General features: G+C 50.2%; 1 protein-coding gene across 1 annotated transcript; it reads left to right on the forward strand.

The window, feature by feature from the left end:
* Positions 1–32,374: 32,374 nt before the first annotated feature.
* Positions 32,375–60,686, forward strand: ALX4 (ALX homeobox 4; the record flags this gene model as incomplete). Its single annotated transcript, XM_084521316.1, has 4 exons — positions 32,375–32,789; positions 53,904–54,214; positions 57,808–57,936; positions 58,074–60,686. The coding sequence occupies 4 exons, from the start codon at positions 32,375–32,377 to the stop codon at positions 58,395–58,397; spliced, it is 1,179 nt and encodes a 392-aa protein (XP_084377442.1). The 3' UTR covers positions 58,398–60,686.
* Between the last annotated feature and the right edge of the window lie 3,731 nt (positions 60,687–64,417).

The following is a 64,417-nucleotide window of genomic DNA, read 5'->3' on the forward strand; positions in this document are numbered from 1 at the left end:
CATTGGGATGAGATGGCCTTAGGTCTAAGAGTAGAAATGGTGTATCAAAGCTAGGTTCCAAGGTGCAAATGGGAAGAACAAAGCATTGCCTTCTGATTGTTGGCATGGCTGAGTACATGGAGATTAGGTTCCAATTTCACAGAGGAAGTCAACATAACCATCAATCTCAAGACATGAACTCTGAAGAGATCCAAGAGAATGGGCCCAGAGGTGACGGCACATCTCTAGTATAAAGGCCAGGGCACACTATGAAGGTAGCATAATGTCATCATGCGGGTTTTGTCTGTGGATTGGAATTTGTCTCAAAAGGTCTAAAAAAATGGCAATGCCCAAAACCAAGACTTTTTTTTTTTTTTTTTCCCAGAAGAAACAGCTATGTGACAGCTTATACAACAGTTGAAGAGATGTGTGTGCACATGCATACATGTGTCCATATATATGCTCACATAAACACCCCCACCAGACCAGTCACACTATGTACCCAGTTCCCAGCCAAACTGGGGAAAGAAATTCTAGGTATCTTTGATGACTTGGTGAAAGGCTTTGCTCAGGGTAATTTAGTTCCATCAAGATCCATGCTGTCAGGTTATGTCCCTGCTGCATACCCTTGGCTGCAGTACTACATTGCTTTTCCTGCATGATATATCCTCATTACCCAGAGAGTCTTCATTCGGAATACTCTTCCTCAAAGATCAGCAAAGTGGTGCTATACTCTTCACAGCACTAAGTTCTAATTGTGCTTGGTCAGACAGAAGACTGGAGAAAACTTGTTTACATCTCCCTTTCATTCCCTTTCCTTTCTCTCCTTTCTTTTCTTCCCCCAATATTTGACACTCCCTCTTACCAACCCAAAAGCAATCAAGCTGAAGCAAGACAGCAGTGTGCAAAGGCTGATCTGAGTCAACTCTTTTATATCAACTTCATTTTCTGCTGGGCGTTCTTCTGACATTTCAAAAGACTGTGATACTAATGAAAAACACACAAGCTCTGAAAATTAAGTTAACTCCTTTTATAAAAATGCAGGGGGGAGGAGAGGAGAGGGAAAGGAAAAGGGGAAGAAGAGAAAGGAAAAGGGAAAAAGGGAAGGATTGCCCTTTCATATTGTACTGGTGCATATAGGAATCATTTTGTCTATCAAGCCACATTCTGCCTTATAAGCAAAAATGCTGCAGTTATTGCAAAGCAGAAAAGCTACAGATATTTCTCCCTTGACATTTTTTTGTCTCAAGAAAACGAAGTAAAATAATTCAGACAGCTTTTTGGCGAATGAAGCAACTCCTGCTTTTTTCATCTCTCTCTTTGTATACCTTTTGTCATGTGCTCTAACTCCCTCAGACAAGCTAATAGCTTGATATGCTCTCAGCCTAGTTTGTAAGGGGCAGAAGAAAGGGTGTTGGAGCAGGAGGGTGACATCAAGACTTGCCCTATCAAATCATTGATCGTGATAAGTTTTTGCCATTTGGATTATTTTTTCTGGTGACATGTCTACCTTCTAAGCTCACCATCAGACTGTGGACTCCTCAGATAACTTTATTGTAAAAATAATGGTCAATTTAAATACAGATTATCTGTTCAGAGAACATATATGCTATTTATTTTGCCTTATTATGGTGCCTCTACTGTATAAGTGAGGATTTTCAGTTTCTCAGCCTACCCTATTGCTCTTGTGCTGGGTTTCCCCTGGAATCAATTATCTACTCCATGGGTCAGTATACCGAAAAATCTTTTCTCTTTCTGATGATAGTGTTTCATAATCAGCACAAATCCAGCTGTTTCTCTGAATGTTGCCCACTTAGACCACGACTACTTCATGTCTTCTTCCCACGTGTCTGTACAGCACTTAGCACAAAAGGACTCAAAATCTTGCCATGCTACTTATCACATTTGAAAAAATATTGAATAGTCACCAATGCAAATTGAAGTAAAATAAGTATTAAGTAAACACAGTTCTAAAAGGATGTAGTTCAGCAGTCCAAAAATGATAGTTGGAAAATACATTTACAGAGAAAGAGAAGCAGAAAATATATCTTGATTCCCTAGCCATGTGGGAAGAGGACATGATACCGGGAGAAATGTTGTTCATGTAGCATTATTGGTATATCCAAAAGTATAAGGAATGAACCTGTCAATAAATTAATTAATTAAAAATAATAATAAAAATAGATACATTACTATGCTATTGTAGCATTTCTTGGCTCATTTTTTAATTAAAGGTTCATCGGTAATCTTCTATGGTCATAGAGCATAAAAATGGACATCCAAAGCAGCAGGTTCCATCTGTCACCAGATTCCTTCTGTCAGAGCTGTCGTGAGATCCCTGTGAGCCCATCAAAAGGGTGAAGGTTTGGTGCCTCCCATTTCAGCTGACCCCAGGTGGCCAGATGTCAGGCCATCAAAAGGAGTTGGGCTGGTGTTCCACTTGGGCAAGTACCTTCCTTAATGCAAGCAAACATAGTCATCCACCCTATGTCTCCTGAAAGTTTTAAAATTTCACTACTGAAACTTGCTACTTGTTCTACCAATAAAGTAGTGGGGTTATATTCTGGGCACTGGAAGTTTGATGCTTCTCAGGCTGATGCTGATGAGGAATAACTAGAACCAAGCTTGTGTCTTTTTGATCCTGACGTGGGCAAGAAAATGAGAATCAAAAATCATAAGCAAACCCTGGACCTTCACTGCCTCTTTGTTATGCAGGTTTTTAGACCACTCCCAAAGAAAGCATTTGCTTTTTTCACCATTTTTCAAGGACCACGTTTTGGATGCTAATTAGATTTTCCATTCTCTATCAACACTCTTCCAGTGCTCACCCTTCTGGTCCCCACTGGAGATATCTCTGACTTTGGTGGAGTGAGGTCAGCCTGAAAGCCCTCAGCCCAAAGGAGGTTTGGATACAGATTGTGAGTTCAGACACAGAACAGACTCAGTAAGTCCACTTGTGTCTGTAGATTTGCTCTGAGTACCAAGCCATGTTGCAGCCCATTTTGAGCCACCTTGCGATTCACTTCACCGTTGGCATAAAAATTGGAAAAGCCTCATTGTGCTCTTGTTCTCTAACCAACTCAAAGACAACAAAAAACTGCTAACTACATGATGACTGGAGACCTGTAGCTTGAGTTTCTCATAATTTCAGTGAGTACATCAGGAAACAACTTCTCACTCTGTTGCGATGGGATGTATGTCATAGATTGTGAAATCCTCCAGAGTTTCAACATGTGAATGTGGCAACTGCTAGCAACGCAGAGCTCAGACTCCTGAGCCTGAACCGTAGTGTCAAGAAAGCTGAAACCTGATTGTGTGAGGATCATTATATCCACTTTCTTATAGTCGGTGTTATCCACTTCAATGCCAAGAGAAACAGGGAAACCAAGGTTTAAAAAAAGGTTCAAAGGTAAACAAAGTTCCCCCAGAAGCAACTTCAGACTCTGGATCTGACCCAGAACCCGCGCTGTAGAGGCCTTGGGTAGATGTGTTCTCAAGAGGTTTTCAAAAGCAAAGAAGTGAAAGAAAACATGTCACCTTGAGGATGGAAACTTCAAAACAGGCATTTTCTCTCTTTCCATCTCCCCCTCTTTCTGTCTTCACCAATATCCTCAGGCAGCTGGAAGAACCACCAGGGTGATCTCAGTGGTAAACAACGTCCAACATGTTTTTCCCCGCTTTTGATAATGAGTTGGTTTCATCAAAGCTTGGCCCATTTGGAGAGGCTCATGGGGAGTTCAGACCCACAAGGCTTCCTCCTTCGCAATGTGCTTTTAAAAGTTTCCAGGACAATGACATCATGAGAAAAATGCCTGTCTCATGTTGCCTAGACAAGTTTGGGGAGAGGTGCGCCTCTTCCCACTGCTCTGCTTCACTTCAGGTAGGTGAGCTGGACACAGTAGGCTCAATTTTTCAGAAAACAACAACAGCAGCAGCTCAGCTGTCCAGAGGTGCTATAACACAGCCCTTCAGGAACTGACCTGATTTCCAGACACCTGAAACAGCTCACAGCATCCCCAGCATTCCCCTACAGAGATTTACAAACCTGGTGATGGGAATGGGAGGTCTTGGATGCTGTGCATTTTATTTAATGTCACCTGTGGGTACAGGAGCTACAACTACTCTAGAGACCTGGTGTGGAGGTGATATTGCCACTGCCTAGAGTGGCCCTCGAGCTCCTGGCCATACAGCATCTCCTGGGGGCCCTCCATACGGATCAGTCATTACCTCCCTGCTCCTCATCTATGTCACACTGCTGCTGAGGCTGCCACTCGTGTATAAGTGTAGCTGCAACCATCTGGAGCTTGTCTGGGGTGCAAAGGAAGGCTGTGTGTGTGTTAGTGGGTAGCCCACACTGACCCCACAGTGCTGCAGCACATCCAAGCTGCAGCGATGGTCCTCTCAGCTGTAACAGAGCAGCTCAAGGCTTCTTGGCAGCGTAGAGCAAAGTGGATGTTCCTGCCCTGAAGCTAAACCTGGCTTCTCTGTTGGTAGAGAGTGGAGCTGGAGTAGATATGCCTTGGAGGGCAGGGCTGGCTGGCTGCTTTGCTGCCACAGGAAGGACAGAAGTGAGGGGCTTGGCACAAATTGCTGGTGCTGGGATCATCGCCACTCCTACAATAAACACGCAGTGCAGCTCCTTTGATAAGTGAAAGCAACTGCATCTTTGGCTCTCCAAAGCCGTGGTACAGGCAAAGAAAATGCAGTCAGTGTGCTGCCGAGGGCAGCTTCCAGCTTTGCCTAAGCCTGGCACCCACCCTATGCACAACTCTCCCATACCTTGCTAGCACCAGGTGTGGCCAGGACTATAGCTCAGAGAGAAAGTCCCAGAAGGTGACATTTCTAATCTGACAAAAGCAGGTGTCACAGCAATGGACATCACTGGGTTTTATTTTCATGTATTAAATGGACCAAGTTCTTCTCCCTCGTGTCTGCAGCCATGGAGCCTGGGCACAGCTCCCAGGACTTGTGCACACAGAGCAGAAAATGCATCTGTAGCTCCAGGTCCCTCAGGCTGGCACAGCTGTTTGAAGGACTGGAAACCATGGGTGATACCAAGGCTCCTGCACAGCTGACATCTTGCAGCTGAGTTAATTCTCCTGCCAACCAATTGCCACATTTTCTGGCCTTGAAGAAGAAAAGTTGAAGAGCCACAAGGCTAAAGAAATACAGTGCTCTGGCTCCGTAACTGGGAGGTGTAGAGTGCAGCATTTCCACTGCACTACATCCCTGCCTCCCTCCAAGGTCTTGGTCAAGTCACTTCATTTTCCGTAGTTCTCCTGATGTATGTAGGACGAGGACAGTAATACTCACTCCATAAGGGGAGACATGATCAGTAGTAACTATTTCTATATCCCTGCTGTGCATGCTCAGCTGTATCAGATCCAGCATGGCTGAGAGCCCCAGATCTGACTGTTGCACACAGCATCTCCTCCCACTCCATGCCCTCTCTCTAGCCCAGCTGTCCAACAGCTTTCCCTCAAAGCAGTAGGCTGGAGATGCCCTACAGGGTGATCCACACAATGGTCACTTTGTTTCCTGATTGCTGCTCTTGTTTTCAGGTAGCCCTGGTGTCTGACTTCCCTCTGCAGACATAATCCAGTTAAAGCCTGTCAGGTCTGTCTTGTCAAGACTTTTTTTTTTTTTTTTTCTGTATACATTACTTTTGCAACATTTGATTTCCTATTTTGCAGTTAGTCATTTGGAGTTATTTTGCAACCCTTTCCATTTAGTTTTTGGTTTGACTACCCAGATCAGTGCTGTATCATCTGCATTTTATCACCTCACTGTTCATGCCTTCTTCTGGAAGATCATTTCTGAACACAAACAGTCCCAGAAGGATTCTCAGAGGACCCTGCGGGTAGCCTCCCTCTATTGTGAAAGCAGACTATTCGAGCCTATTCTTTTTCTCTGTTTCTTTCCCTATTGCCGCAAGAGAGTTTATTTTCATTAGTTAGCCTTTGCAAATGCTCTTTTGGAAATTCAAGTGGTTTACAGCTGTTAGATTACCTTCCTGCATGTGTTTAATGACTCTTTAAAGAACTCTTAGATTTGGGAGACTTGATTTCCTTTGGCACGAGCCATGTGGCTCATTTTACTATACTTAGACATATTAATTGCAATTATTGACTACAAAAATCTACCCAGAACTTTCCCTAAAGGGCAGCATCACATTTGCGACTTTCAGGGGCCGATGCAAGCATTGGGATACCCTTCACATCAGTGCTCCTATTTGAGCTCTTCTCAGCCTCTGCTGTGGATGCCAGCTCCTCACTTCTAACTCCTCTTTTCCTGGTGCTCCCATTTGAGGTAGTGTCTCCACTTTATGCAGTATAAGAACTGGGTCTGCTGTGAGAAGTGCCCACAGCTAAACATAAGGGTTCTGCTGTGCCAGGATACAGGCATTCGTGGGGTCTGACAAAGTAATGTCCCCATGACACTCTCATGAAACGTTTGTGCACAGAATTCCCTCTTATCATTGTGCTTTCCTCCCTTGCAGCTTCTTTAGCTGCCCTTAGCATTTCATGAACACCACTGACAATTGTCAGGCTGATCAATACTACGTAATAGGCTCACTAGTATTAGTTGTTCCCTAATGAGCTCCTCACCTCTCTGGACTTCTGGTAAACGGAGACGCTGTGTTAGGTGTTGATGAGATTAGCTTCTTTCCCTTATTTGACATTATGCCTCCTGTAACATAGAGGCCCACCCTCCCGCAGCACTATCGGATCTGTCTTCACAACCCCTGGGTGGTAAATTAATGTTGTCATTCATAGTTATCCATGAGTAAGTACTCTGAAATGCAGGCAGCTGAGGGGCCCTGACTGTCAGCCTAGACCATAAGATCCCCAGGGCAGAGATGGCATCTTTATTGTGTATGTAACCAAGCTGCGCAACTTCCAGCCTTCGCCATTTCACTCGGTGAAGGGATTTGGCTGAGCCACAGTATTCAAAGATTAAGTTGTTTAAAATTTTCCAGTTCTCCAGGTTTCATGCAGCCAGCTCCGACAAAAAGGCTTGTGAACCTCTGGGCGCCTTTTGGTGAACTTCTGTCAAATTCGTGGATGCTCGCTGAAACGTAACCCCAGATATGTTTAACAGAGCTTCTGAGTTCGCAGCTGAAGTTTAAATGTGATTTCTTTCATCAGAGGCACTCTTAAATCAAACTGATGTCTCTTAAAACACCATGTCTCAGTGATGATTCTGATCCACATATGAATATTGCCACTCAGGTCAACACTCAGTTAGGAGCAGATATCAACATATGTGGCTCTGCATCTGCTTCCCGCAAAGCAGTGTTGCACTTCGCTAACTTTCTCCAGACCCGGAAAGATTCTCCTTTGCTTGGTTATGGCAATGACACACCATGGCTGGATCACTTTCAAGTGACTCCTTTATCTTTCACAATTGTTTTTTTCCTAACATCTCTTTTCCTCTGCTTACACAAAGTCAAAGCTTTGAACATGTTGTACGAGTTAGCAGAAAAAATCAACATAGTTAAACTATGCCGTAAGCTCCTTTTCTGCCCCTCTTCTTGGCTGCAGAGGGAGAACAAAGGTTGTGCACCGTGAAGGCAGGAGGTGAAGGAGGAGGGAAGGAGGGACCTGTCGGAAGGAAGGAAGGAAGGGAGGAAGGGAGGAAGGGAGGGAGGGAGGGAGGGAGGGAGGGAGGGAGGAAGGAAGGAAGGAAGGAAGGAAGGAAGGAAGGAAGGAAGGAAGGAAGGAAGGAAGGAAGGAAGGAAGGAAGGAAGGAAGGAAGGAAGGAAGGAAGGAAGGAAGGAAGGAAGGAAGGAAGGAAAAAAGCAATATCATGGTAACTGCAAGGGCAGGTTACTGAGAAGGTATCTGCCTGTGAAATTTTTTTGTGAAACTTCAAATTCAATATAATAAAAATATAAAAAGCACAAACTACTTAGACACAAAGTGGGCAGTGTTGTTAAGTAAACTCTTCCCTCTGGAATTAACCACTATGTTTCAGTCATTTATCTCACTTTCAGAAGGTCCAAGGAACGTGGAGGAAAGGGGAGAAGACCAGACACACTGAGACTGTGTGTCTTCCTATGGCGTTTGGGAGAAATTATGTTACAGCTTTTAGATTCTGTAGATGGAGGCTAGCAGAGTGCAGAAAAAAAAAGGAGATAGGTATCTTGTAAAAAGAGAAAATAATCCCCTGTGTCAGGAATCATTTCTGTTGAACATAGGAGCATTGACCGTTGTCTGGTTTTCTGAGCTATTGGGCTAGGAGGGGCTGAAAGCTCTTGGGGGAGCCGGTGGTTAAGTGGCAGAACAAACATGTCGATTCATAGTTCATGCTACGGTGTGTTAAACAGCTCTAAGTAGCTTGAAGACTGCCTGAAATAGAGCCCACGGCTGTCTGTCTTGTAACAGTTCATCTTTTATGGCCAATTGCCTACTATGAAACAGAACATTTAAAGCACAGCCCAAGTAAAGAGGCAAGTGATTCATCCGCATCCAAGATTTAAAGAACGGGGTTGAGAGGTTGGTTAGGTTTTAAATTATAATTTTAGAATATAAATATTATATAGATATTAAAATAAAAGAATAAAACATGAAAATATTAGGTGGCAGGTTTAGATTGGTGCTGAAAGCTGAATTTTGTGGCAAAAGACTTACAGACGATACCCCAGTACTGTCTTGTTTTCCACTTCTTTCATTCCTACTGTGCCTTCTCCCACATCACCTCAAGAGTCACAGCTCTGCTGGAAGGTGGGTCACAAAAGTGTCCTGTTCATCTGGGAGATAGGCTGTCTGAGATGTGAATATCTCGAGCAACATGGCCAATGTCACACGAAACAGGTAAAAAGTCAGCAAGAGACCAGTGCTGTACCACAGCCTCATCTCATCCCTCAGGAAAGCACAGGTGCAATTTCAAATGCGCAAACCCTTCCACCATCCAGGATAGAAATTGATTAGTGAAGGCAGTCAAGACCCAAGTTCATGCTACTTCCCCCAGAATGAGACGTAGAGCAATGCTCTTTCTTTTAAAAGCAGAATGGTAACAAAGCACCTCAAAACACATTAAAGCTCTTACAAGACCAACAAAGTTATTTCTGTGCGCAGTCTCCAAGCCAAAGTTGCACAGCTTCCAGATGTTCTCCTTCATCTGGCTGCTGCCTCCCCATTGTGCACCTGCCTTTCCCCTTACCCTGTAAACAAATTATGTTCCACAAGCCAGGACGTATTATCCTCCTGTTTTAACCCATGACCTAAAAGCTTGTGATGGAGCTGTAAAAGCTTTTTAATGAAATGATCAGAGGTGAAATGACACAGTAATAATATACCCATCCTACACTATGTGTCTTATCTGAAAAACAATCACCCACATCATAAGGAAGCTCAAACAGCTGAAAATCCAGCAGATGATAGAAGGTTTGCCCAAAGATGCTGGGCTAAGGTCTGTAGAGACATCAGCGTGGGAGTGAGGCCCAAGTGCGGAAAAAAAGCATGACTGTCTCAAATACCAGCAGCTTCTGCCTTTTTCCCTGGCATCTTCTCCAAAGACCTACAGAGGGGAAGGTCATCCCGTGTCAGGGGTGTGTTGCTTGGGTGCTGATGCAAAGAGCCATCCTTTGCCAGGTTTGGGAGTTTCAGCACTACCTTACTTACACTCAGCTGGCTTGTGTTCTGCTCTTCCAGGCTACTTGTCTGCGTACATCCCTATGCATTCACTGCATACCTCAAGCATAACCATTTATTTCCTAGGTACGTGCAGGGAAGCAGTTGCATTAGACTACCAGCAGCAGAGCTGGCCTGGTGACCACTGTGGATACAGAGCCCGTGACTGAAGCAAGAAGTTTTGCTGTCAGAGAGATCCATGGTCAGAGTGGCAAGGAAAACCAAGGTTACTGATTTTCAAGTGCTGGCCTCCCCACGTGGGAGAATGCGTTGCAGCCAACACTGCAGGGCAGCAAATATGACCGTGGAAACCTACACGGTGTTTTGAGAACAAAATGTTCCAGTGTGCTTGGCTTGTGATCCCTCGTGCCACGATCTGGCTTTCTCTAGTCAACTGAGGCTTTAAAAAATACAGCTGTGTTCTTCCATCAAAGGGTGAAGAGGTGGCTTCTTCAGCTCAAAGTGAGGGAATTTGTGAAATACCAACATTAAGCAATGCCTTCCACTTGGAGCTGCACAAGGCTTGAAATTCAAGTACACTGTAGATAGATCAATCAGCTTTTGTTTGAAATTATAATGGCTCCTGTTTTTACCTCTGATAAAGTGTTCTCTTCAGATAAGTACATTTTGGACACTTTGGTGGGATCCTGCTGCCCGTTCCAATGCCTAGTATTATCTACACCCTTCGAAAGAGGAGATTTAAATTCATAATAAGAATATCCAGATGGCTCTAAGGTAATTAACAATAAGGGACAGCATGCTTCAAGACAGGCCAAATTGCAATTGCCTGAGGTCTGGAGGAAAAAAAAAAAAAAAAAGTCTCTTCAGAAAGTTAGCCCAAAAATTGTCCATAAATTACTTTTTCCCAGTTTCTTATGAAGCAGTGGGCATTGGCCACCACCCAGTCTGTTCATCCAGCTAGTTCATTAGATCTAGCACGAGGATTCCTACAGTCACAAAGCAGGCAAACAAGTAGAAGCACCTCAGAGCCCACGGAAAAAAAACAGACTGGTACCCTGCTTCACTCTGATGCTTATCATTGCCTCCAGAAAGCACTCAGTGTCAGCTTGAGGGCTTTCACCACAGGAGGAATTCAAAATCAGATCTTTGGAAGGATGCAAGAAGGATAATTAATTATCCCTGAATTTATTAAGAAATGTTTATAAGGAAAAAAGGAACAGATATCAAAACTGTACCTGAATTCCAGTTAAACCTTTCCTCCTTTGTCCTCTCTCTCATCTCTCCTAAAGGGGAAGAGAAAAAACATTAAAACTATTATTTGGTCCTTTAACCTCTATTTTCTCTTTCTGAATTACCATCTTCTTTTTTTTTTTTTTTATTTATTTTAATTCTTTCTCCAGTGAACGGAACTGAGTAGAAGGTGATTGATTGTAGACCCATCGAGTTTTGCAGCAGTTCAGTGCATCTTTCTTCACTAACTTTCTTCAACAGCTATCTGCCTGATCCTATTGTTTCAAAAATAAGTCATTTGTAATTCTCTTGCCAAATGTACTAGAAGCACACAGCTCAGGATGATCAGAATATGTCTATTTTCCTTGGTGCCAGGCTGCAAACCACACAGAGAGGCACTGTGCACACTGGCTCTGAAGGGGAAGACCAACACACTGCAGCAAACTTGAGAATTTCATGGCCTCTTTGGTCCATGGCTATCAGTTCCAGGGGCTTTCTCGGGGGGAAAATGCACCAATTTCATGCAGATTCTGGTGAAAGGATAAATTTCACAACTCGTCTTCCCAAGAGGCACGAAACTTGTCACTGTCGTGAAGAAAGCAGCGCTCTACCACTGCTGCATTAGAGATGCTTTCTGAAGAGACAGTCGTTCAGGTTGAAAGTGATAGCCAAATTCACAGGACACCACAGACTGCAGCCTTTACAGACCGTAGGCATGGCCCTGGGCAGCCTGCTCCGGGTGGCCCTGCTTGAGCAGGGGCTGGACCAGATGGACCAGAGATCCCTGCCAGCCTCAGCCATTCGGTGATTTTGTGATTCTGGGTGCCCCCTGCACACTCCCTGTCTGGTTGATGGAGAGAAGCAGACACTTCTGGAGGTGTCCTGTGGAACACAAGCCTCAGCCATGGCTGATGTGCAGAAGAAGAGGTATTTTCTGCTTTGACGGATGCCAGTAGCTGGACCAGGCTGTTATTCGTGAGCATGAGAAATAAGTCTGACACACCAAATGTCAGGAAGAGTTTTGTTTGGAGGAGTGAATCCCAGGTCTGACTAGGTCTGGCCAAACCATTTAGCTCAGCACTAGCACTGCTCAAGTAACGGGATTTTTAGTTCAGATGCCAAACTGAAATTTGGGCTAAGCTAGAATTGATCACTTGGTGTCAAGTTAATTTTATTTATTTTTTTTTTAGATTTTGAGGGAACAATGGAAAAGCTGACTATCTTTTGTTACGTTCCAGCTCCAAAGGCTTCCTCAAAGTCAAAGTGACTGGGAGCTATTTAATTTATTTTTCACCCACTTTCATTTTTTAACTTGTGTCTTTTTGTTTAACTACGTTCTAGTTTTACACTTCTAAACTGAAATATATAACTGCAAAAACAGGTTAAAAAAATCCTGTTTTTATTTTTTTTTCCATACAGTTCTTTCATCTGAAACAACCCACTAGTCAATCTGGTCCTTTCAGAACTCTCTTTTCTGTGCAATTTACCATTCGAAGAAGCAGTTCAGGTTCACTCCACTAAAAACAGCATGTGCTCTGAGACAACAGCAGACAATTTCTGTCTGTCAAAGCAGTTGGCATCCCAGCGTTGCACTGCTTCAGCAGCCAAAGCCACCACCAGAAGAAGGCAGGCAGTGAGAAGAAGCCAACCTGTTGCATCAGCTTAATGCATTGCTGCCTGCAAGGGTTGACACTGGCAGCAAGGAGGAGAGGGGGCAAGACAAAGATCATGTTTAAAAAACTACCTACACCAGTTGGAAATACGCTTTTTTTTTTTTTTTTTTCTCTGATGGATTATACCCACTATGTGTCTCTGTTTGCCCCAGCCTTTTCCTGAGCTGAAGCCAAGGGATTTTTCCATGTCCCCGAGGAGTGTGTTAGAAAAGCAGTGTTTATGTTAAGGGACTTCATTAACATTACGAGTAAGTTGTAGTACCCAGAGACTATCACAGGCTCAGCAGAATGGAGCAAACGAGTCCTTGTTCCTTTGCGTCATTGGCCCAAGCAGCCACCAAGCTGAAACCTAACCCTGGCTGCTTGCCTTCGGGGGAAAAAATAAGAAGGGTAAAGTAAACAAGGCCCCTGTTCAGCTTTCCTGGACCTCGATGGGAATTGCTAGCAATTATACATCAAAACTAAGATCTGACTCTGAGCAGGCTTGGCTCTGTTCCGCTGTGGCTGTGACCATGTGCAGAAAACCCCTGCCCACAGCTTGCAGCCACCCGGCCAGCCTCCTCCGTCCTGGGCCACGAAGCCAGGAAACTCTTAAGTACGTGCTTAAATCTGCCGCTCCTCCGGACAGCACTGATTTGACACCAGCATGGCTTAAAAGCAAGCACAAGTTTACAGGCTTTCCTGAACACGGTTGTTTTACCCAGCCTAGGTTTCAGCCGTTCATTATTTTATCCCGATGACAGCTGAGGTTTGGGGTTTTTTGCCTGCAGAGCTCCCTCCCTCCCTGCATTTCCAGTCCCCCATCCCCTCTCCATCAGGGCAAGCTCAGCCGTGCTGTCCCTTCCTGCATAATTCATCCCACCCAGCGTGCCCAACACACCTCCTGCCTCCACACCCTCTCCACGTACCCCTGGGCAGTCACCAACACCACAAGCACTCCATGAAGGAGAAGGGCACAGACTGCCAGGACAGAGAGGCAGCAAGAGGCACCACAGGTTGCAGGTGCACCAAGTGCTTCTGAGCCACCCTGTCCCCTCCTGCCCCACCACAGAGACCCAGGGCTCCCTCCCTGCTCACTGGGCTGTGGACACCACCAGCACAGGGCACTGCATGTACACATCTGGGACCCCAAAGCCTTTGCTCTCCTAAAGAAGGCATTATTTTTTATATTTATAGAGAGGTTCTTCAAACATACGCTTGCAGAATCCAGAGGTACTTGTGCTGCCTACGTTTTATCTGGATGACAGTAAAATTTAAGCTTTGGATTTGACGCAACTGCTGAAGCGATACAGACATTTCACTATTAATTTCCCCTCCTTCCAAATACTGTGTAAGTCTACTAGGAAAGCACTCTTGACTAGACGAGGCTCCACGTGTGCTCTCTTCTCTTCTCTTCTCTTCTCTTCTCTTCTCTTCTCTTCTCTTCTCTTCTCTTCTCTTCTCTTCTCTTCTCTTCTCTTCTCTTCTCTTCTCTTCTCTTCTCTTCTCTTCTCTTCTCTTCTCTTCACAGTGATGCATTTAATTAATAGTAAATGTGCATAGAATTTTTCTGGGCAACTGTACGACAGCCACATTAACACCAGATGAGCCCAAAATTGTTTATTGTTATTACAGTGAATACCAAAGTGAATTAAGAATGACTGATCGGACACTTATTGTGACTCGACCAAATATATACATAGTCAATAACAAGATTTTTCAGAAGAAAGAAAAATGCTGGCAGAAGTTCAAATATATTTGCCTCTTTTTTTAATAATAATAATAATAAAACTATTTTTAAAAGAACTAATTAGCCAAATTATGTGGCCAGAATATGAAATAAATGAAAGTATTTGCTATGTTTAATACAGCTGCGCTAACCCAAGGTGACACCTACAGAAATAACTTGGAAGTGTCACTTGATGATCAATCAGTTCCTTATGGTCGCAAACTGTTAAAAACAACAGCAACAACAAGGAAAAAAAAAAAAAAAAAACGCAACAGCAACAACTATAGCACCGAGGATATTAATAAAACTAATAGGGCATTTAAAATCGTGCTGAAAGACAGTCGCACTTGGTCGGGAGGAAGGCAGGAGCAGAAGCACTGTGCCCGATGTTCCCTGAAGCAACGAGTGCGGAGATCCGGCGCTTCCCTGGGTGCGGAGTGCCCCGCGCTGCGCCCGCCCTGGGAAAAAAAGCAGGAACCCTTATTGAAAAGATTATCTTTCCCATCAATAATCCCCCTCTAAGAGTTCTTTATTAGCAAACCCCACGGCAAAACCTGACATATTTACAGCTCGCAGTAAACTTTATGTATCTGCAACAATATTAATAATAAAGAGCCAGTGACCACAGCAAATCATTCCGGCCTTCAAAATGATCAAGTGAAAGCTTAATTGTACTGAAAAGAGAGAGCCCTGACAAGTTTGAAATCCTTCCCGCACACCCTTGCCGAAGAAGAGAACTTTACCGAGATGAAAAAAGTGTGTTGGAGGATTGGAAACATAAGAATACATATTTTAAAAAAAACACCAGCCTGATATCACAGGCTGAGCTGAGACAGAAACCTGATCTTTTACATGGAATGGGTAACATTTGGGTCTGTTTTATGTGAATTGCTCCAAGCTGTTTTGGTTAGAAATGTATAGATTTTAAGGTAAGGCGTACCGGGTAGGCAGTGCAGGTCATACCTACTTTTGGAACGCGTTCCCATTACTTTCCAGCTGACAAAGGTAGGGTCCGAACTTTTCTTTCTTTGCTGAGTAACTTATTTGCTTTAACACCGAGCTGGATTTGGCAGCAAGGCACTTGCGTTTTGCTGCCTGATTGCGCTTTTCAACACTCTCTCATTCCCTTTCTCCTCCCCACCCTCGTAAGAATTATATCATTTTAGTCACCAACCTGCAGGAAAAAAAAAAAATAGTTTGCTTGTTTCTTCTGCTGTTACCAAAAAAAAAAAAAAAAAAAAAAAAAAAGGTTATTTTATTTCTCAGTAATTCTAGAGATTTGTCTCTGGTGGGGAAAATGTGAAAAATTATGCTGTTTAGAATAGTATTCTGGAAAGGATAAAACTGGAGAGCTCCAACTGGTTTTATTTGCCTTTCATTTTAAACAGAACAACAGTCTAGTAGGCTTTGTTTCTTATTAGCATTCGCATTTATGCATTCTTATTATGATTTCTTTGATTAAAAAAAAAAAAAAAATACCTTTCCATTTTGCCAGTCAAAAACATCGCATTGTCTTTATTTTACACAACATAATAGTTTTTGAATATCTTTATGCTGACTGAAAAAGAGAAATATTCATGGTTGGAAAAAGACACTAATGTAAGGCAACTGGAAATGCCAAGCACAGTATAAAAATTTTTATAAGAATTGTAACATCTTCCAGGATGTTTTCTAAAGAGTCTGTTTCTGCTACAAAAAATATCAAAGTTAGATCTGTTTTAGTTGTCTTAATAATTTAAAGCTAGATTTTGGCTGCACTTTATTTCTTACAAATGTAGGCTGAAACAAGGAAAAGAAATATTGTAATTTATTTTTGAATGGCTGATATGTCCCATTTGTTGATTCAAAAATTACCACTGAAAAACATAACAAGAAAGCTATAAAACTCTGTTTAATATGGTACATATTAGTACTGCGCTTACTTGTCACATTTTGGTCAATAATTATGTAGCCTTTTAAAATTAAAATTAAATGTCTCAACCATAATGTTGTAATTACGCGCAGCATTCATTCTCATTGCAGAATGAGTCTGCTTTATTCTGCTCTGATAATCACCGGGTAATCTCTTTGCTGCATGTTAATTTATTTTTTTGTCTTCTGAGTATTTATGCTCTAGCAAGAGTTTGTGTTTGTATGAAAATTTGTATATAGACAAGGAGAACCAAATGCATGTTGCTCTGTCCCCATGTATATACAAGCAGAAAAAGATCGCTGGGCACCAGGTATAGCTCAGTTTTGCAATGAGAACAAGAAAATAGTTCAGGGACCTTCCCCATTAACTCCCTGCCTTGGAGCCGTGCTCGTTCACAGTCAGGGCTTGTGAGTTCAGCACACAAGCTTTCTCTAAGATCGTCCCTTCAGATTTTTATCTGTTTTAATATTTTTTTTTAATTCCTCTGAGCATGAGGTCAGATCTTATTTGTTTGTTTGTGTTGTGCCATTGTTTGTCACAAGCCATATTTTCACTAAATCCTAAATCACTACATTTTGCTGCTCTGCAATATTGTTCAAAATGCGTGTATGTGGAGGGGGTGCCACTGGGTGACTTTTTTTTTTTTTTTTTGTCCTCTACTCTCTTCATAAAAATAGACAGAAAATTCATAAAAAGGAGGAGGAGGGAATACTTTTGTTTGAAACAAAAATAATACCAGCAGCAAAGATCTGCTGTCTACTGCCCCCGAGAAATTACTAGAAGAGGCTTGAGAAAAAGAAACATCTATTTTTGCCTTGTGATTCTCTTTATTTTTATTATCTATTATTATACAGAGATATATCTATCCATAAATAGATTGCATTGCTTACTTTCCTAATATAGCTCTGCTAATTAAATCAACTTTAAAAAAAAATAAATATTTTCTTATGACATCTTCATCTTAATTGTATCAAAATTGGAATTAAAAGTTGTTTTAATTTCAGCATAATGTGAAAACTCATAATTTTAAAAATTAGGTAGCATTCTCTAAACTTACCCTGATTTTTCTTCAGACTGACGGGATTTCTATTAATTTTGAATGACCTATTTGTCAGTTTTTAAAAACAACAGAACTATAAACACAGCTCTTGCCATACACACACACACACACGCATATATATATGTGTATATTCTAAAGACAGGTTAGAAACTGCACCAAGCTGGCAGCTGGCAGGAAGATTATTTGTGGAAAGAGCACTTTAGCCTAAGGACATAGAGGGCTCTTAATAATAAGCAAGGGGGGGAGAAATTAATGTTTTCTTTAAATTAAGAATCAAACAATTGTTTTAATGAATATCTAGAGTTGGGAAAGTGACTTGCAGGCTTGAGTTTACTCCTGCTTTAACAAAATTTCCTTTGTGGTTTTCACTGGAAGATCAAAAGGAGCCAATTAACTTTTCTATAAGGTAAACAAACTCGTAACTGGAAATATCCCCTCACATTGTCTGGCCGGCGCAGCCAGGCCTTTTGTCTGCTGCCTGCTTCCCTGGGACGCGACAGCCATTTTCCGCATTGCCGGGGAGGGATCCGGGGGTGCCCCTGCGGGCTTGGTGTCCTTGGGGATGGTCGCTCTTCTGCACCGAGCGAACGTGAAGCCAGATGAAATCCCTGCGAGGCTGCTGAGCCATGGGTGCTGGGGAGGCACTGGAGTATCGCTACCCTGCACAGCCCCATCCTCACAGATCTTCTCTAAGAGGAGTCTGAGAGCTGTGGGAAAACTGGGAGGAAAAAGGGGGCAAGATGGGCAGGAGGAGATGCAGGGTGGTGGATGCTCCTTGAAGGGAGATAATATCCACCGCCTCCATACAGCAGGGCAGTGGAGATGTTTATTCACCCTTACCAGTTTATCCCTAGCCCCTGGATTTGATGGAGCCCACAGAGGCATACGGAGCCCCACGGGGGGCAAGGGGCTGGGACACAGCTGGCCATGGCCATGCCACATGTCCCACAGGGAGCGAGAGGGCACATGCTGTGAGCGCTCCCTCAGTGCCTGCAACAGACAGCAGCAAGTTCATGGACAGACCCAGGGAGACGGGTCAAGGGACAAGAGAGAGAGAAAACACCAGAAAAACTTTCAGCCAAAGCCTCTTAAGTTTTTTTTTTTTTTTTTGCATACCATAAAAAAAAATATAAAAAAAATAAAAAAAAAAAAGGCACAAAACTATGCAGATCCTCACCCCAGAAAACCTGTTCTTTAATTTTTGCTGCGAAGGGTTTGCTCTGCTCCCTAAGGCCGGCTGGGTTAGACGGGGAACAGCTGCACTGCTGCCAGGCAGGGGGAACAAAGCCCCAGGGAGCACGGCCACCAGGAGCCACCCCGCTGCCACCCCGCACTGCCTGCTGGTCCCCAGCCCCGATATTTGGGAGCACCAGCTGCACTAATAAATACAAATAATAATAATAATAAATATAATATAATATAATATAAATAAATATAATATAATAAAAAACGGCGGTTGTGTTTAAGTGAAGTGGCCATTTTGTCTTTGGCGGCTGTGTCAGATGTCACTGAGGTAGCACCAAGAGGGCCCACGGTGCTCCAGGCCTCCTGGCCATGCTGTAGGCCCTGTGGCAACAGGACTGCATGGGAGAGCAGCTGCCTTCGGCCAGGGGGTCACAGAGCCCCTTTTGGCAAGGCCAAGCAGGTCTTGGCCATGCCGGAGATGTGACGCTCACCAGCGCTAATTGCCTTGTCAGAGCTGGAGGAAGGGGCTTGCTTGGTGGTAGTGACACTGAACTTCTTAGTGCTCGGTCAGAGGCTGCAGCCACCAGCACGATGGAAATGCGGCATGCAGACAGACCGAAAGGTGCCAGGACACAGGTGTGAGCCGCATACCTCAGCGCTGTGTAAGCACCTCAAAATATTCCCAGACCTCTGGAGGGCTCTGACATGCAGGCCCAGGGGCCGTGGGGCGAAACCCACTGTCCTTACTCGCCAAAGAGTTTGGGAAAATCAGTGGGGTGATGACTGAATCCAAGGGAATAGATTGCTGTCTTAACCCCCAAATGGGTTTCATTAATAGATTCTTTTTTTTTTCCTTTTTCCTTTTTTTTTTTTTTTTTTTTTCTTTTTCTATTCGAAGGAGCGGCTAATGGTTTCTTGGAGTTTTTAGAACAGGCTTTCCTGATCGTGTCACCAGTCAGTAAAATAAAGAGTCGCTCCCCCCACTCCCAACCCCCACATCTTCCTGCCAGATCCCTTTGGTTGGGAAAGAGAGTTAGCAATATTCACAGATCCCAGTCATTAGGCCTTTCCTGCGTAATTTCTAAAATGCACTAAGAGAAAGGGGTTGGGGGGGCGGGGGGATAAAGAAAAAACCCTTTATTGTGCTGAAGCTCATAAATTCACTGCAGGGTGATTTATAACAGCAGAGCGTAGCACCTAACTCAAGTCAATGCAAGAGGTTAATATGAAAGGTTAAGGAACTCGGTTCTGGCTGATTTATGGCTGGTCTGCCGGCTTTTATCCTGACCACAGCTCTGCAACTGTAGCTTGGGACTCTACAAAGCACAAGAGGGGGTGGTGGTGTTAAAAAAATAATGTGTATTTAGACATTATCCCTGCCTATAAAATAAAGACCCCAAAATGCTTAAATGACCAAGGAGCTTTCGTATCACCACATGCCACTGCGAAAGCAAAGCGCCTCCACTCCTTTATTCACAGGCTCCGAGACCAGAGGGGACGGCTGCGATCCTCCTGCCGGCTTCCTGCATTACACAGGCAGCAGGGCTTCCGCGGAGCTGGGATAGAGCCTGTGCTTCAGAAAGCTGCCCCGGCTGGGCTTAGTCTCCAAGTGACAGGACAGCCCTCTTCCCCCATGAGAGGCAGGGCTGCCTTCAGCAGCTACAAAAGGACACCTTGCTCCAGGGTTGAGTTTGTTTAGCTCCAGCTCCCAACCACTGCACCTTACGACGCATTTTTGGTTGCAGGGTGGAGAAGCTGCATGGGCACAGACATTTCTGTTTGCAAAAATCTGCAGCTGGGGATCCCCAAATTTTCTCTCCAAGACGATGACTGAGTCATGTACAGCCTCCTGCTCTAAGATTTCCTTGCTGACCCCTCACCTTGACAAAATTGTCTGCAAATTCCTTCGGCAATGCTGCAGCCAGAGGAAAGCAGAGCTGGGGCTGACGTTTGGGCAGTGGTCTTACCGAGAGTTTTGTAATATCCATCCTCAGAAATATGCAGTGTTGCTACTGGTGTTACTTTTGCCTTAAAATACATGCACAAAATTATTTTTGTTAAAAAAAAATAATAATAAATCCACGTAGTATGAATTTTTTAGCCCAGAAGTGTTAAAAGAGACACCGTAAAGGAATACTAGTAGCCAGATTGGATGTAATTTACATTTGTCAAGTAGGCCTGTATTTGTGTTTGGAAAAGACAAGCAGTTCCTCTTACAAGGCGATTCCTGTGAAGCCATGTACCAGCAATAGACTTCTGTCCATGCAATTCGCCATAGCTGTTGCAGTGTTTAATCCATGACTGATATCAGACTACCCAGTCTATAGCTCCCTGAATCTTCTCTTTCAGTCCCAGGCTTCGTATTGTTTATTCTTGGAGTCTTGCGGATTTACCCTAGATTTACCTCTGTGTAACTGAGAGTCCAGTCTGGGCAACTGGGAGCAGCTCTGTGTAACCGTACGTGCTGGAGAAGGGACATAGCAAGGATACTTTCCCCATAATATTCTGCATCAATGATCCAAACCCACAAGAAATTCCTGTGCCTGCAAGTCTCTTACTTTGTTAGAGAAAATTGGGGTTGTCCCTCGATTTTTCAGTAAGAGCATCTGTCTGTCAATGATCTGGGGAGGCGAGACGTGTCTGTGCTCCAGCCCAGTACCAGCCGTGATGTTTTCCCACTTGGACTGAGAGCCAGAGGCCACCCTTAGGCAGCTTGCCTTCCTTCCCCTGCAGCAGAGCACAGCACAGGGGGAGCTCGGTTGCCCCCACCAGGCCACAGCGTCCTCACAGTGCCATCTGGAGCCCTTGGCCATGGTGGTCTTTGCCTGTGCCACTCACATGCAGTGCCAAGATGCCCTTTTGGCCACCCTCTCCAGCGCGGCACAGAAAGGATGCTCACGTACCATCTGGGCAGCAGCACAGAGGGGACAGTGTAGCTGCCTGTTTACAGATGCTCTGTGTGCCAAGGATACACTCCCAGACAAAAATAGCCTTTGGGTTCACATGCGTTGGCTTAAACAAGTCATAAAGCTTTTAACCCCACTTGAAACCTGAATCTCCCGAGGATTTCTAATCAGAGAGAAAGAAAGGTGCCCTTAGTTGTTAGGGAAAGGCATTATTTGTTTCTTAGCTGCGTAACTAAGTTTTTTGTTCTCGCTTCATTTTCTTTTAGGTCAGTTATGCCTGAATGAGCTCAAATTTTTATATCTGCATGTTTATGCTACTAGCCACTGCTCCTTCTGGAGAATAGAGGATATTGGTTTATGGCCTATATGAGGCACAGACTGAGAGAGAGAGAGAAAAGAAAGTTAACTTTGACTTTAGACTATTCCTTACCGAGTTTTCTAAGATCAGCTGACGGGCATATTCCTGCTCTTGGCTCTTCAGACATTTTCATATTACCTGAAGGGTTCAAGGTGTACAAATACCTTTAAGAGCTCCTGTACAAGATTGAAGTACAGAGTAACTTCATTGAGGTATTCTAATCTGGGAAGGTAGGCATTCATATAATGAACCATACATTTTGTACACAACTGTTCGATATATAATATTTCACGTAAAAAAAAAAAAAAAAAAAAAAAAAAGCTTGTGTCTCCCTCTCCTCTTGCCTTCCCTATCACCACTTGACATCAATGGTTATAGACCTTGGCAGAAAAACTAAATCACAGATAAAAAAAGTAATATAAACAGAAAGTCTAATCCTGCTGCCAATGAGCTGAACAGCAAAACTTTTATTGACTTTAGTGCAGGCCAGACTGGGCCCATGCACACAAAAATTAGGACAAGTTGCTGTCTGTATTGTATGAGCCAATATAATGTGGGCTTAGGAGGCCAGGGAGAATATTTCCCGTTGGAAACATACCCTCCCAAAAGTATGAAATACCAGAGTTTCACATGAATAAGTGAAGGAGGCAATTCCCAAAACTCATCTTTCCTCACAGACCTGGAAGCATGGTTCCTGGACAGCTCCAAATATATGTATATATGCATATACCCTTTTAGCAGGTAGAAAAATGTATTTAAGGTCTATGTGCCAGTATTGGTAGCATGTATGTGCATGAGTTCTTTTACTAGAAATATGGGCTGGAGAAATGAGTTTTCTGAACATTTGTCAGAACTGTTGCATATTCTTGCACCCTTCAGATACCTCTTTGCACTGCGCTAATTTAATGCCATGAGCAGCCATTGCTGTAGAGAGACGTCCCAGCTCAATGTGGCGTTTTGCTCTCTTAACTAGAAGAATCTCTCCAGAATGTTAAAAATCACTACAAAGACCTCGAATTGACCTGTGGTTCTGTAAGGAGTCTGCTTGGTGTATCCTCAGTAGATCCGAATAGCAATGGTGCTGAATTTAGCTTTGCTGGAGATTTTTGTTTTCCAGTGGAAAAAAAATAATTTCCAGATAACTTCAGTGACAAGAGTTCTCCATGACAAGAGTTCTCTGACACATCTGCAACTCAGGGTGCAGGGACACAGTCTTGTAGCCCCAGTCAAAAACATACTTTTTTTTTTTTTCCCCGCTACTGTGATTATTTAGGGATCTCAAAGGAGGACAGTCTAAAAGGATCAGCTTAGCAAGCTCAGGCCAGCTTCTGCTAACAAAACAAGCAGTGCCTGGCAGGCCCAGCAGCTGCTGTGTCCAGATGTGCAGTGGCTGTCAGGGCTGAGCATCTGAGAGGACGCTACCAAATGGTCCCTGCTTCTCCTGGCAGCAGGTTTCCTGGGCACTGCCTCAGCCTGCCAGGGCTGCACCCCAGGTAACCCCAAAGTGGTGATCCTGGGGAATTGGATACCCTGGTTTCTAGGGTATCTGTGAGGTCTCCGTTAATCTGTGCAGCTCAATGATCTCATCCTCACTGCTTGTCCCGAGGTAGAATACATTTATGGATTTAAGGCGACTCAAGGTTTTTAAAACAAATCTCTTCTTGTCCCTCAAGAAATATAAAAAAATCATATTCCAGCTTTCTCTTTTGTTTAAATGGCATCACACAACTCCATTGCCTTCATGGAAATATCACCCAAGAGCTGCCTGGAACATGAGCTGAAGGAGTGCTGATGCAGTTGAAGTAAATCATGCCGGTCATCCAAAGTGAACTGTTATTCCCATTCTCCTTATAAAAAGCATATTAACCTAGTAAAAAAAAATATATAATAATAATACAGAATAAAATGCTGAGTTTCTTGGAACTGACTGTCAGTCCGCTGGGTCAATTTAAGGTTTTTAGAGAATGTATTTCCTTCGTGTTGCTTGAGGCCTTGAAGAGGAACCACTATACACCTTCCAACATTTTGCAGTGCCACGTGTTGTATATATAAAAAAAAAAAAAAAAAAAGAAAGAAATCAGGTGGACATATCTCTGGACTGTCTCCTCTTGTGTGAGTTTTGTTCATTCTTGGTGTTGGAACATGGCCAACCTAAGCCTGTGCATCCCTCCTTCTGATCAGCACTGCCCATTTTAAGTGTCATTCAATTTCTCCTTTTCTGAATTGATGCAAATACTGCAGAGTCAAATACTTTGTATAAACCACCACGATGAGGCCATGTCAGCTTATATTAGGTAAAAAATCCAGCCTGGGTATTCAGTGCACTAAGCCTACTGTAGGAAATTCTGCTGGGAAGGAAGATGGGAAAATATATACCAGACAAAAAGATGTGGCTTAACCCCTCTAGGTACAGCAGGTTCACATTTCAAGCCCATGGGATCACAGGCTGGTGCACTTTTTAAAAATGAGTCAAAAAGTCCCAAATACCATTCACTGGGCGGATGTTCTCCAGCTCACGGTAAAGACATGTTTGATTAATACTGTTTTGCCAGCATATTTAACAGCCTGTCCCTACAGAGTTAGTCTGCTAACTAAATTTCTCTTGAAGAGAAGAGTGAAAAAGTGAAGGACCAGGGTCTAGGTGTAAAACTATCATTAGCTTTACCGTGTGCTGTGGATACCTTCTGTAATTTATGTCAGAATACAAGAATTGATATGAGCTGATAGATTCCTCCACTTGTGAAAGTCGTGACCATAACATCTAATTTATGAGATACCACTTGCCCAATGGACCTGATGTCTTGAGCTAAGCAACATAGCAGAGGTTGAATCTACAGAGCGATTTTCTCCATGCCTTGGTAGTTTTAGCCTAGCATTGGGTGTGAATTTAAGAGTAAGGTCGGCCTGCCTTCAAGCAGGGGGTGAAATCACACCTGTGCCACCATGGCATGATTGGATGGTGATGATTCAGTGCTCCTGACCCAGAGCAGCAAATGTTTCTGATTGCCCTGCTGAAAAGTGAGATGTGAAGACTATATCTAGGTATTCAGAGACCATAGATATCCCATGAGAGAGCCAGCTGAGCCTTCAGGGGCCAGTGCTGTTTGGCCTATGTGAGGTTGTGCTGGCACTGAAGGCTCAGTGAAACATCACAAGAACAAAGTGGTCAGTCTGTGAACCTGTGTGGGGCCTGCAGTGATCTGGGGAGAGGAGAAAAACTGGAAAACCCAGCTCTATTCTAACTGACTTCGTGTTAGAGACACAGTCCTACAAGTGTATGCCCAGGCTGTGGGACAGGGGATGCGAGGTGAGGTGTGCCTTGCAGAAAGGGAAACCCAAAAGCTTCTGCGATGTTTGAACCTGGTTACTCTTTAAACCTATTCTTCTGGACTGCCATACAGAGATGAGCTTCGCACGCTCAGAATGTGCAGCTCTCCAGGCTCAGCCTGTGCACCCTTCGCACACCCTGGGCAGATGGGGCACATCTCCCTCCAGCTGGCAACCTGGCTGTGTAGTGCCTGCCCTCGGCACATTTTTTTAACCACATCTGAGTCAAGTCCCATTCAAGGAATGCTACTTCTGGGTAAGCAATCAGGAGTTTAACTCACATCTGTGCAACTACTCACCATTGTATGAGGGTTTAGGCTGCTCTTACCAGTCAAGAGACATCTCTTGGAGTGTGCACTCCAGCCAGGCAATGCTGTGTCTCCTCTGGACGTGGCACCATCTATCCTCCTGGTTTCTTCCTTCCTCAGTGGAAAGTGTGGGTGTAGTGCTGGTGACAGTGAAGGACTGGTGGCTTCACAGGTCAGCAGGTGCTCTGAAAGCTTTAGGTAGCTCTGCCACGTGCTTCAAACCTGACTGGCAGCACCCCCGGTATTCTGTCCCTGCATTATTTGGCCAAGACTCAGCCTTCAACTTCCAGGCTTCGCTTTTTCAGCCTCAATCTCCACAGCTCTCTGTCCTTCAGAGCATCCCACCATGGAGCCTTGCTTAACACAGGTACGGCTCCCTGGGGTGCTGTTTAAACGTGCCATGGGAAGAGGACATAATGAGCACCCACGGCAGGACATCTGTAATTTAAGCCAGGATCGGAACCCAGGCCTTGGCAGATGGCTAGGAGAATTTTGCCCAAGTGTGCTTGTTTTCCTCCTTTCTTTTTCCAAGTGTTTGTTTCCCAGTTTGCACTAAATTTTATTGAAAACATCAGGCTAATAGCAATGGGGAGAGTGGTTGAGTAGGTTTTGCCTCTTTTTCCCTTTTCTTTCTGGAATGCAGCCATCAAAATAAACATTAAATACAAAATGCTGGGGCTTGAGTTATTACTTGTGAGGGTGCTGGGAGGGAAATTTATAGCAACATTACTGTGTTTTGCTAGAAATCTCTTAATGCACCAAAGTGGAGAGGTGTGTGTGTTTTTTATTAAAATGTTACACTCTATAAATCTGAGCAGCAGGGAGGACACAGGTGGCCCTGGGGCTCAGCTGAGCGGACTGTCACTGCTGACATGGGGAAGGTCTGTCTGATTGTCCCCCTGCCCCATCCCACCACTGGCACAGCCACGGGCTCTCTCTTCTTTCATTGGTGTTGTTGTTGTTGCTCTCTGCTGTGCTCCCTCTTTTCCATCCTGCTGGGTTTTGAACCACCAAAAACATCTCAGACTGAGTCCTGCCTCGACAGTGGGTCTCCTAGTGATGCCTCTCAGAGTCTTGCTCTCTCTGGGCTTTCTTAGTGCCCTTCTCTCCTGCCCTGGCTGCAGTTGTGTCCTGATGAGGAGGTCTCATAGGAGGAGGATGCCTAAGGTGGGTGATGCCTAAGGCCATTCAGCGTGGCTGAGTGAAATTTTGGGCCATGCAGTCTGGAGACTGGGTGCACATCACCAGGGTTTTTGACTCTCTGGTCTGAATCATTGTGGCCTGGTTGCTGTCTGAGCTGCTCCAGCTTCTTCTGGCTCCAGGGGAAGGAGCAGCTCAGGACCTGGGGAAATCCCAGCTGCCTGTGTCCCATGCCTGTCGGTGGATGGGGCTCACCTGGAAGGATGGCTACTGCTGCTGAGCTGCTCGCTGGGAAGGGGAACAGAGACCTGCAGGCCTCTCGAGCTCTTTTCCAGCTACCAGCAGCCAGTAAAGTTTGTGACTTTGTCTGAGTTGGAGCAGTCACGTGTCTGAGCCTCATTTTCCCTGCCTCAGAACAAGGGTGTTTCCCTGGGTGTGTGGCTTTAGAGTAAGTGGCATCCTCAGGACAGGCACATCCAGGCAAACCCCCTGCCTGCTCCGCTGCCTGAAAACTTGCTCGAGTGCTTTCTGTAAGAAAAAGAAATGCTGGAGCATCCTGCGGAGGGGTCTGGGAATCCTTGAATCTGGATACCCCTTAATTCATCACGGATTTTTTTACAGGACACCCTAAAAATAATACCAATAATAAAAGCAGCGTTCCTGGAAGGCTTAAAAAAAAAAAAAAAAAAAAAAAAAAAAGCAAACGAGTAACAGAAAAGAAGAGGTCACGGCTATGGTCCAGGGGCCTCAAAGAGCAGCATTAAGCCCCTGCTAGGAACGACATCTGCTCGGAGGTGCCGCCGCAGCGGGGTGGCAGTGCCTGGCGGAGCCCGGCGGGGCGCTCCGGCGGCCGGGCAGCCCGCAGCTGCGGGGCCGTGGGGACCGGGGGGGACCGGAGGGGGCTGGGGAGAGCCGGAGGGAGCCGGAGGGGGCTGTAGGGGGCCGGGGAGAGGGCGGCAGCCGAGCTGCGAAATGTCCCGGGGGAAGCCGTGCGAAGGAGCCGGGCGCGTTATTCGCACACCCTCCTTCTTCTGCGCGTCCTGGCGCTGCTCCGCGCTCTTTTCAGACAGTTTTTGGAAAGGACTTTGCGACGCCTCGCCTGACCTTTTTTTTTTTTTTCTGAGAGGGATAAAAAAAATAATTAATTAATAATTAAAAAAAAAAAAAAACGCGCAAACGGCAGGGAAGAGAAGTTTGTGCGCGGTGCAGCGGATGGGGAGCTGCTGCGTCTGGGGGGCTCTGGTCCTGTTTGCTTTCAGGGTGGTTTGCGGGAGATGCTTGGTGACTACGGCAAGAACGGCGGATGTTTTTCTTTTATTTATTTATTTTTGCAAACGACCCGGGAGGGAAATATCTGCTAGAGGGGCGAGCAAGGAAAGGAACAAACGAAACCCGACGGCCTGGCGGTGAGAGGCACCCCCCTGGGGTCTCCCCGCTGCTCCCCCCCGCCTGCCCCGCGGGCTGTCCCGGCTGTGCCCGGCTGGGAAGGTCGGGGGGGGCCGCTGGCAGGTGCACCAAAAGCCGCAGGATGCCTTCGGCTCGGAGCCCCCCTCCTCCCCCAGCCCCTTTGTTTCGTGCCGGGGGGCGAAGAGGACGGCCCCAGCCCCTCGCACCCCACCGGTGCTGGGGAGCGGGACAGGCGCGCCCCGGGGGGCTTCCCCCCGGCCCCCAGCATCCCCCCGAGCCCGGGGAAGGGGCGCGGGGAGGCGGCGGCCCCGAGCCCCCCTCCCCGGCTGCCCGGAGCCCCCTGCCCAGAGCCCGGTGGGGCGCAGAGCGGGGGGCTCCGGGGCCGCCCCCGCTCGGCTTTCCTATTGGCTGCCGCCTGATGGCGTCATCAGGGGGGGCCCCCGGGAATCTGGTGCCAAAGTCCCCGATTTTCGGCCCCGTTGTTTTTCCGGGGACGACGGAGGGGACAGGAGGGGACGCGGCATCCCGCGGGTGGATGAACGCCCCCCGCGGCTTGCAGCGAGCAAAACGCGTCCCGGGAAAGAAAAAAAAAAAAAAAAAAAAAAAAAGTAGAAGGAGGGGGAAAAAATAAAGCCCAATAAACAAATCCCCAAGCTTTATGGCAGAGAGGGCCTTTGGAGAAGGGAGGAGATGAGGTTCGCCAGCACACGAGGGGCAGGGGCCAGCTTGGCCCGACTCAGAGCCTCCTGCTTTGCTCCCCCTGGGAAGGAGAGGAGCGGGTCAGCTCCGTTTCTCTGCGAGCTGCTTCGTGACACCAGGAACGTGCTTTAATAACCATCGGCATGGCATATATGCGTATATATATGTGTGTGTGTGTGTGAGCACACATATAGCTCCGAGGAAAGAGGCGGAGGGCAGGAGAGCAAAGCCCCGGCCCCGGGGTGCGGCAGGAGCCAGGAGGTACCAGCGGGGCTGTTGCTGGGCAAACTCCGCTCCCGAAATAAAGATGCAACCGTGGTCCTGCTGGGGAGGGGAAAAAATAAATAAATACCTTGGGGGAGATTAACACAAATACTTTTTTTCCCTTCTCCCTCCCCCTCCATGCTCCCCCCCCCCAGCAGTGCTGTTATAAATAGGTCGCCTTCAGACCCCGGCCCGGTACAAAAGGAGCCCACGAGTGACCACACAAACCAAGCCGGTGAGGAAACAAACCGGGGACAGCTTCCAGGAGCGAGGCTCTGCCCGAGAGCCGGGAGGGAGCGGTGTGAAAGATGCCCCTGGCCCTGCAGCCCCCCTCCCCGCCGGGACGAGCCCACGGCCGGGTATTTTCTCTGCCCCCCACCCGCTCTTTCAGGAGGCTCCTGATGCCCGGCGGACACCAAGCGGCTCCTCGGCTGCCAGCCCGCCGGGCTGCCCGCTTCTCCCGGGGTGTCTCCGGGGGAGGACACCCCGAGGACTCAGATGTGTCCCCCCCCCAGCAGCGATTTGCTGCCCTAAACCAGGGGCCGGCTCTCCCCTGGGCTCCCCAGCGCACCAAGGGACCCTCGGGGTGGTGACACCTTCCCAAACCGGCAGCGGTTGCACCTGGGAACGGTCTCGGTACAGATTTAGCACCTACAGACACGCACTTCTCGGCCACTTTTTTCGGCCGCATTTGTTGTAGAGGCAGGGCAGATTTGGGGGCACTCGGAGGAAAAAAATACATATATAAAAAAATGCTGAGATCGGGTTTCGAGCGCTTCGTGTCCCTTTTTGCCCCCGCTCCGCCGATGCTCGCTCCCGCGGGTAGGGATGCTGCCCGGCCCCGGCTCCGGGAGCCCTCCCTGCCCTCCGGGGGGGCTCCCCGGGACCGGGACCCCCGCGGCCGGACCCCCCGGGACGGGCACCGGCAGCGCCCAGCCCCGTCCGACGGGGAGCGGGTTGCTCAGGCTCCCCTTTTGCTTTCCTGTTCTCTCCGGCTAACGGGGAATGGGGGAGCCCCCCTCAAATCTGCCCAGAGGACTTCAAGGGAAACCCAACCCCGGCAAAGGAAAATCATCGGGGAAAGCGGTTCCCCGGTTATTGCTCCCCCGCTCCCACCGCCTCGCCCCCCGCCATACGGGCAGGTATTTGCGAGCACCCTTTCTCTCGGTAACGATTCCCGACTTAACCTCTCGCTTCCAGTGCCCCAAATTGGCCATTAGGGAGAGGGGTTTATTGCGGTCCTTTCCGCGGGGCCGCGGATTAGCCCTGATTGGGAACTGATCGACTTTTCGTTGCAGTTTTTAATGCAAGGAGGGGCCGCGGCAGACCCCGCAGCCCTCCTCCGGCTCGGCCAAGCCGGAGTGCCTCGGCGAGCCGCGGTGCCGCCGGAAAAAAAAATAAATAAATAAGAAAAAAAAAAAGAAAAGGGAAAAAAAAAAACTCCTGCCCGGTCGGGGAATCTCTGCCTCGCAGTCTGGTTTCGTTGCCGTTATTTTCGCGTCGTTTTGCCGAGAGGAAAGCCGGGGAGGCCGAGCGCAACGCTGCAGCCTCGCCTCGTTTCGGTCGTGGGCACGGGTTTTTTTGGGGTGAGGAGAGGGGCTGCGGCCCCGGCCTTGGGGCAAATGCTGCCCGGGATGCGCCCCTGAGGCTCCGGGCACCGGGGTACCGGGGAGAGCCCAGGCTGCTCCCCCGGCTGCGAGCTGGTTGAGGGCTCCCCGGCGGCCGCCCAGAAGGGGATTTTAGGGAAAAGCTCGCCTGCCTTGCGTTGGGTTTGCTTTTTATTAAGTCGTGGAGAGGGAGAGAGGGTGAGCGAGAAGGGGCTGCGGTGGGGGGAGCCGGGGGTAGAGGGAGAAACTGAAAAAAAAAAAAAAAAAAGAAAGAAAAAAAAAAAAAAAAAACGAGGAAAGAATTAGGCAGGTAATAAAGAGAGTAAGGAAGGAAAATCCGCTGAAAGCTTTCTTGGACCAGAAACCCGAAGGAGCCCAGCGTGCCGCACTGCTCGGAGGGAGGCTTGCAAATGGTTTGAAACCTAGGAAATGGATCCACCGCCGGCCGGTTTAGCGGGGACCTCGCCTGAAATCCTTCTGCACCGGGGGGGCGCGGGGGGAGCCCCCGCTCTTGCCGGGGAAATGCGCTAAGGCCGAGCCGACGAAGCCGTGGCGGCTCCTTCTGTGCCCCCGACCGCTGAGAACCCCCCAGGGGAAACTGGGGGGCGGCCACGAACCCCCCCCCATCCCGCTCCGCGCCCCCTCCCCGCCGCACCCCGCTCCCCCCGGCCGCATCCCGCTCCCCCCCGCGCCCCCAAAGCCGTACAAATAGAGGGAAGCCCCCAGGCTCCCCCCTGCTCCGCGCCGGGGGGGGGAAGCCGGGGGGAGAGGGGAGGACACACGGCCCGGCCGGGGGGAGCCCCGCGCTCCCAGCCCGCAGCCGGCACCGCCAAGGGGTTAAGGGCCTTCTTCCCTCGTCTTGCCTCTCTTCCTTTCTTTTCCTTTCTTTTCCTTTCTTTTTCTTTCTTTCTTTCTATTTTTCCTTTTTCTTTTTTTTTCTTATTATTTTGTTTTTAATTTTTTTTTTTGACCGAAGAACCGTGGATGTAGTTTGCGTAATATCTTTATTACTGAGAACTTCAAGGTAAGCGAGCAATAGGAACCAGATGTGGGGATGGGAGGAAGGCAGGGTAGGAGCGAGTGGAAGGGGTAGCAGGAGTTAAACGGGGGAGGAGGGGAATCAGGTTGAATGGCGGGTGGAGGGGGGGGGGGGGGGGCGACGGAAGGTGAGTATTGATTTATTTTTAAGCCCCTTTTGGGTCGCAATTGACCCTTCAAACCAAAAAGGGCTCCTTGCAGCCTCCGTCCCTTTGCAAGTTCACCTCCGCCGCTCCCAGGAGCCGGGGCCGATTTCGCGTGCTCGGCGCCCCTGCTAAAATCCCTCCCTGCAGCCCCCCCGGCCTTTGATCCCCTCCTTTACACCTGGGGAACAGGGGAGGGGGCAAGGAGCCGGGGGTCCGGGACGGCCCGGGGAGTAGGGGCACGGGCACGGCCCCGCTTCTCCCCGCGCGTCCCCGCGCTCATCCCCGTGCTGCGCGCACGTCGTGTGTCCGATTTTCTGCTTTTTATTTTATTTTTTTTTATTTATTTATTTTTTAACGCAAAAGATATGACCTCCACCCCTGTCTGCTTCCACACACCCCCATACACACACACGCACAACCCTCCCCGGGCCCCCTCCCCTCCACTGTCATCATCTACATATTAATTGGGGGAGAGGTCTCTCTCTCTCTCTCTCTCCTTTTTTTTTTTTTCCCGTTTTTTTTTTCTATGTGTGGGGGGGAAGCCCTGAGAAGCCTCTCTTTAGGCTGTAGATAGTTTGGAGGGAGAGACGGAGAGCAAGTGAGTGTGTGTGTGAGAGAGAGGGAGAGGGAGGGAAAGAAAAAGCCCCCTTTTACTGTGCGAGATCTTAAGGGGGCTTGGAGATCTGGTCAGCTTTCAAGAACATCTGAATCCTCTTAGAGCTCCCCGGCCCAGCTGTGGGTGTGTGTGTGTATGCGAGAGGGAGAGAGAAAAAGAGGTTCCTGGTGCCCCTCCAAGCGCATTAAGGACACTCGGGCCTTTTAATTTTAGGAATGAATGCTGATACTTGTGTTTCTTATTGTGATCCGGCTGCCATGGATTCCTACTACAACGCAGCCTCCCAGGGCACAGAAGGCTCCTCGCCTTTTAGGGCATTTCAAGCAAGTGACAAGTTCAGCCCTACTTTCCTGGCCAGCAAAGGACAAGGCTTTGGTGACAGCAGCGCTAAGTGCCGGAGCCGCTACAGCCAGCAGGAATGTCAGTCCCTGGATGGCAGCGTGCAGGCTCCCAGCTCCGCCGGGGCTCCGGCCTCCTTTAACAAATACCCGCAGCAGCAGCAGCAGCAGCAGCAGCAGCAGCAGCAGCACCTCTACATGCAGCGAGGCCCCTGCAAGACCCCCCCGGAGAGCAACCTCAAGCTGCAGGAGAGCAGCGGCCACAACGGAGCTCTGCAGGTCCCCTGCTACGGTGAGTGGCGGGCGTGCGGCGGGGCAAGCAGCGGGACCAGCCCGGAGAGAGGCTCCCGGTGCTGCAAAGGGTCCCGGGGACGGCTGCCCGGCACCACGAGCCCCCCCAAAATTCCCTCCTCCAGGGTCCCCCCTCCCGGCTCCAGGGGCTGCGCCGTGCTCCGGAGCCCGCAGGTCCCGGGGGAAGCGGTGGATCCCCCCCTAGTCCCGCTTCGCCGTGGTTTTAGCGTCGTTTCCGAGCACAGCCGATGCATCCCCAGCCCCGGGGAGTGTCCCCGGTTTGGGGGCACCCGCAGCGAGCGGGGAGAGAGACGGAAAGGGAAAGGACGAGCGGGCCGGGCCGCAGCTCCGCGCAAAACGCTCGCTCCGGGGACGCGGTGCCAGCGGGAGCCGTGCTGGGGAATGTCCCCCCGGCTCTCCGCTTTCCTGCCTCTCACTTTCTCCCCTAATTGCCACTCCCCTAATTGATTTCTGCCGGGCCGCTGCAGATAACCCGCTCGCATCCTCTCGGCGGGTCATTAGCGGTAATTAAAGACGCTGCCGTGTGCCCGGCCGGGCCCGCTTCTCCTCCTCGCCTTCCCCGGCGTGCGGTTATAAAAGGCAGGGCGCGGGGGGAGGCAGCTGCTAAACCTGGGCGATTCGGGGAAAAAGGCAAAAATAAAAAATTAAAAAAAAAAAAGAAAAAAGAGCAGGAAGATAAAACAATTATATATACTTATTTATTATTTTTTTGGAAGGGAAAGTGGAAACAACGTCTCTTCCTTTCCCCCACGATGCGGGGAAATCGGGGCTGCTCCGGCCCGAGCTCAGTGCGCTGCCGGGGCCGCCGTGACCCCGGGCAGGGACAGGGACAAGGGACAAGGGCCAGGAGCCGCTGAGAGAGGCCCGGCCGTCTCACCGCTCACATCCCGCTCTCTCGCCGCCTTTTGGGGTATCCCCGCACTCCTTGTAGTGCCCTCTTTACTTTCTCTTTCTCCCCCGCACATTCCCTTTGCCCCTTTTAGACTCGGAAGCAGGCAGAGGAGCCTTCCCCCCTCCCCAGCTCCCCATCCCCATCCCTCCATCGCTGCCCCTGCGCGCAGCCGAAGCCCCCCCGCACCCGCGGAGCCTCCGGGGGCTGCGGGGTGATGCGGGGGGAGGCCCCGGTGCCGTCCCCGCTCTGCTAACTGGCTCTCTTGTCTTCGTAGGTTAAAAAACCCAGGGCACCGGCTTAGCCCACGACGACACGGTACAGCCCCGGGTAGAGCCACCCGAATCTATCAGCGGCCGTAACGCCGCCGGGGGTCTCCCCCGGGTTATTTTCAAGGGGGGGGCTCCGGGCTGGACCTCGAGTGGGAGCCCCGCATCGGCAGCCGATGGCCCGGCCCGGAGCCCCAGCACGTTTGCGAGCCCCGTGTGATGTGGCTAGGGGCCGCTGGGGCTGTAATAAGAGCCACATGGATCCGCGAGGATAATTAATAGCAATAATAATAATAAGGGCTAACGATTAAAGAGCGAGTCTCGCTAATAACAGCCACATTGGGCTTTCGCAGGGTGACTGCGGCGGGGACACCCGCAGGCGCCTCTCCGCCTCCTCGCAGCCGGGGCCGGGCGGCGCTGAGGCGGGGGCAGCGGCAGCCCCGATCCCCTCAGCCCCGATCCCCTCAGCCCCAATCCCTTCAGCCCCGATCCCTTCAGCCCCGATCCCCTTCCACCGGGGCAAACGAGGGGCGATCTCTCTCGGGAGGCCGGCGGCTGCCCCGGCTCCCCCCAGCTCGCGGTGGGATGCTGTGCCCGGTTTTGCCCTGCGATTTCAATCGCACACACCAAAAAAAATAATAATAAATTAAAGAGAAGCACACGAGGGCGAGCACGGCGAAGCCTCTCCCGCCGGGCTGTGCCCCAGCAGCCCGCTCCCTTGCTGTGCTGCGCCCCTTTTTTGCTGGGGGCGCTTTGCCCGTGCGCGTCTCCGCAGCCGGCCGGAGGGGTTTTGGGTTTTTAATTTTAACTCTTTAATAAACAAGTCGTTGCGAGTTATAAAAAGCCCATGCCTGCCATCTATTGCTGCCGGCTTCTATTCCTAGACCCCTTCCGTTGCACTGTACGGGGAAATACAGGCAGGGGAGAGCTGCGCTCGTAAATACCCGGCCAAAAACCAGCGGCACTCGCCGAGGCGCTCCCGGCCAGGCTGCAGCAGCTCGGGGGCTGGCTCCCCGCAGCCCCCCGGGGGGCTCGGGAGGGTCCCGCTGCCAGCTCGGCTCCCCTCGTCCTGCCTGTAACCAGCGGGCCAGGGCTCGTCCCGCAATTAAAGCCGAAATCTTAAATAACCCCGCTCGGAGCAGGTTATATATCCTGGCTTAGGAGAGGAGGAAAGCTTGGGGGAGACCGCGAATGCGCTGGGGATGTTTGCTCGAGGGAGGCAGGAGAAAGGAAAAAGGGGCTTTTTCTTGCGGAGGAAATTCTCGGAGCGCCGTGTTATGCAAATAACGACCGTGTCTTTTATTTAGAGAGCAAACCAAAAGCGCAGGCTGGAGCGCGCTGTTAGCAGAAGCGCGGAAAGCGACGGCCGTAGGAATCGGAGGTTCGCTGCTGGATTTTTTCTTTCTTTCTTTCTTTTTTTTTTTATCATTTTTATTTTTTTAATGACACTTTTAACGCATTTCTCTTCCTCCTCCTCCTCCTAACGTAATGTAAACGGCAGGCGCGGCAGGACGAGCCTGCTGGCGGCCCCCCCGCCTCCCGGGGGACACCGCTGGCTGCCGGGGCTGGGGCTCGCAGGGCCCCCGCCGGTTTTCGGAGCCCTTTGGGGTTTTCGGAGCTCGTCCTGCTCCGGGGGGGCTCGGTCCCAGGCAGGGCCGATGCCGAGCCCCCGCCCCAGACTCCGGCAGCTCTGCGGACCCCCCCTGGGCATCCACCCGCCCCGGTGCGGGGGGGACGGGGAGGCTCGGAGGGATTTTGGGGCGGGGGGATCCCGCAGCTCTGCCGTGGGCTCCCGGCTCCCTGCCGGGCTCCTTCCCCGCCGACGAAGGGAGGCGGGTGGGGAGAGAGCGGGTGCCCTCGGCCCGGGGGGGGCCGGGGAAGGGGTGGGGAGGTGCTGCCCCCATCCCCGCGGGGAGCAGCGGGCAGGTATAAAGGCGAGCCTCCGGGGAAGGGGGCACGGCACGGCACGGGACCAGACCAGACCAGACCCCCCCGGGGTTAAGGGGCGAGGGCTGGGGGCGAGCTGGAGGGGAGCGGGGCCGCCTCGGCCGCCCGTGCCCCGCACCGCTGACGCCGCGCCCGCAGTCGGCCGCTCCTTCCCTCAATAGGGCCACCAGATCTGCCATTCAAGGGCGCCGGCACCCTCCCAGGGAGGGGAGGGAGCTCTCGCCAGGAGTTTGGCTCGGGCTCTGTTCGCCCCGGCGCTCGGAGGTGCGGGATCTCCTCCGCGGAGAGCTGCGGGATTTCCTCGGCAGCAGGACGCCAAGGTAGGGCTCCCGCTCGCTGCCCTGCCTGCGCAGGAGGACTCGCTCGCGGCTCTTCCCAAAGATGCCTTGCCCTTCCCTTGGCTCGGCCGGTAGAGCTGGCTGGAGACTTTTATAGGATTCCCGACCCGAGCTGTTTATAACACTCATGTGTCAAAGGACCGGGAGCCTCCCTCCCCCTGTGCTTGCGCCGCTCGCTCCTCGCCGACGATCTCTTTTCGCACTAGAGCTGTTTATTTGCCACTTGCCCGCTGCCGACTGGGATTAACTCCGCCGGAGCCTTGCATCGCACGCTGCGGCTCCGGCAGGACGTTACCAGCAACGAGAAGGGTGCAGAGAGAGAGAGACAGGGAAGAAAAAAAAAAAAAAAAAAAGTCTTAAACTTTTACTAGTCCGAATTGTTTTGAAAGCAACGCGGCGCGAAGCAGACGGGGAAAATACCGATGGGGAGAGAGATTTGGAGATGCTTACTGAGTGCGTCTTTTCCTAAGGGTTTGATGTAGGAGTGCTATTAACAATATATGCTGATGCCAGATAGCGCAAATGAGCTGTGTGTGTGTTATCTGGAGCTGCAGGCTGTTTATTTTGTGCTCCCTTTGAGTGTACATCCAGTGTGGTTGCATGACTAACCGGCGGGAGTGATTCACTGGCTGCTTTATGGGTGACTGCTCAAAACAAGTTGTGAATCAAAAGAGATTTCTTTGGCTGTGGTTTCCAACCTCCCATGTTAAATGCACTCAGGGTTTAAGGGGAGCTAATGTGCAGACTTCAATCCCTCAGATCTTGAAGATTTATTCCCTTTCCAAGCCCTGCATTCAAAGCCATGATGAGTTTCCCTTGTAAGAGGGAGGTGGTGTCTGGGAGGCTCGGAGCCAAGGTCTGCCGCTGAAGGACATCTCCAGCCCCGTCCCTGTCCCTTCGGTGGCACCGGTCCCTGCTCTTTAGCCGCTTTTCGCCCTGGAGCCTGTTCAGGGCGTTGGGGTAGCTGTAGCAATTCTCGGCTGCGAGGCGCGATGCGCCCCGTGGCAGCAAGAGGATTTTCGTCCCATTTCGCAGCTGGAAAAACTGAGACCCGGAGCCCGCCAGCGGCTTGTGCAAGGGCAAGCTGTCGCCACGCAGCGGCACCAGTGCGATCGTCCCCGGGCCTGCTGCAGCAGGAGGCCCCCAGCAGCCGCTGGTGGGGTCGAGGGGAAAGGTCCCCGAGCAGAGGGCCCCAGCTCGGGTTTGGAGAGGGCTGAGGCACCGTTTCCATATGGCCAGGCCCTCGTTGGGGGCAAGAAGCTGTAGAAATCGGCGCGTCCTCGTATGCTCACATCTCTCGGTACAGAACATAGGCTTAACCTGCCAGCCCACGTTAATGGGCTCACCTTTCAAAAGCAGCTCCATCACCTTGGGCAACCCATGCTGGTCAAAACAAGAGATGGGTTGGTCTCATCACTGCTTTTCAGAAAAGGCTGAGAAATTGCTGCCATGTGTTTCTAAGGTATTCCTCCTACACATATGGAAAAAAAAAATAAATCATATCCTAACCATTAATCAGTTTGGAAAGCAGAGGTCCTATGTATTCATATATAATAATAATTGGTAATAATATTAATATAGATATGTTTTCAAAAAGAAAAAATAAATAGTTCTGGATTAGGAGAAGCGCAAGCGTAACCCAGCTAATACAGGACCCCTGTGATGTGAGAATCGTTTACTAAGAGACGGATGGGAACGTTTCCCATGAATAAAGCATTAGAGTAATTTCCAACAGTTACATGTCTCTCAGCTGCCCCAACTTGTAAATGAGAGTTCTTAAGTAAAGGAGGAAGGCTACTTACATACATTAAATAAATGACCTCCACTTTATTTTCTGTGTAAGTTCGGCTGAATCAATGTTATTATACACGCTGCTGATTCTGCTCGGCTGTGTTTTTATTCGTGTTCACACACAATCCTCATATTTTGACTGTCACATAAGTAGCCACAATTTGAATCAGCACAATACTTCTAGGGACATTTTTCTATTGAAGAGAGAAGTCTCAGTGGGGAGTAGAGGAGGGTGGAGGGAGAAAGGAGCAGAGACAGAAGACAGGAGGCAGGGGAAGCAGGACCTGAGAAAGCTCAGAGGAGTGATGAGCAGTGGCAGGCTTAGCACTGTTATGGAAGGTGGTCTGTGACCGATTTTATGGATGATACGAATCCGCCAGCATCGCATTCTTCATCTCTCCACCAGGAATAGCTGTGATTCAACATGTTGTAGCTGCAGTCCTCAGGTCCCAGCAGGATTTAGCCATGACAAGCTGATATGTCACGAGCTATGCATCACCTCACTCAGCAGTTAAATGTCTGTAGAATCTGATAGTTATTTATGTGCTTTTTTGTTTGTTTATTTGTTTTGAGAAGATGTGATTTGAGGCTTTACCCTGTTGCAGTTCATCTGCTTGCTGGAAGGGGCTGGTTGAATCAGTACTATTCCTAAGCATGTTCTTTATTATTCATCAGCTGTGAGGCAAGTGAGTTCTCTAGCAGGTGATGCAGCCTGAAAGGTAAGCTGTTTCAGTCACTGATAAGCACACTGTATGCTGAGGTAGCATGAAACCTTAGTGCTTGTTTAAAGATAGCAACTGCCTTTTTCTGTAAAGTCTGAAAAGCAGGGATGTGGCTGAGGGAGGGAGAGAGAGACGAAGCAACTGGAGGCACCACGTGAGGCACGAGCCACTGGCAGGGCTGCACAGGCCCTGAGCTAAGTAGGCACAACCAAACTCAGTGCAAATCTTCCACACGGGTTTGGTGGTGAGATATATGTGTGCATGTGGGGCAGAGGAATCGTAACCAAAACCGCTGCAAAAACAAATAGGGGAAGTCAATAGCAAGTCAAGGCCAGTCAGAGGAGCTATTCAATGGGAAATGAGGAACCTGGGGAAGAGACAGAACAAACAATTTGGGCAGGCATCTGCCTGGGGAAAATCAAAGAAACTTGTAATATCAAGTCTAGAAATGACTTGCTGTCGATTGCTGTTGTGTTCAGGGAGATAGATAGGGCTTTGTGTGCAAACACCACTGCGTTAAAGAAGTACCTCACCAGTTCCTCCCTGCAGTGGAAACTGCCTCTTCGGGGCCTCAGATACTGTCTGCTTTGGTCAGGAGCATTCATGCTGGTGTCAAGGGTAGGGTTCAGTTTCCAAAGAGGGAAGCAGGGAGCTGCATATTCTCCTGGTGCAAGAAGGATCAGATAACAACGGTGCTTACAGACAGCTAAGCTCCTCAGAAGCACTAGAAAGTGAAAGGAATTCACCCAAAAATGAAAACCAAACAAAGTTGTACGCTTCAGTAAGTGAAGGGCAATGCGGGGACTTTCCTCAGAAGTGGTCAAAAGCAACCTGGAAATGGCTCTCTGCAAGGATGGTGCCCAGAGGGATCTGAGGGGTCTTGACGTGCTGGGAACCTCAGGACAGAAGATGTTGTCACAAATCAGGGGAAACAGGAAGGTGTTGTTCAGCCTGAAACTTAGTAGGACGCCTGATCCACAACAAGGGTTTCTGAAAGAATAGAAAACCATCTCAAAAAGCAAACCAAAGGATCACCAGGGTACCAGCCTGCTGGGTGTGGAGTTGGTCCAAGGCTGTCGGGGCAGTCACACAGGACTTGGTCACACATAGGACTGTCTGTTTGCAGCACGTGTGCTCCATAACACAGGCAGGCATCATTTTTTTCCAGCCCCAGCAATGACACTTGAGAAAGGACCCCCAGGGAGGCCAGCACACGTCCATTCCCACAGGGAAGAGGAGCCAGGTGGAGCCCAGCTCTGCGGCTCTTATCCACGAGGAGAGGCTGAGGCCGAACCCTGGGGCAGGGAGATGTGTCGTGGCCTGGACTGTGGTGCTGGTGTCTGGGTCAGGATGCCACGAGATCTTTTGGAGCACCGCATGGTTCTCCTCCAGCCTCCCCTGGGATGGTGCATGCCCAGACCTCAGCCTGGAGCAGTCAGGAGCACAGCTGTGGCAAGGACCCATACCTGAGAGCTGAGAAGCACTCTGTTATAGACATAACCTGGCTTATCAAGATTTGGTCTGAACCTTCGTAAGCAGATTGGAGCCAGATATCAGTCTGAGCTAGACAGGACACAGCCAAATGCTAGGAGGCAAGAGGAAGAAGAGACCCACCTAAATTGGCAGAGGACCTGCAGACATTTGGTGTTCCTCACGTCTCCAGATGCCAGTGAGGACTTCCAAGATAAATAGCCGATGGACCAATTGCTAGACGTTTAGGCAGATTGCGGAGTAAGAGGAGGCCAGAAACACTCCATGAAGCTGTCGGATTTATGGCGGAGCTTAAATACTGCGTTTCAGCCCTTCAGCGGGAGTCAGAAAGCTGCTACTGGAAGAGAGGGAAGCTGGATGCTTTAAGTCTTACAGAGTTCTGTGCTAGAGAGAAGAGTATTTTCACCCAGCTCATACCACTTCAAGCTGTTAGAAAAAGGAGATTTTGCAGGGCAGAGAGCAACGGGGGATTGGCTACAACATCAAACGCGAGTACCGCGGCTAGGCTAAGAGTGGCTCTGCTGGGGAGGGGAGATGTCCATAGAGAGGCTTGCCATAAATACACGGCTAGTCAGGACAGAGCCTCGTACAGACCTGCTGAAAGGCCTGAACTCAGCTCAGGAAGCAGGGCTGTTTGGAGCTGCACGTGGTAAGCAGGGTGATGCTGGTGTTAAGGCTGCAGCAAGGCTTTGTGGTGCCCAGGGGGAAATATTAAGTTAGTGTTCAGAGCAATCCTCTCCTCTCTGTAACCTTTAAATAACTTGCTTTTGGGAAGGGTGCTTGTGTGGCTGATTCTGGGGAAAATCCTCGTTTCCTTGACCTTGCTGGCAAAAAGTGGTGCTCTTGGTTGAACGTCCCACTTGTCTCCATTTGGCAGTGGTCACTTCAGAGGGAGGGATCCATGGTGCTGTAGCAAGAGAGAGGTCACTGCATGTCCGTGCAATGTACAGGCACCACAGGTGCTCGCTGAGGTTATGCAGTAATTAATTGAAACTAGACGTAGACAACAGGGGAACCCAAACCAGAACAGGGTGAGAGGGAAGGCAGCGACTGGGGAAAACAGCCTCGTGGAGGAGAAATGCCAGCAGGAGACTGAGCCTCTGGGATCAGGAGTGATCTCAGCAAGGCTTTGTGTGCAGATTGCTGAGGCTGGTGCCTGGTCAGTGAGCACCAGGGCCTTTCAACCCTTACAGATGTGGCTCATGTGAAAGAAGAAGGTTTGGGCAATGTTTGTAGTGCTTCCCTCAGGCAGGTCCCTGAGCTGTCTCTTTGAGCTTGCAGCCAGCTCCTGGACCTCATTTCTTGTCCTGGTTAGAAGAAAGGCTGTGCTGTGTAATATGGGAAATTATGTTAATCAAAGGATGCTTGTGCCTTGCCATTAATAGATAATATCTGGGATGTGCTGTACTAGGTTCATTTTGGTTTCCACCATGGATATCTGGAGCTGAAAATGGCTTTCATGTTAGCACAAGTCCATAGCAAACTACCACATGGGTCTCCCAACGCCAGTGTATGCTCGAGAGATGAACAGAGCAGGAGCTGCGTGTCTGTCCCTCTGTGACAGCTGAGAACATCCCTGCACGTGGTGAACCTCTCTGGGGAAGTCCCCAGCATGAGGAAAGACAGCAGCCAGCTGGTCTCCCAGCCTTCACAGCCCTTGTGGCACCAACCCTGCTGCTGGGGGCTTATCTGTGGGCTTAAAAGGTGCTTCTTGTGAGAGGGGGAAAGCTGCCGGAGGAGGGTGGCTGAGTGGCCTCAGAGCTGAGGCAGTTTCTGCTGCACACAGCTGAGAACAGGCACGGTGCTGACATGAAACCAAAGGGAACTTGACCACAGGCTGACTCGATGCTGCAAAACTTGCTAGTGATGTATATGTGTGATCCTGTAGCGATTCAGTCCCTAGATACTTCCACCCAGCTGTTTAGTGTGGAGGTAAGCTCGTGGTCCTGGCATTGCATGCAAACGTGCAGCATCCTTATTTTCTCCTTCCTTTCTCCCATCCTTATTTTCTCCTTCCTTTCTCCTTTCTTTGTGCTTATTTTCTCCTTTCTTTCACAGTCTGCAGAAATGAAAATGGTTCTGCCTCAGCCAGTAGATGCACATGTACAAGAGCAGGGTTCAAGTAGCTAACAGCATACCTCAGAAAGGCTCCTGGTCTCAACACAGGGCATGATGGAAAGACGAGTCGTTTGGCAAACGTCTGCTTCAGAGTGTGGATTCCCTTCAGAGTAGCAGGGGAAAAGCTCTCTGGTCATGGTGGGAAAGCTGGAATTTAAAGGCTAAATATTGTATAGGAGAGGGGGAAATAAAACAATGGGTGATGAGTATTCATGGGAGTTCATTATACCAGAAATACTAAAAAAATATGAGTTTCTGAGGTTTTGCTATGATGTCAAAACCATTGGGCATCTTGAGGTTGCGTTCTTTCTTAGTCAGGGCAAGAGAGAACTGGTTTTGAGGAAAATGCAGACAGAGGGTGGAAAATTACTACAGGAAATGTGATGCATTTCTTGCATGGGCTACATTTCAAAAGTGGGTCCCCAAAGATGGGGAGAAACCCTACTGAGCACTGTCTCCTGGGGACCTCACTGCCATTCATTGCTGCTGATGTTGTTGGGTCTTTGCCTGAGATGGACCGTGCCAGACAATATTTGCTGGTAGCTATGGATTTCTTTAGAAAATGACCAGAATCTTACCCAAAAAGGAACCAAGAGGCTATGATAGCAACTGAGCTTCTAAGGCATGAATTTTTCACCATATTTGGGGGCCTAGACACAAGGAACATGCAGCATGGCAAAGGCTTTGAGGCCAAAGTATTTCGGCAGGTTTGTCAGATGCTAATAAATGCAATAGGAGCTGCCCAGCTTTCTCCAGCTGGCAGAGCAGGGAAAGCTTGGATGGTGCTGGGAGAGGTACTGGGCCATCTGCAAGTGTCTCGTGCTGGTGTAGATGTCCCTTTTTGTACCATCTGGTCTCCTGGTGCTGCTCCTAAAGATTTAGGTACCTCAGCGCATCTTGCACAGCACCAGAAACCTGGGAGTGGGTCCCCCAGATACCTTACAGGAGAATGACAAAAGGACCGGGGCTAATCCAGCCCTTGGTCTCTTCTGTTTATTTTAGCGACTTTTAGAAAAGTACAAGGGGAAAGCACAGTCTGACTCCAGCTCTTCTCTTCAGGCATCAGGCAGGAGCCACAGCAGGCTCCCGGGAGCAGTTCCTGAACTCGGGCCATTTGTTACGCACCAGTTGGGTCTATTGGGACGCTGCAAGAGTCTCCATGTGGAGTGGGTCAGGCTTTTCTTGAGAAAAACAACTGCGAGTGTAGCCTGAGGCAAAATGCATGCTCTCTGAGGTAGGCTCACATGTGGAAACCTGGCTGATCCCACATCCTGTGGAGATGGAGGGATGGGGAGCCCGAGGCAGATAAGGCACGGTGCGTCGCAGTGACCATGCACACGCGCCAGTGCGTGAGAGGCGAGTGGGCTCCCAGCCCAGGATGAGGGACCAGAGGGGCCCCGACAGTGAGAACACAACCATGAGTGTTGAGTCTGACAGAAATAATTTCCCTGCTTGGGGAAAACAGGGAATGGCCCTGTTCAGCTCACAGATTTCACTAAGACCAAAAGCTTTGCTGAGATCTCCCTCTCAGGGGCTCCAGAGGAAGCTGCATCACTTTAGCTGCAGCTAAAGGCCCACAACAGCATCTCACGGCATCTGAAATTGGCCCTATGAAAATGGCCCAGCAGGAAAATGTGGCACAAGTATGTAAACAGTTAAACTGATCTCTCTGATGCTCTTCATCCCTGCGCATCTGTGCCAGGCCACCCCTTCCCTGGGCATCAGCCCTGCTCCAGCCGCTGCTCTGCTGGCACAGCCGTCTCCCGGGGGCAAGGGCCATTAAATAAGTAGAAAAGATGCTGGATTCCCGATGTCCCCAGCTGGTGATCATCTGTAGAGCTTCCTACCATAGTACCCGAATATCCTAGCCCCTTTGCTGATGAGAAATGATGGAGCACTGAGGTTTTCTTTTCAGTTTAGCTCAAATCGTGTTCCTGACAAATTACCCTCACACACGTTATCTCTCTCAGCTGTTAGTTATTTTACATGGGAGTTATTACAGGGGAGGGTTATTTATTTCCGTATGTCCTGCAGTCTGAGCGAATTGTACTGCACAGCACTTGTGTGATCCCTGTGTATAAGATGCAGCTTCATCTGCTGTTAGAAGTGCCTGTGGGGACTGACGTGAGCCGATTCAGAAAGCTGCATCTTCACTTTGGAAAAGAGAGGATGTGAGCTACCTCCGCTCACGTGTCCCCAGGCCCAGACAAGCCCCCGGGTGCTGGCAGGCCCAGCGAAGGGGCTCGCTGACCCCTTCTTTGAGACAGAGGGTTTCCACCATTTCCACTAAAGCCTTGGCTCTAAAAAGCCCTGGTTTGTTGCAATCTGCAGCCTCATAAGTGTAGTCACTGCAGGAATTTTGTAGTTTGGAGAACCCCTATTTGTGTCTGACTGTGTGTATGCAAGGCTTATGAACAAAATCAGTAGCTGCAGCAATCACACATTCCTGTACAGGCATGCTTGTTGCTTATGAATGCTGCAAAATTATGATGAAAAAGTCCGGTCAGATAGCCAAGGAGACATTGTGTGGGAAGCTGGGTTTGAGAGGGGAGGGAAGGAGAAAGCAACCCCGTGCAACCCCAGCAGCTCTCCTTGCAGACGTCAGCTCCTCGCCCAGCCAGAGAGCCGAGGATGCTCTGGGAAGCAGAGGCCAGTTGGTCCTGCTGGAAACCGAGGGAATCCCAGTCTACCCAGTATGTAGGGCTGTGCTCGGGATGGTGCTTGTGAGTCATCTTTGGTCAGCTCTTTGCACGTGCATGTCGATGTGTACAAGGGTCAGGAAGCCAAAAGGTGATCTGCCCTGCTGAGCTGAAGGTAGGTACATGGTGGACACATGGAGTCCTTCCTGCCCCTGACTGTGCGAGCATCCCTGGCAGAAATAGGTTTCTGGGGCAAGTTCTCCTTTTCACGACTTCCTAAAAACAATTTCTGTAAATATTTGCTAATGTTTACTTGACATTTGCAGTCACTCATGTCAGTATGATCCTACCCTGGAATGTTAACTGGAAACAAACACAGAAGTGGGCACGAGCACCACTGATGTGAGTACCGTTTTTAATTTAGGCTGATTTTTCATGGTCATCGTCTTTCACGTAATCACCCGCTTCTGCTGAGAATTAGTGGTGCTCCAGGAGTTTCACTGTTTTTGAGATTCATGACTTTTTGTTCTCCATTCAGAAGTGTGTTACCAGAGTCCCTCTTGTTTGTGTCTACTGTCTGACACTTCCTACCAAAATCCTGCTTCTAACTTAATCAAAACTTCACAAAATGGGCTAAAAAACTCCCATAGCTGTTGTTTGCCTGTGGCTGTTTTTATAATAGTAGTAGAACAGTTGTTGTTATTTTGTTGTGTGTTTTTGTTTTTAAGTTCATCTGAACCAATTAAGCTGTTTCCAAGAACGTAGCTAAAACCAAGCACATTTTTGTTTTTCCTCTGTCAGAAAAATCTGACAATGTCTTTTTTCAAAAGTTCTGGTGCTCAGTGCTGTGTAGCGAGTGTCAAACTCGTCATGGAGCTGGGTTTTGGGTAGGAAATGTGCTTCCTGCCTTTCCTCTGAAAAACAGTCCAAGAACAAGCTTGAAGGAACCGTGGCTCTCACTTGCTCAGTAGTGGCAGCTTTGATTTTCACACATAAATACACAGCAAATTCGGCTTTTCTGTGACTCTGTGGCATTGCTGGGCATGGTGTGGGTGCCGTGCAGTAGGTAAGAGTTGCCTCCACAGGCTGGACGATGAGGAGAAAGCACAGAGCTGTTCACTGGGTGGAGCAGAGCTTCTGCTCTGATTTGCTTGCTTTTACCAGCCCCAGACAAAAGCTGTCCCCTGCCCAACAATTCTCTTGGCTCATGCAAACCTCTTTTTATTATTTTTTTTTTCCTGGTGACAATTAAAGACGTGAAGTAGTCCTCAAGTGAAATGAAATCCCCCCTCCCGGGGCCTGGGGCACGCAGTGTTCTGAATGCCTTGACATGAGCAGTTTACCCTCTGAGCAATTGGCGGCTCCCCTTTCACAAGTGAGAGCTCACTTTTGTTGAGGCTTTCCTTGTTCAGCATTACCTAATGGATTTTTTTCCTTAATAACTGTCATTTGCCCTGCGTCTTGCTATTCTCAACTGAAAATGAAAAATGTCAGTTGCCGGCTGCAAATACTATTTCATTATTCATTTACCAAAGGAATCTCAGGCACATTCATCCCATTTCCTCTGAGTGCCTCATTATCAATAAACCTTTGCCTCGCTGCTTCTGTAAATCATTTTCATCCCTTTCCTTTGCGAGCCAAGTGCTTGGGCTTTTGCACAAGGGTCTCCTGGGAGCCATTGGCCAAGTCATGCAGTGTTGTTTCTACTCCTTGATCAGCTGGCAAAGCTTCATTGCAAAGAGATTACAGAGCTGCACACACATATGTATACATATATATGGATGAGAAGGCATTGCACTTGAACTGTGAAGGAAGCAGAGGAGAAATGGGGGAGAGTTTCAACCACCCTTCCCCTTCTCTCCTCTACCCCAAAACCCCAAACTGCACTGCTGGAGCATCGCCGATGTGCCTCGGCCGTGGCACAAGCTCAGTGGTGAATGCCAATATGGCACGGAGAGCCCGGCGCCAGGCTGGGGCAGGGGAGGAGCGGCTGGAGGGATCCTGCAGAGGCCAAGGGTTTATTAAACTTCACTTCAACCGGAGCTGAAATATGTTCCTCCAGCGCCGGGCAGCAGAGGTTAATGGAGTCCTTTTTGTAGATGTTTTATGACACTCTTTTGGGATGCATATAAAAAGACCGTGACTTTCAGAGTAATTTAACCAAATATTTGTTTAGACTGTGTAAGGAGCAATTGGAGTTTCCAGGCAGGTCAGACATCGATGGGTTTTCCTTTATTTCCTTTATGACCGGGGCCACCCCCCAGCCTGCAGGGGGTGCCTGCAGCACCGTCCCCATCCCCTGAGCCCCCACCCAGGAGGTGTTTGGCAGCAGGTGAGGAGAGCTCTGGAGGCGACCAGCCTGCTGCTGCCAGCCTTGCTGTTATTTTGTCTTCGTCCTTGGTCAGCATGTTCCCGTTCTGGTTACACGCTGCTTTTCACTTCAGGTTGTGATTTTGCTGCCCTGTTCCTCTCTGCCAGCCGAGCAGATGCCCGCCCGCCTCCCAGCCCCGCTGACTCTGAACCGGTGGGTTTGGTAGCCAGAATCCTAATTTCTTCCTGGACTGCTTACAGAAGTCTGGTGCTCGCAGCAACATTAGCAATTCCCAGACCTGGCTGGCCCCGAGTTTTGCGATGTGCAGTCAGAATGGAAATAAGTCCTAGCCGTGCTTCCAAGAACAGGCACACTTGGTAAAGGCTGAATGTTTTTCTTCCCTCGTCTGTGCCTTTCTTTACTAATCAGCTGTATAAAGCTGAAGAACGGCAGAACTGTTTTGCTAAAGAGCCTGGCTCACACTTTGGCCCAACGTTTAAGCTCAACCCTTTCTGCGGTTTGGTGAGGTTCAGCCAGCTTTGGGTGTTTTCTGTTTTGATTTCAGCTTTCCCATCACTCCTGCTTCCCAATTTCCAAGTGAAAGCGTCAGCACCCGAGTCCCCCAGTGACACACCATGCTCAGGGGGAGCCAGGGCTGTCCTGCCCCAGCATCTTGCCCAGGCTCAGGGGCCTCAGCTCATCCCCAGCGGGGTGCTCAGGTGCACAAATGGGGAACACGAGGAAAAGCAGCCTCTCCAGAGGGTGCCTGCAAGCTGCTGGAGTCTGTCCTGAACTGGGACTCCCTGATGCAGACACAGCTCAGATCTTGCTCAGCTCGTGACGGAGAGGAGCTCATCTCCTGCCCCTGGGCTCTGCCACGTGGTATCAGTCACAGCAGCACCAAACAGGCAACTGGAGGCCACCTCTGGGAGGCAGCTGAGCTTCAGCAGCGTGTGGCTGCCACCACTGCAGGGTCACTTTCACAAAGCAGACAGACAGAAGGACATAAAGGCACAGACTGATGGAGTGGCCGATGGCGTGAGAGCTGTCCAGGCAGGCTCAGGCACATCTGATGGGGTGAATCACCTTAAACCATGCCATAGCCAGACCCGAGATGCAGGCTAGGTGGCTTTTGTTTTGGTTGGAGAGGCAAGTAGGATGTAGCACAATTATTTCCCAGACATTTATTGCCCACAGTGGGCAATAAAAGTTTTAAAAAATCTAAAAATACGCTTCAAAATGCAATAGCTCACACTTTGGCTGTGAGACCTTCAAGCAGGACTTTGCACCTGGCCCTGCACAATGAAGACCATCAGCATCCAAAGCGTGGAGCTACCTCTGTGGGACCTACCGGGGTCTGGCTTCCACCGAGCCACACGGGGGTGACTGTCACCTCCCGCTGCTGCCGCCTGAAAAAACATCCTGTGTGTGTGGCAGAGCACATCCCCAGAGCACTGCGTTACCACTGCAGCTGCTGAGGACTGTCAGGTGCCAGAGAGGAGAGAGCCAGGTCACTATGAAATTCACGGGTCCATCAGGGAGAGGCGAGACCTCCAGCTCCACAATACTTGGCATAAACAGTAATCTCTGCTCACCTTCGGTGGTGAGGAGCCGTGGCACCCAACCAAGCAGCTTCATTTGCTCCCTGTGGAGGCAATGGCTGGGCATTTTTCTGTTCTTGCTCTTTTTCTGTGCTGCATTCTGGCAGCCAGGAGGTGAGCTGCAGTTACGGCAGAGGCGTTTTTGTGCCTTCAGAATTTGCTGGTCAGCTCTTTCCTGGTGTTCAGATGAGCGTGCCACATGAAGAAGGATTTGAGGTATAAGCTGTGCCTTTTTGCTCTCGCCACAGCTTCCATTCAGAGCCTGCAGAACTGATTTGTTTATATAAAAGCCAGTTTTGTTAGTGTCCTTTAAATAGCATGAAAGGGGAGCGAGCAGCTCATGGTGCATTTGTAGTTGATGCTGAGCTCTCCCCAAGTAGCCACAGGCTGTGTGAATTCAGCTAATCAGAGAATAAAGCAATACACACCCTCAAAAGCAGATGTTTGTAGGGGGAAATTAAAAAAAAAAAAAAAAAAAAAGCGAAAGGAACAGCAACTTCCACAAACAAATAACACACACACAAGCATTCCCAAGGACTGGCATGATGTAAACTCCTCAGCAGCGTGAGGGCTGATGTTTATCAGGCTGTCTGTCCCCAAGTCCTCGCAGTGATTTACACAGCGTCAGGCAGGCAGCCAGCCGAGGGGACCCAAGCACAGCCAGGGCTGAGGCAGTTTTGTCTCCCGGGGAAGCATCCCTGAGGCACGCAGGGTGCAGACAGAGCCTGGGGCTGAAGTCACATGTTGGCTGCGTGGCCACCAGGAGGATGCAGACCCATCTGAGCTGTGTGGCGCTTTCGACACTGTCCCAAAACTGCCTTTCAGGAATAGGAAGTGGGTTAGAAGCCTTTCTGCTTTAGCGTTGCTCCTGCTTTGCAGTCAGGAGCATCGCAGTAAGAAGTGGCCTTCTCTCCCACCCTTCCTTCTACAAGTCGGCTTTTCTGTGGCAATTTGCTGTCTCTGTCACTATGTCCTCGAGGTCGCCAGGCATTTCACAGCTTTTAGATCTGCGGGTTTTATCCTCCAGCAGCATGTCATGATGCATGCAGGCTGTGGAGCCTCAGGAGGCAGCAGAGCAGCAGCTCCAGCAGCTTTGGTCGGGTCAGCGGAGATGGATGGTGGCCATGCACACGTCTGTGTTCACCCAGTGGTCTCCTTGACACAAGGGGAGCCAGTGCGTGCCGTGCCACCAGCAGAAGAGCTGCCAGAGTACGTTCCAGCCTCCCGTCAGGTTCTGCAGGATCAACCAAATGAGCTCCTCGGTGGGGATAAATGGACTCGCATACAGGGATCACCTCTGTTTCGGGCAAGCTCAAGGGAACTGCGGGCAGGCTGGTCACAAGGATCTGTGTTCATCCTCATCCAGAGGGGAAATGGAGATGCTCCAAGCAGTTTCCACTGAGCAGCAAGGCTGGCTGCAGCTGCCAGAACAATGATTTCTTACATAGCCTTATACCTCTTGCATTGAAGAGATGAATGATGCTCAGTGTTACGCCTGGGCCCAAGCAAGAAGGTTTGATTAATTATCTGATCATTGCTAATAAAATCAGCAATGCCAGAGTCAGCCACAAAGTCCTGGGTCTTCTCTCCATCTTTAACTCTTCTTTCTATCTGCAGACCACAAGAGTGCTCAGTCCCTGAGTGGGAATAAACCTAAAGATTAATTCCTCCTTATGTCTAAAATCCAGCCGCTCCTTTTTATCCCATGTAACCCAAAATGTGGATTTTTTTTTTTAATTTTTTTATTTTTTCAAATGATGGCCCTGTGCTGCCTTCTAGACTGCAATGACAGACAGGAGGCAGAAGGCTGCAACAGACAACTCGGGGGAAAAGCATAATAGCTTCAGCATGTGTTCAAGCACGATCCAAGGGCTGGGTAGGGTTACCGCGGCTGGCCAGGTCCTGGAGGTGTGCTGGCGGGACGGGTGGTGCAAGTCCTCCTTGGTAAGAACTGCGGTGAACGCTGTCCAAGCCATACCTAGGGAAAGCTTCAGCACTGGTATTTAGGCATGGAAAAAGAGGCTGCCAAGGCCTGTGGGTCTCATGCTGGCCACGCAGCTCTCGTGCATCCTTGCAGCGCACGGGGCTGCCGGCACGGGATCAGCCTCGGCTTGCAGGAGTCACGGCATGTGTTGTGCAAAGGAGATGTTGTGCCAAGCTGAGCCTGATGCTGCTTTGTGTACTCGAAACGTCCCACTCTCCCCTGCCGTGTGGATGCGCCAAGCTGAATTCACTCTAAATTAAATTTCACGGATAGGGCCGTACACAGAGAAGGGTTTACATCCTCACCCTCCCAAGACAGCACCCTTTAGATACACGCTGAGTCTGAATGTGGTGATGATGTGGTTGAAAGCCCTGTCCCTGCAGGACAGCGGGGTGCTGCCAAGCCACCTCGGTGGGCACCTGTCCACCACAGCACCCAAGTGATCAGCATGGTCTGGGTTTCTCAGCTGTCCTCCCTGTGGTTCCCAGCACAGACATGGTGGCACCAGAAAGGCATTTCCCCTCTTGCAAGGATCCAAACAGGAGCCGTGGCAGAGCAGCCCCATGCTGGGGACCCACGTGCCCAGCTGCCCCAAGCTGTCCCTGCCCATTGGCACCTGCTGTGGGGTGACTTGGGAAGGGCTCAGCAGTGCCAGAGGTCTGGCAGACGGCAGAGGTGAGCAGCCAGCAAATGTCCTCCTTCCACCGCCACGAGGGAGAAGGAAGCGGCCGTCAGCAGCGAAGGAGGCACCAAGCAGCCCGGTCGGGCTCGTAAGGGTGTAACGATGCTCACATTACCTCCTTGTCATGGAGCTCTTCACAATATGTAACTCAAGGTCTCTCCAGGTTTGATTGGAAACAGACACCCCAAACTTTGCATTGAAACTTTGAGGCCATCTCCAGTTACAGGAAGTCTGGGCATATCCATATGCAGATGTATGCAATTTGTTTCACTTCAGCGTTTAGCATGACTGTTTGGAGGTCAGGGATCCCGTTCCTGGGGAATGAGCCTTACTCCTCGGGACTCTCAGCCGAGGGTGGATGCACGCCATCCCCGCCCTGTGCCACCATCCGTGCTCGTGGCCTCCTCCTTCATCCCAGTGCAGAGCAGAGCAGGCCCAGAGCTTTGCTGTGCACATAGGTACATGTGGAGGGTGATTTGCAGCTCTGCCATGACCACCTCAAGGACGAGGTGCTGCCCTGCTGCCTGCTGAGTCCAGCTGGGATTTGGGCAGGATCTCCCAGGGGCCTTCCATGGACCTGTGTTGTTTTTATCCCCCCTTTTTTTTGAGATGATTTTCCTCCTGTGATTTTCTACACACAGAGCTCATGATGTGGTAGGAGGCTGGGTAGGAAAAGGGAAAGGAAAAGGGAATGGGAAAGGGAGAGGGAAAGGGAAAGAAAAAGGAAAAAAAGGAAAAGGAAAAAAGGAAAAGGAAAAGGAAAAGGAAAAGGAAAAGGAAAAGGAAAAGGAAAAGGAAAAGGAAAAAAAGAAAAAAAGGAAAAGGAAACAGAAACGGAAAATGAAAAGGAAAAGAAAAAGAAAAAAAAGAAAAAAAGGAAAAGGAAACAGAAACGGAAAATGAAAAGGAAAAGGAAAAGGAAACGGAAAAGGAAAAAAAGGAAAAAAGGAAAAAGAAAAGGAAACGGAAACGGAAACGGAAAAGGAAAAGGAAAAGGAAAAGGAAAAGGAAAAGGAAAAGGAAAAAAGAAAAAAGGAAAAGGAAAAAAGAAAAAAGGAAAAGGAAAAGGAAAAGGAAAAGGAAAAGGAAAAGGAAAAGGAAAAAAGAAAAAAAGGAAAAGGAAAAAAGAAAAAAGGAGAAGGAAAAGGAAAAGGAAAAGGAAAGGAAAGGAAAGGAAAGGAAAGGAAAGGAAAGGAAAGGAAAGGAAAGGAAAGGAAAGGAAAGGAAAGGAAAGGAAAGGAAAGGAAAGGAAAGGAAAGGAAAGGAAAGGAAAGGAAAGGAAAGGAAAGGAAAGGAGAACAGGGAAAATTTAATGGAATACTTTATTACTCCATCTCTGTTGTCTCTCATAGGCAGTTGCTACAGACTTTCTGGAGCTGTCTTATGATTGTCTTATGATTGCTGTGGAAAATAATAAATTTCATTGCCGTAGCAGGTGACTTACCCAGGTCCCAGTGCCCAGGGTGCATAAATTGTGACAAAACCTCCTAGGGACCAATGCAGAGAGTTGAGATAGACGGGATAAGGCTTGCTTGAGCTCCTCAAAAGTCTGAGAGACCAGGGTTAGAAAGCACAAGTACTTCTGAAAACACAGTGGAGTAGTAGTGGCAAATATCTCCCTCCTCATCTCTAGTGTCAGTCTGAGCCCTGGCCGGGACTCCTCTGCACTAACTGGGCAATTTCTTTCTCAAATCCTTCAATTCTTATCCTCCCACATTTAACTTTGTGTCTCCCTGCCCTTGTGCCCGAGTGACGGCCACGTTTCATCCTTCCCCTTTCTGTCAAATTGCCTCGACGCAGCCTTTCAGCTGTGAGAGTGAGGATAGGGCAAGGGCACGGGCACGCAGCCCTCCTCTCAGATCCACTCCTTCGTAAAGCTGTGACAGAGCTGTTCAGCAAAACTACATGTAAATAATGAATTATTTATCCCCAATGTCATAACTGGGGATGAGTGCTGGAAAAAACGGGGATTTCCAAAGATATTGGCAAAGATGTCCGGGTTAGCATGAATGACCTTGGAGATGACAGCACAGAAGACTCCCAAGGGAAAGTTCCCTGTCGGGCTATCATTAGATGGTGGGGCTGTTTCTTAGAAAGGCTGATCCTGGACTTAGAGCATTTGAAAATAGACTAATGTGAAATAAATGTAAAAGAAAAAAAAAAAGGCTCCTGTTTTCCCTGTTCCTCCTGACTGTCACCACCTGGCTGTCTCTCTTAAAGACCTGTTGAGCTGTAGAAGCTCCTGGTTGAACCAAACAACTGACCATAAGATTTATGCCCATCTCCTTCTTTCTCTCTCCCTCCCCAAACAGGTAAAGAGAGCGGCTTGGGAGAGGCCGACTTGCAGCCGAGCGCCGACCCTTCGGGCATGGACAGCAGCTACCTCAGCGTGAAGGAGGCCGGGGTGAAAGTCCCCCAGGACAGGGCCAGCACGGATCTCCCCAGCCCCATGGACAAGGCGGACTCGGAGAGCAACAAGGGCAAAAAGCGGAGGAACCGCACCACCTTCACCAGCTACCAGCTGGAGGAGCTGGAGAAGGTCTTCCAGAAGACCCACTACCCGGACGTCTATGCCAGGGAGCAGCTAGCCATGAGGACAGACCTCACCGAGGCTCGAGTGCAGGTAACGGGGATGCAGTCAGCTATTTACTTTGGCTGCTGGGCGCAGCCCTGCATTTCCTGGGGACACATCACAAGTGCTGGTGGGCATGGGGCGACAGCACGGGACTTTAACTCCTACTGTAAGGACGGAGCTGAGCCAGAGCAGGCTGTCCTCCTCAGCCAGCCTGGTCTCCCTCAGGAGTTATGGGCAAGATCAGGCACAGAGCCCAGGCAGGAAAGTGGCAGCTCTGGGTTTATCCATCAGAAGTGGTGAAATAGCAGCTGGTGACGCCCGGAGCAGTGTGTGTGCCAGCAGCGGGCACAGCATGGCCCTGCCATGTGTGAATGGGGTGGTGGCATCCTGCCTGCCCCCTCTGCCCCCAGGAGAGACCCCTGCTATGCATGCTGCTGCTAGGATGCTGAAACCAACCTGCAGAGGTGTGCAGTGGGCATTGCTTTCACGTAGCTCCCACATAGTGCACTTATCCTGTGTCTTTCTCCTCCTCTTCAATGTTTTGGGCTGCAGAGACCCAGTAAGGGCTCCTGCTTGGCAGCCTGAGCTTTTCGAGTCCAGCCAGGACTGCCACAGCTTTTCTTGGTGGTGGTTAAGCCAGGGCAGGGAGACAAGGACGGCTGAGGCTGGCAAAGGAAAGGGGAAGGCATGAGGAAGCCTTGTGGGCGTCCTTCTGTGTCCAGGCAGCGCTGTCCCTCACCAGCATCAGCTTCAGAGCCCTGGGTAGGGGAGGGATGGGATGGGATGGGGTGGGATGGCGTGGCATGGCATGGCATGGCATGGCATGGCATGGCATGAGGCTTCACAGCCAGGGAACACAACCCCTCATCCAGCCCCCTTCAGAGCCGGCCTTATGATTGCTGGGTCTCTTAATGAAATCTTCTCAGCGGTGCCCCTGTGATGCGGCAGGGGCTTGAAAGTGAGAGGGAAATGTCAAACTTGGCTGTAGTGAAATCACTGCCTTGGAAAAAAAAAAAGAAAAAAGAAAAGAAAAAAAAAAAGCAAAGCAAAGCAAGAAGTAATATATCTTGATCCCTTTTCCCCCATAAAACCCTGGGAGGCTGGTGGAAGGAGCGGAAAGACTGAGCTAAGCCTGCAGGAAATTAAACATGAAATGAAAACAAGCTCAAGTTATTCAATTCTCTCATCCCAGGCTCCAATTTCCCATTCCAGGCCACTGATAAAATGGTGTCCAGTTTCAGCGCTCAAGGATGAATTCTGGCTCTGTTCTTGCAAAGGGCTGGTGGCCATCTCCAGGAAGAGGGGAGACGGCCTGGCCGTCAGCAGGGGGACGGTCCTGGAGGCAGACAGACAGACAGACAGACAGACAGACCCAGCGGAGGGAGGAGGAAGCAGGGATGGGGAGAGATGGCTCTGCAAGGGGGCGAGCAGCCAGGAGGGAGGGGAGCTTGCTTTCATCCTGGGGAAGGACCGAAGTGATGGTGCAGCCCCTGAGTGGTCCCCAGCGATGGCCAAGGGTGCTGAGGCCTCAGCACCCTCACCTATACCCTGCCAGTGGGGTGGTGGGGGACAAGGGCAGGGGGACAGGGGGCAGGAGCTGTGCAATTTGTTTCACGCCCTCCCCAGCCCCGCCGCCCCCCGTGGCACGTCGGAGGCACATGCATATGGATGTAGGCACCAGCATATGGCCGCCTGTTTATGGAGACATGAAACATTCTCAGTTCTGTAGGTTTTTATAGGGCCTATTTGGTACATTGGCGCTTATCAAAGCCCTGTCTGCAGGAGTCAGATCCACGCCATTCGCCTGCGCTGCCGCCCTAATCGTCAGCGGGGGGAAAGCCCACAGTCCCCAAAACGAGAACCCCTGCCTGGCTGCCCCACGTGCCACAACCCCAATGGGCACATCCCACACAGGTGGCACCTCAGCTGAAGGTAACAGAAAATGCACGCTTCTCGCTCCTTCAGGTGTCCTTTAAAAAAAAAGCAGGTGTCTTCTGAGAGCGAGGGAGCCAGGAACACATCTCTCGGTCTCAGTGGATGTCTGTGCATCACCCACTGCCCTGCTCGCCGTTTCCCTCGAAGCACCACCTCTCAGTGTCACAGCCACCAGCACCTCCACCGAAGATGCTTGGGCCTGCCAGCTTAGGCCACTTTGCTCTGCCACCACCAGAACACCCAAGGTAAAAAGGCAGGGGCCGGGGGGATGCAGGGCAGTGCAGGTGAGAGGCTCGCCAGGCAGGGACAGCGGCATGTGCCCGGCATATGTGTGCCCTGGCACGGCGCCCGGCAGCTCCCTACCTGCTCCGCGCCCCTCTGAGCACAGCGGGGCCTCCGCCGCCCCGCGCGGAGCCGGGTCAGCACCGCGGGCTTTGAATCTGCAGATCAAAGCGGCGTGAGCCCGGCCAGCCCTGGGACTGGCCTGCAGCTGGGCTGGAGTGGCCGTGCCAAGAGGAGGGAGAAGAAAAGCAGACGGACGCCTGGGGCACCCGGCCTGCTCCAGTCGGACACTTCTCATGCGCGGCGTGGGATGATGCTGGGAGCCTTCTGCTGGTTTCACTGCACCCTCTGGAAATCCTTGTAGGATGGAAGTTGTGCCATAAGAAAGCCTCATGTAGCACTAATCCTTGTGCTGATTTCTTCCCAGACAAGTTTCTGCCTTGCCCCACTGCCCTCTGAGGACAGGGGCATCCCAAAAGGGGCTCCCGTTTCTGCAGCAGCCCGTGAAGCCCTGGCTGAGCACTGGCATCACCACGCTGAGCTGCGGCTCGCAGGGCCCCCCTCTGCCCCCCGGTCACCGTGCAAAACTTGAAGCAGAAGCTCCCGGACCACTCCTTTCATGCGCTGGCGTGACCTGCACAACCCAGCCCCTGGTGATCGCACGCATCGCTCAGTGCCTTCAAAGCAGCGCGTGATTGATGTGTTTCCCTGACTCACAGGCTTCAAGAGGCTTTGAAGACACTGGGCCAGGCTCTGATCTCTCTTATGCTGATGCAAATCAGGAGCAATGCTGCTGACAACAGTGCAATAATCCACACTGATGTCAAGCCAGTAAAAATAAGAGCAGAAACAGCGTTTTGGTCTTTCTGCTGCCTCGAAGGCATCAGAGCAGCACCGCGAAGCAGAGAGCTACAAACCCCACAAAGCAAATTAGGTGCAAAGCAGGGCACATGAAACGCTGTAGAAGTGCACTTGTCATTTTCCAGCGCCAAGAAGAGAAGGGATGCTGCACCTTTAAAAAAATAATAATAAAATAAAATAAAAAAATATTAAGAAAAGCAAGATGGAGAGCTCAGTGGGAAATACAAGGTCTTAGCCGACGGCATCGTCACAGCCAGGGCTGAGCCTGGGGAAAGCCCCAGCACTGCCAGTTCCAGCCTGGCACCAGCACACCCAGATGAATTTGCACTTCTTGTCTGGGGCTGGCTGGCACCATGAGCACTGCTGGCAGCAGCCAGACATGGGGAAAAGCAGGCTGTGGGATGCAGGAGCCATTGCTGGCACCAGCCAGGACCCAGTGTCCAAAGCTGGGCTTCAAGTTTTGCCTGGGTGCTCCCAGCCTGGAGCACAGGACAGTCCCAGCCCTGCCAGGGAAGCTCCGGGTGTCCCCCTGTTCACAGCCCTGTGCCCCCTCTCGCCCCCAGGTGTGGTTCCAGAACCGGCGAGCGAAATGGCGCAAGCGGGAGCGGTTCGGCCAGATGCAGCAGGTCCGGACCCACTTCTCCACCGCCTACGAGCTGCCCCTGCTCACCCGCGCTGAGAACTACGCCCAGGTGAGTGCGTGCCCTGCCCTGCTCCCTCTGTCCGTCTGTCCATCGCTGTTTCTGCTCCAAGCCACGCTTCGCTCACCCGGGGGACACGCAGCGCTCTGTCCCCAGGCCCTGACGCTCCTTTCCTCCCCTCCCCGCAGATCCAGAACCCCTCCTGGATCGGCAACAACGGCGCCGCCTCCCCTGTGCCCGCCTGCGTCGTCCCCTGCGAGCCGGTGCCCTCCTGCATGTCCCCCCACGCTCATCCCCACGCGGCCGGCGGCGTCTCCGACTTCCTCGGCGTCTCCGGCGCCGGCGGCCACGTGGGCCAGACGCACGTGGGCGGCCTCTTCGGCACGGCCGGCATCGGCCCCGGCCTCAATGGCTACGAGCTGAACAGCGAGCCCGACCGCAAGACCTCCAGCATCGCTGCCCTGCGGATGAAGGCGAAGGAGCACAGCGCCGCGATCTCCTGGGCGACATGACAGGGCTGCGGCCCAGCGCCTCGGGACACCGCCAGAGCCGGCGGGGACAGCCGGACAGAGCCGAGCCGCCCGCCGGGACTCCTCCAGCCCGCCCTTGCCTCCTCGGGGATGTGAACGCAGCACTTTTAGCTACCCTAGGTGTATAAAGGACGTGTGTGTGAACGTAAGTGGCGTGTTCCCAGCACGGACACGGGCAGCTCCCGGCGGTCAGGCTGGGGAAAGGTGGGGGGCACCGCGCCCGCCGCCACCCAGTCTGGGGGTGTCCCCTGCCACCGCCACCTCCCCAGGAACCTGGGCGCCTCTTCTCCCCGCTCCTTTCTCTGCCTTTCTGGAGAGCAAGAGCCCGCCGGCATCCCCAGCGGCTTGCCCCATCCCGCCCCACACACACACCCCTTCCCCTCCTGATCTGCCAGCAGCGAGGCTCGGATCTCGTCTGCCCCGGGCAGGGGACAGGATGGGGCTCTGGCACCAGCAAAGAGACACTTCTCAGGCTGCTCCCGTCCTCCTCGTGGGAGCCACGACTTCCCACAGTCAAACAGGGCTGGGGGAACACCAAAGGATAGCAAGGAGCCATGGAGGCACATGAAGGGGATGCCCCCTGCCAGCAGGCACGGTGCCACCACACCGCCGGTCCTTGCCGGCTCTCTGGCCACCCAGCAGGAGAAGTGCCCAGGAGGTGACAGCTGCCTGGCACCGCCGGCGGCCCTGCAGAAGGTGACACCCCCACGGGCACCCGGGGTTTGCTCTGTGATGGTCGTGGCCGTTGTGGTGCACGGTGGGGCAGCAAAACCTTTCCCCTGGCTTTTACTGGGTCAGGAATCGCCGCCCTCTGGCAGCGACATCAGGTCCCCAGAGACCCCGCTGAGGAACAGCTCAAGCAGCAGTGTGTAGGGCAGTGAGGGCATCAAAATCCTTGTCCACCCGGTCCCGGGGCCAGCCACGTGTGACAGCCGCCCTTCCCATTGCCCCCACACCCAGGGCCCCAGCACCAGCCCGTGGGGAGACACCGCAGCTCGTCCGGTTTGTCCCAGCCACCATCCCTCCCGCTATCCCGCCCTCAGTTTTCTCCCCGAGTGCTCCCACCAGTTAAGCAAGGTCTCCTTGGCAAGGCTAAATTGTTCCCCAGCTGCCCGGTGGTCTCGCAGTGCCAGGAATTATTTGCCTCGCTGAATGTCACCTGGGCACCAGCACCCACACCACACAGCTGTGCACACTGAGCCTGAGCTTAATCAGCAAGGGAACTGTAGGGTTTTGCTCCCATACTGACATTTGTCCCCTTGTCCTCCCTCCCTGTGCTCGGTACTGGGGGATCTCGTGGCTCTGTGTCCAGGGGTACTTAGTGGTCCTGGAAAGGGCTCCAAATATGCTACAACCAAATGTCAGGGCTCAGGTTAACTGCATACCATATAAAAATATTTCTACAGTGCCTAGGCGTTGTTGTACACCACATAAATGATACAGCAGTGCTAGATCAAATGTAACACGTATTTATTGGAATACAAAAAGACCGGCAGTGCTGTTTCTTTTCTCTCTAAAAATGCTAAGAGATGCCTGGCTTGGTACTCACCAGGAACCACCACGAAGTTAAGCAGACTACGCCTATGACCTGGGCTTTTCCCATCAGAAGCAAACAAGACTTATGTCCCAGCCTAAACATTCAGCTAAGTAATCAGGCTAAAAAAGTGTTTCAGGTGCTAAAAATGATGCTGATCACATGGGATCGCTGCCGAAATCTCTTTTCTCCTGCATGCACTGGCACCATTACAGTTTAGAAACTGCATTGCGTACCAACTTTCTCCTTCCATCCACGGACACCCCAGACCTCCTTGTGTTAGAAAAGAGTCCTTTCCTGTGGTGTATTTTCCACCGCAGTGCTCAGCCCCCGGAGGAGCAGCGGAGCCGAGGAGCACGCAGCAGGCTGGGTGGGCACGGATGCTGCAGGACCCACGGGTACTGCTGGCTGCCCTGCTGGAGACCCGTGGCTATCCCAGGGCTTAGCTGCACTCTCTGCTGAAGTCTGGGGGTATTTCATCTTCCTCGGCTTCGCAGGGCCAGCATTTCACCCTTAGCAGCTCATGGGACAGAGTGCTGCATCCCTTGTCTCCTTGGAGAGGGCAGCCTCCTGGCAGCGCTGCTGGCCTTAACAGAACCCCTGCTTTCTTACCTTAAAAACCACATTGTCTTCCATCTATCCTGAGCACTGCCACGTGTGCCCAGCCCTGAGCTTGGCAGGGTGCTCCAGGAGCAGGGAGCACCACTGCCCGGCGTGCTAGCACAGCCCCCCTGTGCCCACGGGTCAGCCCGGGCAGCTCGAGCAGCAAAAGCCTCGGGCAGCAGTTTTTGAGCTGCGTGCATCTGTATTTACATGCATTTTTTAATTAATTTAAAAGGTTTTTTTTTATTATTTTTTTTTAATATAGCTGTTAAATTAACAAGAAAAGCTGTATAAATATATATATATATACTTATATATATATATATGTATGTATCTTAACCTAGCCAGCCTGCGGCTACTGCATTTCCTAAGGGTCACAGGGTCAGTGCTGTTCTTGCAATCTCCAAGCTACCACGATGATGCCTTTTTTATTATTATTATTTTAATACCTTTCGACTCTATTTATGACTTTCTTCTCTATTTATTTCTTATTTAGTATTTTACTCCTGTCCACACACAGTCCCCTGGCTTGGATTTAAATGCCTTGGAAGCTGCGAGCTTCGTCCCCAGCCACCACCAAAACGCCCCACGAGCCCCCGGCCGCCCCGTGGTGGCATCCTCTGCGGGTGCAATGCCTGCAGCCTGGGCCAGGCTCCTGTCTGGGCACCCTCTCCAGCCTTACAGAGGTAGCAAAGCACTCTTCTGAGTGGCCCCAGCCACGCAGCAGGCTCCCTGCGAGGGGCCTGCCTGGGTTTAGAAATGCAAGGGATGTCCCAGAGGTTGGAGACGAGGAGTAGGCAAGTGGGGAGAGCACCGCGGGTTCCCAGCCAGGTGCTGCCAGCTGCCAAGCACCCAGAGCATCATTTAGTTTGCTATAGCTCCCTCTACCCCAATCCCCATCCCCACAAAGCCCTTTGCTTCCCCAAACACCTCCTGCTGCCCAGGCAGGGTGCTGGGTGCCGCAGTGCCCCGGCTCCGAGGGCTGCTGTCACCATGAGTCCAAGAGCAGTGGGGCAAGGCAGTGGCCGGGCCGTCCCCCCGGGGACATTTCCCACCACCAGCACAGCCCAGTGCTGCTCTCATCTGTACTGGGGCACATCTGGCCCAAGGCACAGGTAGCGTGGCAAGGCCAGCAGCACTTGTGACACAGCAGAGCTGCTGGACACGTAGTGTCCCCTGCACACGGGGAGGCGAGGGGTTCCTCTGGTGGTGAGGGTGTTTTGGGGAGGGGAGGCCGGTTCCCCTGCTCCACGGAGCACACCCAGGCTCGGCAGCGTGTCGTAAAACACTCTCCAAACAAACAAAGCCAAAAAGGTAGTTTCCTGGAAAAAAAAGAAAAAAAAAAGAAAAAAAAAAAAGGGTTTGAAAAATAATCAGGCAGATGCAGAGCCCCGTGTTTATTTTGCTGCTCTGACTGACACAGCAAAAAGCAAACAGACCAAATTAGAAATTAAACCCAAATGGGAACGGGGGCCGAATCGAGCTGGAAGTCGTCCCCAGCCCTTTTCGGCTCGGGGAAGGGTCCTGGGAGGAGGCAGGGTGCAGCCTGGCTCCCTGCTCGCTCCTTGCTGGTAACGCGACGCCCCGCTCCCCCACATAGCTAGGTAGGTAGGTAGAGCTAGGACTTTTGTACTACTGATTTTGAAGGACAGTTTTCAATGTGTAATAATATATCGGTTTAGGTGTGCAGTGTTTGAAAGAGAGACTGGGAGAAAGGAAGAAAACAAACCTCAATCAATATTATTGTTTTTCGTTGTAAAATATTGTAACCTTGTATAAACGCAAACTTTTTTTTTTTTTTCTTTAGCTTAAAGGCCTGGGGTAGAACATATTAAAAAAATAAAAAAGGTTGAAAAAGTTCAGGAAAAAAAAAGAATAAAAAAAATCATTAAAACTGTTGCCATTGTGAGGTTTGTGCCATGCAATGTTAATGCCTATGCAGCCATGTATCACCAGTTAATTACAGTGGAATATTAAAAAAAAAGAAGAAACAGCCTTGCAGCTTGGTCCTTTCCATGTTTTTTCAAAGTAAGTTATTGCACTTGCAGCAGCTTTTTTTTTTTTTGGGGGGGGGGGGTGAGGGCTGGAATTTCTGGGCACCAATTTTTATTTTTTCCTTTTTTTTTTTTTTTTTTTTTTAAAAGGAGTGAGATTGCTGGGAAAGCCCCCGCTTCCAAGGCCCCCTGGCTGAGGAGATACAAACACTGTTGTTGTTGTTTTGGTTTGCAATAAACTCCTTCTCTTCTCCGCTCTCAACTGGGATCTGTCTGTTTTGTTCCTGACTCATGACAGATGAAATGCGATCAGAGGGGCCTCCAAAATCTCACGTTAATTGAAGTTGGCAAAAAATACTAACAGTGCCCTTTTGAACTGCTGACACAGTGCAGAATGGATTAGCCAGGGGTAGATTAACAACAGGTGGCAGCTCACGGGCCCGCTGCCTCTGCCCCTACAGAGACGGCCAGCAGCCCCGCAGCCAGCACGGGGACATGCGGGGCCGTGGGGCTGAGCCCTTTGGGTTTTGCTTCCCCCAACGCCAAGGCGAGGGCCTGGCTGAACCCCAGGGCTCCCCGTGCACGTCCTTTCCCTCCCTGTGTCCCTCACCTTCCCGTGGCTTGGCCGGCAGCACCAGCTCGCTTCAGCTGCGGCGTGGCTGTTTTCCATCTCGCAGAGAAAAGGAGAATGCAGGTGCTGTTGCGAGCTTATCCATTCCTCTCACTTGCAGAAGAAAAATTCCTTCCCTCTCCAAGCACTCGGAGCCAGATTCCCCAGATGTTGGCGAAGCTCTGACTATTGAGAGCCTGAAGCCAGCGTCGGTAACATCCCGGTGGTATGGGTTTACATCAGAAATCGCTCCTGGCCCGAGCATTGCCAAAAAGCTGAACAGCCTCTCTCTAAACTCCAGCTAGCAGCAGGACCCAGATGAGAAACGTGCCACTTCTGTCACAGCTATGCTTTCCCATCAGTATTACAGGAGTTGTTTAGAGCAGACGGAAACGTTTCTCACTGGGAGATGTGCCTACAGCACCTAGGTTAACATCTTCCTTCTCCGCTGGCAAATGCGACCTGCAGGCAGGGCAAAGTTCAGGCCGTTTTAATGAAAAACAATTTTTTCCTCCTGTAAACTAAACAGATCTGCCTTTTTTTTCTTCCTCTTTTTAAAGGCAGGTTATTAACCTTTAAGCAGATGGATGTACAGTAATCTTCTCGCTGGCAAGAAAGGTAACAGCCACGCAAGGTGCATCTGCTTACGGCCAGATGGAGGCCACATGTAAAGGTGTTGCATTTAATCTGAGACAAACAAGTGTTTATTATTTGTGAAAGGATCTTCCACTTTCTCCTGCTTTTCAGTTCGTAACTTACTCGCGGGGCAGGGACAGATGCTCCGAGTTAGCGATCTGCTCCTTTTGCTGCGGCCCTGCCGAATTCCTGGATCTCATTTTACAGCGCTTTCTGCTCCCAGCCTTCTCCCCCGCCTGCCTTTGTATGAAGTGTGGCAAATGGGGGATTGTTCCCCACCGGCCCTCAGCCAGAGGCACCCAGCACTGCCTGTGCCTAGCAGGCAGCTGGGACTTGGCCCTCTCTTCCGAAGGCAGGGTTCACAAAAGAAGGCCTGATACATTTTCAGGCAGCCAGGCCATCGGGTAAGAAACAGCGTTTGGCCCTGAAGCCCTTGGGTATCTTACCAAAGGTAAGGCTGGTAGGTATTCTGCTCCTGCTGATGGGAGATGGTCACACTGGGCGGGTGGATGCCCATAAGCAGCACTTCACAATCAGGCCCACTTTCTGTTAGTTCTCTTTATATGACCTTCGTCCTCCTCCTGCCCACCTCATCCTCTCCTTCCCCACTCAGACAACCTAGCAC

Source organism: Aythya ferina (assembly GCF_964211825.1).
Source record: "Aythya ferina genome assembly, chromosome: 5".
Lineage (NCBI taxonomy): Eukaryota > Metazoa > Chordata > Aves > Anseriformes > Anatidae > Aythya > Aythya ferina.